This window comes from Benincasa hispida, chromosome 12, assembly GCF_027475165.1.
Source record: "Benincasa hispida cultivar pf3 chromosome 12, pf3_genome.v1.1, whole genome shotgun sequence".
NCBI lineage: Eukaryota > Viridiplantae > Streptophyta > Magnoliopsida > Cucurbitales > Cucurbitaceae > Benincasa > Benincasa hispida.
Genome location: NC_143489.1, coordinates 86,335,357 through 86,407,445, shown reverse-complemented (window position 1 = coordinate 86,407,445; position 72,089 = coordinate 86,335,357). Strand labels below are relative to the sequence as shown.

Genomic DNA, 72,089 nt, shown 5'->3' with positions numbered 1-72,089 from the left:
ATAGTGCTTCTGGGATGAAAGGCGACTTCTCTCTTATGATTGCACAGATGGGATGGCTTTAATTCCCTGACTGATGTGCCGAAGATTTGTCACCGAAAAGCTGAATGTACTTGTTATCGTTAGCGGCTGTCAACTTAATTTGGATTCGACCGTCATCAGTTTTTTGTCTCATCGCGATTAATTATGCCTTTCACCTAGGTATGCCCACCATGTTGCGCCGACCAAGTTGCGGCAATCCTTTTTGAGCAAATGTTGTGAACACAATCATCGCAAAGCCTTGCGGTAATGCTGCGCTCGACCAATGATTTCCTATGATCGCAATTTCTACCTTGCATTAACGCATATTCTGCATAAAAATACAAAAATCAACCGTTTCTATACGATGAACGCATGCGATTGCAATGTAATAAACTTAATGCTTTTTGGACGCAATCTAACACATTTTATCAACGCAAGCCAGCATTGTTTAAGAACATAGCACTATGATAACGTGCGTTTCTACCCGTTATTAGTCCGCTACATGTGTTATAGCTCTATGACGCAAGATTGAATGTGCGATGACTCTTGTGATTTGAACTTAGCTCATGGCGATGAAGAAAAAAACGATAAAATAGAAGAAGATGATGAAAATGATATTGAAGGAATTAGAGAGATGCATTTGTTACAAAGTATATTAATATCTTAAGCCAAAATGTAATGCAATACAGAGGTGAGAAAGAGAGGTGGAAGGCTAGATGTAAGCAATCTCTTACTTCTATCAGATATATGTCAAGGTCGTCGGTGGTGCAATGGATGAGTGGTGGAATAGGCCTTCTTGAGCTCTATCTCAAGCGAAGCTCCGGTCGTCAATTGGAGGTGGATGTAGAAGTGAAGAACTCTCAAAGAAAGTCTTACTCATGCTCTTGTCTGTAATCACAGGAGTCTGCCCAAGGCATAAGTCTTGGATGCTTGAATATTCGCGTCAAGGCTCTATTTACAGAGCCAAATGCTGACAGTTTTGTTAATCCCGCTCTGAATCACCACCATTATTGACGCGGTAGGTGAGAATTTCATCAGACCTAGTTGCTTTTCAGAAGATCTGTTGTGCAGCTCAGATATCCAGAGGTATGCGTTCACATTCGTTTCTTTTGAAAGATCAACGCATTCCACCCACTTTTTGCGATCATACTTCTATCATGGTTATCATTCTATAGTTGTGGCATTGCATGCGACCAACTTTTCTTCAGTGAGATCAACGCATCCGATCGACTCTTGCGATAACTACAAAATAGACACTTTGACGTAGGATAATGCATGATATGGAGTTAGTGGGGATTTTTAGTGTAAATCGACGTAAGTTCATTATTTCACATGAATTTCTAGTAATATCGACGCATATTCTGCTCAACAACCCTCATTATTCTAAGTAAAAGGCTACGATAGCTTGAATTTCTACAAGCTATCAGGACTTTATCGATAGAAGAGAAATGCAGTGCACATTGGACATCTTGAACAATTGCATGGAAATTAAATCTTATCGAATGTAAGTTTTGAACATTCTATTGTAATTGATTATTTTGATACAAAGAGTGAAATATAAAATTGAGACACGTTTCTTACTATAGGCAATATTTGTGTAACGACCCGACCCCCTAGGACTTAGGTTAGGTCGTTACGAAAATAAATGCATGCATAGAATTTAAAACGACGCCCAATTATGTTGAAATAAATGCTAATTAAACAAGAGAATTTCAAAAGACATTTATTAAATGCAATTGTTAAAAACAATAATAGGGTACCCATAATTCGTAAAGACTATTAAAGGTATATAAAGGAATAATCCTTAATAATAAGTTTTAAAACGATAAAACTAAACATTAAGCGAAACATAAGGACTCTAAATGTCATGATGCGGAAGCGTAAAAACTAGACCCAGTGGCTCGATCATGTATTCCGCTGCGCCATCGCCGGTGCATCTCCACCCTTACCTGAAACATCAACATAAGAAAGAATGAGTATAAAATACTCAGTAAGTAACCCCACCACTGGGACAGGCTAGGCATCTGTGTCCTTTAGATACCCACATATGGCACATAAATACATGTAACATATAAGAGACTGAGTCCTATCCTATTGTAGTTAAGTATGCCCACAAAACTGGTGAATCCCGAAGGAAACACAAAACTGGTGAATCCCGAAGGAAACACAAACTGGTGAATCCCGAAGGAAACACAAACTGGTGAGCATTTAACTAATCAATGAGGATATTCACACAGTCTTAACATGCTAAGATTCAACATTGTACGATTCTAAAACATACATAAAAATCCTTAATACCATGGCTGCATCACATACCCACAATTCTTAACAACATATTATACATCATCCATGTATAACTTATATCATAAAGTCACAACATACAAGTATGCCTCAACGCCAACAGATCAGACATCGACATATGAAAACACATACTATCACATACTAATGGTCAAGCACTTAGGTATGTATGTAAACAAATCAAAATTTGTGCCAGATTATACTTTGATTCAAGTCATACTGTCAATCAACATGCTAACAGTTACCATAACATACACTTATCATGCTAGCATACAACTAGAGCCTGGCCCGTGAGCGGTTTCAGTGATAAGATTACTTACCTTAATCGAAAATCCCCAGATAAACTCAAACAATCAAACGGTGGCTGCGGCTTGAAGAAACGACCCTACTATATGAATACAACCATTAAGTTTCAGTCCAAAAATAATTGCGACAACTCAGATTCAAAACCACAATACCCAATAGCTAACCCAAGGAACTTGGTTAACAACCACTCCAAAATCTCCTTCCAACAGATTTTAACTCCCCAAAGGACGAAAACTTGGAACCTAAAGATACAAGGGTTAAGTCAAACCTAGTTTAGAAATCAGAGCGTGCCCACCAACCAACAATAAGGACTATAATCCTTACCAAAACTCTTGTCGAACGATCTTGAACCCGCTGGACAGCCACTCCAATAGTTTCCTCGATTCAAAACTAAGGCCAAAAATAATTCGAATAAGCTAACCTTCATTCCAAACTTAATAGGGCCCAAACTTCCACCCAACTTCACAAAAGACTTACCTAAAACTGCCAGATCCAGTGAACCCAAAGGTGATAGCGGTGGCGGACGGCGAACGGAGGGCGGCAGCGGGGCGACGGACGCGCAGATCCGATGGCTGGGCTTGACCTGGGCGAAAACAGCACAGGGCGGTGGTCTAAAACGAGAGTGACGGTAGTCTGGTTCGTACAGTAAAGGGAGGCGCGACGGCGAGCGACATGGTCTGACCGGCGGGATCTGGTTTGCCGAAACCCACGAACGGCGAGCAACACAGTTGGAGGGAGGTCGACGGCTGGGCGATTGATGGCAGTGGTGCGACCAGTTGAAAGCGGACGTGCAGCGCTTTGAGGTCGACGAACGATGGTCGGTTGGAGGCGCACGGCGAGTTGGGTGCGGCGGTTGGGCGTGCGACAAGGAAGAAGAAATCGGGGGGGCTCGCGTGGGTAAGGGAGAAGGTGAGGGGGGGAGGCCCTTTTTATAAAAAATAATAAAATAATAATAATAATAAAAGGAAAATAGTATAACTTTAATTAGATTTTTTCCTTAACCCACTTTATACTATTTAATTCCTTTCCTTTTTCCAAAAATAATTAATTCCTGCCATAACTTTTTTCCAATTAAAATTTTTTTGAATAAATTCCACGACAACACTTAAATCCTCCCATTTATACTTTAAATTCAGAACAAACATGTCCTTCAACTAAGGACAATTACTGAAAAGGGAAAAGTTTTACATAAAAATAGATAAATAAAAAGGTGTAGGATGTTACATTCTTTCCCCCTCAAAGAACTTTTGTCCTCGAAAGTTCATCTTTGAAAAAGCTCTGGATACTGGGCCTTCATCTCAACCTCTCGCTCCCAGGTGGCTTCCCTGAACTGGTGGTTCTGCCACAGAACTTTCACAAAAGCAATTTCCTGACGGCGCAATGTCTTTACTTCTCTGGCAAGAATCTCTATGGGCTTCTCCTCGTAGCTCAAGTTATCATTCAACTGTAAGGGCTCGTAGTCAACTACATGGGATGGGTCTGCCACATACTTCCTTAGTATCGAAACATGGAAGACATTATGAACCGAAGACAATGCTGGCGGCAAGGCCAAACGTTAAGCTACAGGGCCAACTCGTTCCAGGACCTCGAAAGGTCCAATGAATCTTGGACTCAACTTTCCTTTCCTGCCGAACCTCAAAATACCCTTCATGGGTGCCACCTTTAAGAACACTTTCACCCCAGTCTCAAATTTCAGGTCCTTACGTCCTACATCGGCATAGCTCTTCTGTCTGCTCTGGGCTGTCTGCATACGAGCCCTGATCTTCTGTATGGCCTCATTTGTGGCCTGCACCAATTCAGGTCCTAACAATCTCCTCTTTCCCACATCATCCCACCTCAAAGGGTGACATCCCAATAGTGGATTGGTAGCTGTTATTGTACGCAAACTCCATTAAGTGCAAGTGAGCATCCCAGCTTCCAGAAAACTCTATGGCACAGACACGCAACATGTCTTCCAGTATCTGATTCAATCTCTCTGTCTACCCATCAGTCTGAGGGTTGAACGCCATACTGAAATTTAACCGGGTCCTCAATGCCGCCTGGAGACTCTTTCAGAAGTTAAACGTGAATTGAGGGTCTCTGTCCGACACAATGGACACAGGTACTCCATGCAATCTTATCACTTCCTTCATGTATATCTGTGCCCACTTATTCACTGAAAAGGTGGACTTTCCAGGTATGAAATGTGCTAGCTTTGTAAGTTTGTCTACAACGACCCATATCACAATGAAACCTTTAACTATTCGAGGAAACCCCACGATGAAGTCCATAGACACATGTTCCCACTTCCATTCTGGTTCATTTAATGGTTGTAACAAGCCTGTTGGCCTCTGTCTCGGGGCTTTCACCTGCTGGCACACCAAACACTTACTGACGAACTCCGCAACCTCTCTTTTCATATCATTCCACCAGTAGTAACGTTTCAGATCCTGGTACATCTTGGTGTTGCCGGGGTGAACCGAGAATAGGGAACTATGAGCCTCTGACAACAGCTTCTTCTTAATGTCACTAACCGCTGGCATGCACAGACGCCCTTGATAAAGGAGGCCACCTTCTGCTGACACAGAGAATTCGCTATCCTGGCCTGACTCCACTCTACGAACCCTCTCCCCCAAATAAGGGTCGTCTTGCTGCGCATCAATAATCTTCTGCCTTAGGCTTGGTTGCACCGACAACTGTGCTAACTGTGTCGCGACCTTCCCCACGACTACTGCAATCTCTACCTTCTCCAGTTCCCTGCATAGGTGATTCTGTCCGGTAATGAGAGCTGCGGAATGGGCCACCTTCCTGCTTAAAGTATCTGCCACTACATTTGCTTTCCCCGGGTGGTACAAAATTTCACAGTCATAATCCTTTACTAGTTCCAACCACCTTCTTTGCCTCATGTTTAGCTTCTTCTAAGTGAAAAAGTACTTCAAACTCTCGTGGTCGGTGAAGATCTGTATCCTTTCCCCATACAAGTAATGTCTCCAGATCTTGAGAGCAAAAACCACCGCTGCTAACTCCAAGTCATGCGTGGGATAATTATGTTCGTGCTTCTTCAGCTGACGTAAAACGTAAGCAACTACTCTACCCTGCTGCATCAATACGCATCCCAACCCCTTCTTGGATGCATTACTAAAAATGACGAAACCACCTGATCCGTCCGGTACTGTGGGAACTGGGGCTAAAACCAGCCTCTGCTTGAGGTCCTGGAAACTGCTTTCACAAGCCTCATTCCAAACAAATGCTGCCTCCTTTCGGGTCAACTGAGTTAATAGAGCGACTATGCGAGAGAAATCCTTCACGAACCGTCTGTAGTAGCCTGCTAACCCCAGGAAACTGCACACCTCACTGACCGTGGTTGGACGAGTCCAACCCGTAACTGCCTCCACCTTTGCAGGATCCACTGAGACACCTTCCTTGGATACCACATGCCCTAGAAAGGACACCTGCTTCAACCAAAATTCACATTTAGAAAACTTAGCATATAGTTTATTGGCCCTCAATGTCTCTAAAACTCTCCGCAAATACTCCCCATGCTCGGCCTCTGTCTTGGAATAAATCAAAATATCATCAATAAAAACAATCACGAAGGTGTCGAAAAATTCTTTGAACACCCTATTCATCAGATCCATCAACACTGCTGGTGCATTCATTAGTCCAAATGACATCACTATGAACTCATAATGTCCATACCTCAAATGAAAGGCTGTCTTGGATATGTCACTGTCCTTTATCCTCAGCTGGTGGTACCCTGATCGGAGGTCAATCTTAGAGAATACCGTAGCTCAATGTAACTGGTCAAACAAATCATTGATCCTGGGAAGGGGATATTTGTTCTTGACGGTCACCTTGTTCAACTCTCTATAGTCAATGCACAGACGTAACAATCCATCCTTCTTTTTCACAAACAAAACGGGTGCATCCCATGGTGACATATTAGGGCGAATGAAACCTTTGTCCAACAACTTCTGCAATTGGATCTTCAGTTCCTTCAACTCTGTCGGGGCCATCCTATACGGGGCCCTCGAAATAGGGGTTGTGCCTGGCTCCAATTCAATGGCAAAATCTATCTCCCGTTGCGGGGGCAATCTAGGAAGGTCTTCTGGAAAAACATCTGAAAAATCCCTCACTACTAGCTTTGAAGTCAAGGTAACTTCGTTCTCCCTGGTGTCTACCATACTGGCCATAAAGCCCTAGGCTCCTTGGTTGAATAGCCTACTGGCCTTCAATGCAGATATCACCTTGGGTAGGACTACGATCCCAACCCCTTTAAACTTAAAACTGGCTCCTATGGGAGGCTTAAAGATAACCTCCTTACGAGAGCAATCTATGCTGGCATGGTTAGCAGCTAACCAATCCATGCCTAATATAACATCAAAATCGCGCATATCTAAAATTATCAGGGTTACATCTAATGTGCGGTTGGCTACCTCTACCTGACATGCCTTTATCTTTTTTGTAGCTAACATGATCTCTCCCGAGGGAGTGGAAATAGACAATGCAAATGGAAACGGTTTAAGTCTAACATGGCGTGTCTCACAATTATAGCAGATATAAACGAGTGTGAAGAACCAGAGTCAAATAAAACAAAAGCATGGTGTCCCAAAATGGGAAGTGTACTTGTCACCACAATGCCTGACTTCTCGGCCTCACGCCGAGTGGTAGAAAATACCTTTCCCTACTGTTGCTGGCGGTTCGAGCCTCCCTGGAACGATCCTACGGGCAGGCTTCTGTGCTCAGGCGCATTCCTCCTTGGGCATCTATCTGCCATATGTCCCTTCTGGCCACAACGGAAACAATTCCCAGAGTCGGCTAAACAACGTCCCCAGTGTTGCTTGCTGCAAGTTTTGCATATCGGTCTATCCTCCCTACCATTCCCAGCCTAGGTACTCTGTTGTCCCCACTGACGTGGAGCATGCACTGTGTTCTGACCCCTCTGCTGATGTTCAAGAGTCCTATGCTCAGCCTTCCTTTTCTGCCCTGCGGAGGTCCCAATCCTGAGTGACCTTCTGTATTCCTCTCCTCCCTGGGAGTCGGCATCAATCCTTACAGCGGTTCGCAGTGCCGCGGCATAAGTCTGAAGATCCAAGGCATGCACCATCCCTCGCAACCTGCTCCTCAGGCCCTAGATAAATCTCTCGGTCCTTGCTGCCTCGGTGGCCACTAGCTCAGGAGCAAACTGAGATAGCTTATCGAATTCTTTCTCGTACTCCTCCATTAACATAACGCCCTGCTTCAGGTTCAAGAATTCTGCCTGCTTATTGTATCGAGTGTTGGCCGAAAAGTACTTCTCATAAAAACGTTCCTTGAACTGTTCCCAAGTTGCAAGGTCACCTCCAATATCGATCATCTTTTCTGCCGAACGCCAACAGATTGTCGTGTTACCAATCAACATGAAGACTACGCATTGCAGTTTGTGCTCTTCCGGGCACCTCATAAAACGGAAAATTGTCTCAATGGATGACAACCCCAGTTCTGCCTTGGTGGGGTCTCCCAACGATCCATCAAAGGGGCGAGGGTCATACTTCAAGAAATCCCTTAAATTCTTAGCCTCGAGAGACAAGCTCTGCGTGTCCTTGTCCTGCGGACGGGTTTGTCGTAACGGCTCGGGTGGCACTGGTTCCTCCTGAGCCTGAGTCTGGGCAGGCTGTCCTGCCATCGTGCTATGGATCAGTTCCTGCAGCTTCCTCATTAGAGCGGTTGCAACAGCTTCATTAAATTCGGGCTTCCATTGCCTTTTCATCCACTTGGGTCGTAGGCGGAATTGGCGCCGCCAGAGCAGTTTGATTACTCCCCTCTCTCCCTGCTGGTATTTCTTCTCTAACTGTTTTCCTTGTTCTACGTTTAGGTGTCATGTCCTGTCATAAATTCATACGTTAGCTAACTATTTCTGGGTCTCTCTCAGACATCATGTGTTTAAAACACTACATCACTGTCCTCATATACACATGGAAACTTTCGTTAGTAGAACGTACCTGGCGATGACGAGGAATTCGTTACTGGCCATAGGGACTACCTAGACTTACATAGTAAGTCAGTCTACAGAATCCAAAACATGGGCTCTGATACAAATTGTAACGACCCGACCCCCTAGGACTTAGGTTAGGTCGTTACTAAAATAAATGCATGTATAGAATTTAAAACGACGCCCAGTTATGTTGAAATAAATACTAATTAAACAAGAGAAGTTCAAAAGACATTTATTAAATGCAATTGTTAAAAACAATAATAGGGTACCCATAATTCGTAAAGATTATTAAAGGTATATAAAAGAAATAATCCTTAATAATAAGTTTTAAAATGATAAAACTAAACATTAGGCGAAACATAAGGACTCTAAATGTCATGATGCAGAAGCATAAAAACTAGTCCCAGTGGCTCGATCATGAATTCTACTGCGCCATCGTCGGTGCATCTCTACCCTTACCTGAAACATCAACATAAGAAAGAATGAGTATAAAATACTCAGTAAGTAACCCCACCACTGGGGTCAGGCTAGGCATCTGTGTCCTCTAGATACCCACATATGGCACATAAATACATGTAACATATAAGAGACTGAGTCCTATCCTATTGTAGTTAAGTATGCCCACAAAACTGGTGAATCCCGAAGGAAACAAAAAACTGGTGAATCTCGAAGGAAACACAAACTGGTGAGCATCTAACTAATCAATGAGGATATTCACACAGTCTTAACATGCTAAGATTCAACATTGTACGGTTCTAAAACATACATAAAAATCCTTAATACCATGGCTGCATCACATACCCACAATTCTTAACAACATATTATACATCATCCATGTATAACTTATATCATAAAGCCACAACATACAAGTATGCCTCAACGCCAGCAGAACAGACATCGACATATGAAAACACATATTATCACATACTAACGATCAAGCACTTAGGTATGTATGTAAACAAATCAGAATTTGTGCCAGATTATACTTTGATTCAAGTTATATTGTCAATCAACATGCTAACAGTTACCATAACATACACTTATCATGCTAGCATACAACTAGAGTCTGGCTCGTGGGCGGTTCCAGTGATAAGATTACTTACCTTAATCGAAAATCCCCAGATAAACTCAAACAATCAAACGGTGGCTGCAGCTTGAAGAAACGACCCTACCATATGAATACAACCATTAAGTTTCAGTCCAAAAATAATTGCGACAATTCAGATTCAAAACGACAATACCCAATAGCTTACCCAAAGAACTTGGTTAACAACCACTCCAAAATCTCCTTCCAACAGATTTTAACTCCCCAAAGGACGACAACTTAGAACCTTAAAGATACAAGGGTTAAGTCAAACCTAGTTTAGAAATCAGAGCATGTCCACCAACCAACAATAAGGCTATAATCCTTACAAAAACTCTTGTCGAACGATCTCGAACCCGTTGGATAACCACTCCAATAGTTTCCTCGATTCAAAACTAAGGCCAAAAATAATTCGAATAAGTTAACCTTCATTCCAAACTTAATATGGCCCAAACTTCCACCCAACTTCACAAAAGGCTAACCTAAAATTGCTAGATCCGGCGAACCCAAAGGTGACAACGGTGGCGGACAGCGAACGGAGGGCAGACGCGCAGATCTGGTGGGTGGGCTTCGACCTGGGCGAAAACGGCACAGGGTGGTGGTCCAAAACGGGAGCGGCGGTAGTCCGGCTCGTGCGGCGAAGGGAGGCGTGACGGCAAGCGACATGGTCTGACCGGCGGGATCTGGTCGGCCGAAACCCACGAACGGCGAGCAACACAGTTGGAAGGAGGTCGACGGTTGGGCGACTAGTGGCAGTGGTGCGACCAGTTGAAAGCGAACGTGCGACGCTTCGAGGTCGACGAAAGGCGGTCAATTGGAGGCGCACAACGACTTGGGTGCGGCAAGGAAGAAGAAATCGGAGGGGCTCGCGTGGGTGAGGGAGAAGATGGGGGGGGGGGGGGGGGGCTTTTTATAAAAAATAATAAAATAATAATAATAATAATAAAAGGAAAATAGTATAACTTTAATTAGATTTTTTTCTTAACCCACTTTATACTATTTAATTCCTTTCCTTTTTCCAAAAATAATTAATTCCTGCCATAACTTTTTTCCAATTGAAAAATTTTTGAATAAATTCCACGACAACACTTAAATCCTCGCATTTATACTTTAAATTCAGAATTCCAAACATGTCCTTCAACTAAGGACAATTACTGAAAAGGGAAAAGTTTTACATAAAAATAAATAAATAAATAAATAGGTGTGGGATGTTACAATTTGAGACTAATTCAACATGAAGCTCAAAGTCTGGATGATTCGTATAGAAGGCACCAATGAGGCTGTCTTGATTCGTTCAAATCTCATGTAAGTATGGGTTTAAAAGACATACAAATTCAATTGAATTATTTCTGGTGACATTAGTTTTTAAGATCTATTGTGTTGTATTGAATTAACAGGTTCTTTCATTGCGTGAAAATGGAGATATGTCTGATGACATATATTCACCAGCGATGGGGCCAAGTTTAGAAGTGCACTCATACAGTGGATGCATTGTTAATGGAGTATGCTATCATAGTATTGAGCATGATAATTGTCAGAGTACGCAAAATAGTAGGATCATGGTGCCTTTAGAAAGTGAAGGTGGAGGTGATCTCCATAATTTCTATGGTGTTGTCGATGAAGTATTGGACTTTTAGTATGCCAAGAGAAGATGTGCAATTATTTTTAAGTGTACTTAATTCGATACAGACCCTAAAAAGACCAAGGGGTATATATCAATTAATATACTCGTCATTGGTTTGTTAACGAGCATTTTGTATTTGCCAGTCAAGCCAAATATGTGTTTTTCATCAATGATCCTATATATGATAATAATTGGAAAGTGGTGCAAGTAGTCCAAAACAAGCGTGTGTAGGACATGCCAGAAGCAGAAGACCGTGAGAATGACCACCATGAGTTGTTAGAAGTGGTGAATAGTATTACTTGTACAATCGATGAATCAATGAACGATATCAGTTTATGTAGAGTTGATGTTGATCCTATAGTTGTAGAAGAAGAAACAATTCAGCGAGTTGATGATGACTTCATAAATGACGAGGACGAGGATGTACAATCATCTTCTAATAGGAGTTTGAGTTTCGAGGAACATCTTAATGATACGGAATAAACATGTAAATATGTATTTTCTTTTTCATTTCATAACTTACATATTGTTGTATAACTTATATATTGTTGTTTACATAGGAACAATGATAGGTCATACTGATGAGGAGGAAATACTGGAGTATTTACAGTCCGAGCATATTGGCACATCATCCTCTGTGGGAGATAATTAAGGTTATTTTAGATCCACATTTTTATATAAACTAATATTTAATTAAACTAACGACGTATAATTTCTTCAGAGTTTGGTTGTACAACTACTAGGATTGGACACAGATACTCTCGAAAGGTTAATTCAGATAAATATGTTCAACAATTTGGGAGAATTCCTATCGAGATGTACCTTGTATGGGAGAAACCATTTTGCAACAATGCAACAAGGTTTAGCAATGTCATTGGTACCAACATCCGAGAATCTTTTTCCGTTCATTATGGATCATGGAGAGAGGTACCAATAGAAACAAAAGAGCTTGTTAAGAGTCGATTATTGGTAAGATGGTCGTTTTATATTTTACAAATTATATATACATTTGCTGAGATGTTAATTAGTTTTTCTTTTCTTTCTTAATTCATAACCATTTTGTGTTAGACTTGTCCAGCAAACTGGTCAATGATTTCATCGATGAACAGATGAAAAATTTGTTCAAAGAGTATAGGGGGAATTACACAAACACTATAAAAAATATGCAAGTTCTGAAAAGGCATAAGCACACTTATCTGATCAACTTAAAGATGACATAGAGGATTGACACTTTTTATGCAACAAGTTTGAATCCACCGACTGAAAAGTAATAATTTTTGTGTTTTTTTTTTTTTACTCATTTCCTCTTAATTTCTTATTTTCTTAAAAAGTGGCAGAGACTAATAAAAGGAATTGGTCAGCCATAAAGTGCATTCATACAACTGGTTCTAAGACTTTCATATGCATAAGAGAATTCACGGAAAAAATAAAAGTATTTCTATATTTGGTTTCTAAGAAAGTATGTTTAATATCTTGTGAATTATTTTGCATAAAGGACCCGACAGTCAAACAATCGACCTAGTGGACTTATTTAAGCAAACACACTGTAAGAGTGATAACTCGTTTGTTAATCAGGCTGCAAATGATGCATATGTAAGTTTTTATTCCGCAATGTAACTTTTTTCATATACAATTGTCATACAATAATTAGTCCTTATTATTGATGTGGAGTCAAATTGTTGAGCTGAGAGAATCCTCCACCTAAGAAGGGTTTGAACGAATATCGGATAAAGAAATATGCGAACAGGTATTTGGCACAGGAGTAGGCCTTGGTAAGACATCGGAGGGTAAAAAAGTGGAAAAAAAATCATCGTCCAGTGCATCTTCATCAAGAGTTATAGAGGAGCAACAACAAGAGATAGAATCCTTAAAGGCTAGATTGGCTAGATTGGACGAACTAGAAGTCATAAGACAATCTGAGATGGAGGATATGAAAGCTATGCTCTTACAGCTCATGAAAGATAAATCGAACTAGGGATGAGCTCTTCGACTTTCGTAGTAAACTAATTAAAAAATTGTGTATGTTGTTGTCCTGTAGTTATGGTAACAACATAAACGTATAGTTATGTAAAATATAGTTAGTGTTCCGAAGTTAAGTTTGAATTTCATTTTATGCTAAATTAGATGATTGTGTATGTTGTTATCCTACAGTTATGGTAACAACATAAACGTATGGATATGTGTTTCAATTGGTTTGTATACTATGATTTGAGAATAATTTTGGAGGGGAGAGTTAAGTTAATTTGTTTAAGTAAATATAGATATGTCTTGGTTTGTTTTAATTGTTATAAGTTGGTTGGTTTTAAGTTGGGTTTTAAGTACAAATATGTTTAAAGTTGGTTTGTTTCAATTCTTAATTATGTTGGTTTGTATATTGCGATTGAATAATTTGGGGGGGGGGGGGGGGTAATAACTTGGTTTGTTTCAATCGTTATGAGTTAGTTGGTTTTTAGTTGTTTAAGTTTAAGTTATGATTAAATTTAAGTTGGGTTTTAAGTTTTTTTATTGAGTTTGATATTGAAATATGCAAGTTTGAGTTGGTTTATTTCAATTCATTAATGTTCTTAGTTAAGTTTTAAATTCTATATTCATTTTGAGAATAGTATATAATATATTGAGCATTAAACTTATTTAAATTTGTATTTTATAGGTATTTGGAGATTTTTGTTGAAGATGCATCTCCCGACAAGCGTATTTAGGTTGTAGATGTTAAAGTTATTTTGGATTTAGGAATTGTGGATTAAGGTTGTAGATGCATCTCCAACTATGTACTTTATTATCATATAATGTTTTTTTGTATTAAGAAATTGTGGATGTTATGGTTTGGATTAAGGAATTGTGGATGTTATAGTAACTCTTGGAATAAGGTTATAGATTCAAACATGATTTCTATATATTATTTACTATCTATTATAGACATTTACTTGATTTTGGCAATCTTATTTTAGTTTGATTGATATTTATAAGATTCAAACAGGTATGACATTTGGAAAAAAAAAAAAAAAAAAGCAGATCTAAAAAAAGAAAATAAATAAACAGATTCAAATAGGTGTGACATTTGTTAAACATATAATCTTGATGCTAAAAGATATCCCTTGACAGTCCTAGGGGTCGGGAAAAGAAATCCCGACGATGACCATAAACCGTTGGGATTTAAAAGATATCCTGACGGTCGGGGTAAAGGATGATAGCCCGATGGTACTCTAACCGTCAAGCGATATTAATATCTCCGGTGGTGCCTAGTCATCGTCAAGCGAAAGTAAAATCGCCCAACGGCACCTGCATTGTCGGGCTATATTAAATTGTCCCCATGGCTTCTCACCATCGGGATAACCTTTAAATCTTGATGGTGGTTATAAATTTATACCGTCAGGGGTTGTTCCTTTCTCTCAACGATTTTCTTTAGGGTCGGTAGAAAATTTCCATCCTATATCCATCGAGATAATTTTTCCCCTATGACATAACTTCTATACCGTCGGGGAAAGTTTCTCAGATGAAGCTTTCCCGACGCTATTGTCGGTGACTTCTTGACCGTTGAAAAAATCTTTCCTGACGACCTTTTTGATAGAACACAAGGCATACGCAGCGGAATTAGGACCTAATTACACTATAATTGCTTCTAAACAAAAGGAAATAAGCATGCAAATTGAATTGGATAGGATATTTGAAACCTTACCTTTGAAGCTCCTGAAACTCGCTTTTCCTCGCTGAACTTCGACCCGAACTCTTTCGGACCATCACTAGAGTTGACCTACTATCCTCTACACTTAGAACCGGGTTGTGGGACCCGATGGATGAAGAAACCCGAGAGAGAAAGAGATTGAAAAGAAGATGGAATTTGGGTAGAGTTTGGGTTTGTTTTTCCAGCCTAATTTTGAAAACAAAAATTGGCAAGTTGTTAAAAAAAATTTCATTCAAAATGAAAGCCCAATTTATAGAAAAGGGTCATGCAACAATTGCATGAAATCAATTCATAAAAATCCAACACCTAGAATCCATTATCTAAGTGGGTTTAATGTCTCCACTATAAGCCAACACCTAGCCCACTATTTTGTTAGTGGAATTATCTAACAAAAGTTTGGATTTTCCCACTAACTTTAGTCAAAGGGCAAAATAGTCCTTTTGTCAAAGTCAAACTTTGTCCAAAAAGTCAACATTTTGACTTTTTATGATTTTCTGTGTTGACTAATTTTGACCTCCCGAGCATGAATCTGCATTCATTTTCTCGAAATTCAAATCACATTTGAATATAAGGTCGGTCAAAGTTTGACTTTTGAAAGTCAAAAGTCAACTCTTTGATTTTTTACATCTTTGACCATTTCCATTATTTCCGAGCTTCCGAATATGAACGTATTCATATTCTTAATATTTAAATCATATTTAAATATTAAAGTTGTATCTCTAAACTGAAAAACTCGACCACTATATCACATATACTTGTTAGTTTCTCTCTCTTCACCTAATTCGAACTATTCGAATCATTTTATCATATTGTTCTAAGTTTATTCCATATGAGCTAGTAGGGGAACCTAATTGACCTACAGATCATGGGCTCCAACAATCCGAGATTAATCAGTAAAACTCTTTAACCTAATTAATCAACATTTGTTAACTAACGGGTCATTCCACTAAAGTCCCGTAGTTGCACTCCCCTCATTGTAGATATATTTCTGTCCATCTGATATAACCATGATTAGTAAGCTAATCCTTCATAGGTTGTTCGTAATCTCGACTGGGTCATAAAAACTGTTTTACCCCCAAGACTACATCTTGTTCCTTAAGTTCCACTAATCCTCTAATTAACAATTGGTTTAAGGTCCAACCTATAAACCGAATCCCTCTCAGGCCAAGAAGAGGGTGGGGCCCCTTATTCAAGACCTGGATTCAGTACTAAAGGGAACAACCTATCTACTATACCTATAACGGGTAGGAGTGAATTTCGTCTTGCACCCTATGTTCCCAGCTATCCACCTGATTTTACCCCTGAAATGGGAGGCTTATTGGGCCAGCGATGATGAGCTACCCTCACCTATGTAGATCTAAGGATAATTCCGAGTGAACAGGAGTTCATAGTTAGCTCAGGATCAAAATTAAGTTACCTAGGTTATCAATTAACGAAATAGTCAGTTTTATACATAAAACGACATTTTAGAACGTAAAAAGTGACTATTTCATGGTTCAGTCTTATGCAAACTCATTGCATAGGATGCCCCCACTCACATATCTCTATATGAACGATTCAGGATCAAATCGTTTGTACTAACTACAAAGTGGGTCGCATCCATAGTGTCCCCAGAATAAGGCGCCCAACCTTATTCATATACTATAGATCATTTTTGCTCTATATTTGAACTTGATCCACATTTATGTCACTACATAAAGTTCAAACTACATCAAATAGCCTCAGGACCTTAGTTTATTGGATTCAAGATTACAATTTCAATAAGATAAAAAAATAAAACAGAATATGTTTATTAATTTACAAACTACGAGTTTTAGGACATAAAATCCAACACTTTTCAGCTTGTGCCAAAGACTTTCACCATTGGGAAAGACCCAAATTCTTGTAGTGAAACCAATTCAACCCAACCTAAAAACAAAATTAACCCAACCCAATCCTTATAGTTTGGATTGAATAGTTTGAATTGTTCGAGTTGTCGGACCATTTGAATACCTCTACTTTTTGTCCTTATATTTTTTTAGGAAAAAAAAAGTCCTTTCAATATGTTAGATTTGTTTAAAAATCGATGTTATGTGTGGTAGTTTCATTTTTGTCTTCACAATTTAACAGGAAATTTCTTAGAGTGAACGACATCTTTATAAGTTAAAAACAAAGTTGATTCTCGATTAGTCTATCTAGTGCTCTATCGATCTACATCTACATCTTTATAATTTATAATTTTAATAATACTTTTCATGATAAAGACTACAGTTTTGTAAATGGTAAAGTACATGTATTAAATTGTTGTTTATTAAAGTACAATGATTAAATTATTACATTTTAAAAAAATATAATAACAAAGTTTTACGAATTTAAAATAACAAAGATTGAACCGTTGTCAACTAAAATTCAAGAATTAAATTATTATTTCATGAAAATTTAGAGATCATAAGTGAATTTTAACTCATTAAAAAAATTATAAAATAACTACAAAATTATTTTGTGTCATGTAAATAGTGAAAAATAAATGCGAAATTGATTTTTGTTTTTTTCATCTTGTCATATTAGTATTGTAATATTATGAAATTTATTTGTCCTTTTTTTTTTTTTAACATAGTAATCGAACAAATTGGCTAACATGAAGATATCCCAAGTAACTTAAAATCGAGTTGAATACGTTTGATTTTTTACCCACGTATTGTTAAAAAACAACACAGAAAAACTTCAGGTCCTTTCATCAACCGTAGAAGTGAATTAAATATTGAAAGCTAATGGATAAAATAAATATATTGACTTTAGAAAATTTTACGTAAGAAGCCTATCTTTGCCATATATTTTTATAAATATCTTTAAATTTGATTTTTTTTTTGACAGTTTTGCCCTTTTTTATATTTATTTATACTCGTTTTATATACCGTTTCCTATTTTTGAGCTACTTTAATGATGAGAGAGAAAATATATTTATTATAAAAAGAGAAAATGTCTTTAATCTAACTTTTTTTCATTTATCAATTGGAGAGAGAAAATGTAGTTATTTTAATTTTTTTCTATTTTTCAATTTGAAAAAAAATTACATTTAATAAAATTTTATTTTCTATTTACATTGGTTTTCATATATCAATTAATTGATTTTTTTTATGGATTAATAGTTATTTTAAATATACCTTAGAACATTTTGACGGATTCACGATTATTTTAATATACCTTAGAACATTTTGTTAGGTATTTGAAAATATTCTAACCAATATATGAAATATACTATAGTTTATAAATTAGAGTTTGACTTAATCTGACATAAATCACAATATAAACCAATATATGAAATATACCCCAATATACAAATCTTCACAAATTTCATTTCCACCACAGTATTATATCATAATACAATAAGTCTAAATAAAAAAAATACTCGTTTATATCAAATAAACGAATACATATACCACAATATATATCAAATTTCCTACAAAAGCTAAAAAAAAAGTATATATATATATCATAGTATATATAAAAAATAGGAAAAAAATAAAGTTCATCTTCATATAGGGTCTATAATACATAATCCTCCATCTTCATCTCTTCTTCTTCAGCCATGGCCACCACTCGTAGTTGATCAGATTTGCTTACCCTCCGATGTCGTCGACCAAATCTGCTCAACCCATTACCGTCGATTCGTCCCACACCGTTCGCGCCATCGATTCGTCCCAAGTTATTTGTGTCATCTCGTGTCGAGTCATCAATTCGTCCCACATCATCATCTACCACTTGCAACTCATACCGCCGGAAGGAGAAAAGAGAGAGAAGAGAAAGAAATGGGTGTGAATTATGAGTGAGAGAATATATGAAATATATTATTGGGGAGAGAGAATATATGCATAAACAAAGGAGGATACGCATAGGAGAGAGTATGTATAGAGGAGAAATATATATATATATATAGGTGGGACTAAATTGTAAATAATCATTGATATTAGTGAAAATAGGAATATCAATAAATCTATTTTATACAAAATAAAATATCCAAAATATTAACGTAATATGTGACTTTTCTTTTAAGTCTTTGTGTAGAAATCTCTTGATTTTAAAATAATTATGGTCCAAACAATATATACGATCTCATAACTTTTTTTGGCGACTTTTGAAGGAGTTGCCATTTAAATGGAGATTTTAAGGAAATATTTAACTGGAGTTAAAATTTGAATTAAAAATATGGTGACTTGACATTTAAGAATGTTATCTTTCAGCATCGACAATTTTTTTTAATCCTAGATCCTTCTAACATAGTTTAATTTAGTAGATAACGTATTAGTTACCTTCCTTCTATTTCATCCCGTGAAACAAAAATTTCATATTGTGAAGCAAAAATAAAAGAGAAAGTATTAGAAATACCTCTAAAAAGTTGTCATCTTTCATAGTTAATTCTCTTGAAAAACTTGTTGAAATAGTTTTTTTCCAATGTCTTCCGACGGAGAGATTTGAAAAAATTATGTAGAATTTCGATGTTCTTCTTGGTTAAGATTATACCGAGAAAGGTAAAAGAATCGATCATTTTTTTTAGTACAATTGAAAATAGGGTAATTTAAACTACGAACTTTATGGTTTCTAGCATATTCGAATACCAATTGAATTATGTTCGATTTGGCAAAAGAATCGATCATAAGATAAAAAAGTTTTATTCAAATTCAGGAGCTCAATCATGACCGAGAAGCACTGATAAAAAATTATTTGAATAGTTCACTAGTTGGGAAAGAAAAAATATTTTAGGATTATTTCTGTCTAATTCCTAGAAGAAAATTCTCCACTTTTCTTTCTACTTTGATAAGATTTTCTTTTTTAATTAGATAAGATCGGTGGATTTCTAACAGTGTTGAATGGTCGGTGTACTTCTAGAAGTTTTTTTTTTCCTTCTCTTTTCCTATTTTGTTAACATGGAGGTTTTCTTTTCTATTAATTATAATTCTATTTATATTATTGTTCGCACGAGGTTTGAAGAAACTTGTTTTGTAGGGTTGAATTTAGTTTTTGTATTAATTTCAGTATTGCGAGTACAATCTTTAATGCAAAATCTTTTGATGCTTTCAAAATAAACTATAATTTTTAAGCTGATTAATCTTCTTGGATGATCGACCTTTAGGCTTGATAATCTTCTTGGGGGATCAATGTTCGCACGAGGCTTCCGGAGAAACATATTTCATGGAGTTAAACTTGTGTTGATATAGATTTTGATGCATATGTGATTTGATCTCTAGTACTTGATCCTCTGATTCTCTCTCAGTTGAATGTATGTGTTTGATGTATGGAAAAGGAGCGTGTGGATGTTTTTGAGCCTAGAGTCTTGGAAGAATGCTTGTATCTCCAAGGGACTTCAATATTCAAGTGTGGTCAACTTTAGAAGTCAATGAGTTCTCTGATTGTAGAGAATTCTCCCTAGACTCTCTGGAGTCTAAAATTCCCTCAAATGAAGAGAACTTTTTTTTTATAGAGTTCTGAGATGAACTTGGTGGACTTCGTTGGTCCATGGACCTGGCACTCATGCCCATATATTTGGATTTTGGACTAATTTGGTATTTGAGCCAAATTAAGGCTATTTTTTTTAGCTAAATGGATATGAGTCCAAATTATAATTTCAAACTGGACCAAATTAATTTTATCTAATCCAATGGCCAGGATGAAAACAAGTGGCATGATCAAAATCTGTCAATTTATGTCTTCAATCTCAATTTAGGACACATGTCAGCTTTTAATTGATCCCAAATTCTATGATTTGTAATTTCATCATTAATTTAAGAAATGACGTGACGATTTGTGATTGGTCCAAATTTTTTCCTTCAACAATTATATTATAAATTATGGGTTTGTTAAGTTTGTATTTGTATTATGTGAAACAATAAATTAGAAAAATCCAAATTTTGTAGTTTTTTTTTAATGGTACAAATAAATGATTTGGATAAATTTAAGTTACCAAGCATAGGATGTCATGTTAAAAGATAGATAGACTATTCCTTATAATTAATTTTGAGATTGAACCTTATTGTTAATTGTATATTCATTCTTCAAAATACAAAAATTAAATTAAAATTTTCATACAAGTGTGATTATCAATTAACTAATGTTTAAAAACGGGAGAGAAAATGTTAGAGTGCGAAATTTTAGTAACTATTTATTTGATAAAGTAGAGATTTAATTATTCGTGCGACTACTTAATTGTCTTGTCCTGAAAAAGAAGAGAATCAATTAAAAGATGTCCAAAAAATTGATAGCAATAAAGTGTGGAACAAATAAAGAGCATATGTCACATTTATGGTTGATCCTCCATATTCTGGCCCTTAAACCGTTTTCTCCCTTTTTATTTTCAACTACTTAATTATATCACGCTATTAAAAGTGTAAATGTTGTTGGATTTTTTGGTAAAATATTAGAAGTGTAGTTGTCCTACATAAAAAAGATTTAGAAAAGTCATAGGTATGTCTTACATTGAAAAGGTTTAGGAAAGTCATGGACTTGTCCTACATGAAAAAGGTTTAAGAAAATCATAGACTCTGAGCTTATAAAAGGAGTCCATACATTTGGGTTTTAGTGGTCCCAATTATAAACACTTTAAGCTTGGGTGTGCTAGCTCTAATTAAATTCTCTTGATCTATTTTCTAGTTTGAGAGTGGAAAAATGGTGCAAGTAGTCAAAAGCTTTGAGAGAGTCTACTTGTAATTGGGACTGAGAGAGAGAATTGTTTTGTGTGATTATAACAATTTTTCACATAGTGGATTATTTTTTGGTAGGTCATGGTTTTTCTCCAAGTTGGGAGTTTTTCAAGTAAATTCTCGTGTTTCCAATTTTATTGTTTTCTTTTGATTTCTCTATTATTTTTCTGCTTATTCCTTGGTAGAAATGGGAGGTTTTTCCTAACAAGTGGTATCAGAGAGTCAGGTTTCGTAGTTTCTTGAATTTCTAAGTATGATCTGTGATTGCAGCATTGTCTAACCTTCCACATCAAAAAAAGAATTCTTGAAATGGGTTGTGATATTTTTGAATAGTGTGAGTTGTTCACTATTTGTTGATTTGCTAGAAGTGAAGCAGATGTATGTCAAGCTTTATGAGTCCAATGAAGTTTGATGTAGAGGAATTTGATGGAATGATCAACTTCGGTTTGTGGTAAATGCAAGTCAATGATGTGTTAATATAATCTAGGTTACACAAATGCAAGTTAAGCGATGATGATGTTTCAATACAATTCAAAAGTGATTCCAGCAAAGGTTTCTAGAAGAGAATCTTCAAGTAGAAGATAGATTGCTGGAAATGCAGGCAATTTGGACACATGAAAAATGAAGCAGGTTCGTCAAATGGCTCTAGATTGGATGCTGACGGTGTCTTTCACGTCAGGGAAGACAATGACTTCCTCTAAAGAAGATGAAAATCATCCTCATGGTCCGCTTTACCTTGATAGAGGGTGATGTTAGCAGTTTCACAAGTTTGCATATGGACATTGACTTGGCGGTTATGAAGATGTGTGGTAGAAGTTGTGTCGATGGCTGAAAGACTTCCAAGTGAGCCAAGTAGATGGAAGTTGCACCAGTGGAGCTTGCACCATAAATATCAGCATAGTTTATCGACATGTGATGAAAAAAGAAAATTTTGGGAGGTGGTATTCCAAGTGGTCTACTTTTTATAGTGAAATAGGTTATAATTCTATGAGATGAGAATTGTGATTATCGTTGATGACCATGGATGTTTTAGAAGCTGTTGATTTTTCATATATCTTGCCAATGTGGAATTTGTTGGGTTTTTGGTAAAATATTAGAAGTGCAATTGTTCTACATAAAAAAGATTTAGGAAAGTCTTGGGTTTGTCCTACATTAAAAAGGTTTAAGAAAGTCATGGGCTTATCCTACATAAAAAAAGTTTAGGAAAGTCATGGGCTTCAAACCTATAAAAGGAGTCCATGCCTTTGGTTTTTAGTGGTCCCAGTTAGAAACACTTTAAGCTTTGGTGTACTAGTTCTAATTAAATTCCCTTGATGTATTCTCTAGTTTGAGAGTGGGAAAAGAGTGTGAGTAGTCAAAAGCTTTAAGAGAGTGCTTTTGTAATTGGGATCGAGGGAGAGAATTATTCTGTGTGATTGTAACAATTTTTCACATAGTGGATTTCTTTCTGGTAGGCCGAGGTTTTTCTCCAAGTTGGGAGTTTTCACATAAATTCTTGTGTTTCCAGTTTTATTGTTTTCTTTTAATTTCTCTATTATTTTTCTGCTTATTCCTGCGGTAGAAATAGGAGGGTTTTTCCAACAAATATTAAGGTTTCGTTTGGTAATCCTTTGATTTTTAGTTTTTTTAATTTTAGAAAAATAAGTCTATAAACAGTCTTTTTACCTTTAGTGGTCTATTTGGTAGAGAATTTAGATTCTGTTTTAAGATTCACTGTTCGACAAATATGTGTTTGACAGACAACTCTTGTTTTCTAAAATAATATGGAAATACCTATTGCAGAGTAAACATTGTTACGAATAATGTTGCAACATTCCACAAAACATTAGAAAATAATAAATAACGAATAAAAGGAACACCAAAGATTAGTAACCCAGTTCGGTGAATACCACTTACGTCTAGGAAGCAGAGTACCCAAGAAAGATAACTTCACTAATATAAATAATAAACAATTACAACATAATACTTATATGAAATTATTACAATATTATATGACCACTGTAGAGCTTAATCACTCAACCATTCACCTAGGCCCCTACTAGATGTGAGACTCCCTCTCTTGGTAACTTAGGCTCCCTTAAGATTAAGACTTCCTCTCAGATAGACTTAAGCTCCTATTAAGTTATAGACTCTCTCTCGCTTGAACTTTATCTTTCTATCTCAAGCAAAGACCAATTCACTCTTTTAGCTTATGTTGCCCTATGCTTGAGAATCCTTTCTTGAGAAGTCTACTGATGAAGCACACAAGTGACTTACAGCAATACAATCTTCAACACCTTCAAAGTCTACTGATGAAGCACACAAATGGCTTACAACAACACAATCTTCAACGCCTTCGAAGATTGACAAACTAAACACTTGTAACAGAAGAACTTCACAAGACAACAAACTCCAAATCTTTCGTGAGAACAACCAACTCTAAACAAAAGACAGTCTTTAGATATGCATAGCAGACACACTGATGAGCTATCCTAACTTTAAAAAATAGTTGAGTACAGAGAAGACAAAAGATCTGCAACTATGTTACAGATAGGATTTTCCATGTAAGGAAAATATTTTGCAGAAATGGCAATTCCAGAAAATATCTTTTTATCAGATAAGCTGAATGCAAAAACAATCAAAGAGACATTTGCCAGACTTAAACAAATATTGTGAACACAATTTCTAACATCAGTTCATTTTCTAAAGAATATAATATATATTATGTAATTATTATAAATTATATAATATTAAAAAAAATAATTCTATGATTTTTTAACATAAATCACACTTATAAATAAATTAATAATAGTTTATTATCAACTAAATATTAGTGCCTAGTGGATAAGTATAACTAATTTTATGATTTATAAATATATAATACCAAACACATTCTCAACAATTATTTAAATTAAAATTCAATCTCAAAATCTACTACCAAATATATATCTGAAAACACGAAATACAACTCTACTTTTGTTGAATCCATTGTTTTCAAATTCTTTACCAAACAGACCTTAAATTTCTTAATTTCTTATCTACTTTTTACCAAAATTTTAACAAACCAAGTCAAAATTTGAAAATTAAGACCTTATTTGATAACCATTTTTTAATATATTTTTTATTATTTGAAAATTAAGCGCTCATTCCACCCCTAAGTTTCTTACTTTTTATCAATTTTTACCAACATTTTAAAAAACCAAGTCAAAAAAGTAGTTTTTCAAACTTGTTTTTGTATTCTTAAAAATAAAATAAAAAAACTTGTTTTTATGTTGGAAAATTTGGTTAGGAATTCAACTCTTGTACTAACAAAAAATTCAATAATTATTGTAAGAAATTGAGAGAAATTAGACTTAATTTTCAAAAATTAAAAAATAAAAAACGAAATATTATCAAATGGGAAATAAGTTATTAAAGTAAATAATTTATTGACGTAGGTGATTGGAATGTCCTCGTCCCAATTTATTTACTAAAAATGTAATCTAATAACTTTATGTTTGCTCTCAAAAAAAAGCAAGAAAACGAGAGAGAGAGAGAGAAAACCTCCATGTTTGAACTAACAAACCAACAATCAAATCAAGAGTGTCCAATTTATTAGCCCATTCGTATTCTTCAGTCACACAGAGATTTTATACTTAAAGTTTCATGTCAATTTGAAACCATTTTAATTTAAATGACGGATACGATTATTTGGAAAATATGTAAACATAAAACAAAGTAATTTATAATATAGATTTGAATTCACATTTCTACCTGCGTTGTTAAACTAAAAAAAATGGTAAAATAATGTTGTAGATTTTGCAAACTACAAAATCGTTCCAAACTATCTTCAAAACACAAGCGTAGTTTACAAAAATTTGCAAACCAAGAAGGATATGTAGATTGTAATGATTTTATATTTGAGATGAGAAGATAATCTAGCACACAGTCACAAATGTTAAAAACGATGTTGTAACACTTTACAAAACAATGCAAATAAAGGTAGAGTACAAAATCACAAATGCAACACTACCATTGGTAACCCAATTTGATAAATTACCACCAACTCTAGGGAGCAATGTGCTCAAAAAAGATAAATTCACTAACGTAAAACAAAACATCAACATTGTACTTATCTGTAAAGACAAGATAATAATAGTGGCACGCGAAAAGCTTGACTTCTTGAATTGACACTTAGGTTCTCCCTAAATGTGAGACTCCCTCTCAAGACACCTTAAGATCCCCCTAAGTATAGGTACATTGGTAGATGAACCCTCAAACTCCTATGTAAGATTCCTAACCGAGAAATTTATTTTTCTTTCTTCTAGTGAAATTCACTCTACTCTATCAACTTAGGATCCCCTCAATTAAAGAATCTCTCTCTTCGTTTATGAGACTTCATCATTAATCTCTATATAAGAACTACCAAGATTCAAAACACACAACATTCTTTACGAATGTCACACACTTGCAATTTACGTCGAACTCACAAGAAAGTGACAACAATGTTCCTTTTTCCGCAAAATAATTGTGAACCCTAGCAAACACAAAAATAACTTTTAAATATGCACAGTAGAATGCAAAAGGCAATCCTAATAAAATATTCTTAGCTCAATAGACAAAAACAAAATCGAAGAGAATAAACTGTCATAATATCTTCCTAATAAGAAAATTAACAATCTACAAAAACTACATCTTGACGAGAACAATGACACATATATTGAGACATTCTGAAATATACTCACAGAAGAAGGTCCATCACAACAACATAAAGAAAATATAAACTATCCTTGAACAAATATCGCCAATAATAAATTTCTAACCATATTAATATACACCAAAGATGCTTTAACGAGTAAGAAAAAGGGGGGGAATGACAAGATCGAGACGAGAGAATCAATAAAGTATGGAAACCCAATAAATAATACAATGGGAAATATTTCTTGTTGGTTTGTTTTGTTTCCATTATATGGCCATATGGGTGTATGAAGGAAGGAAAGAAAAAGGCTAAATAGCTAAGAAAAGATTATTTAATTTTTACAGTTCATGCTAACTAAAGTAACCAGTTTGAAATAATTGAATAAGAAACTGCTTAATAATATTAAAATCACTAATATTATAAACAATAATGATTAGCACTTTTTTTTATAAACAAATGTGTACTAATTTATCTTAAACATGTTGTTTTTGATAAAAAAAAAATATTAAAAGAGCAGTATCCCACATGTAAAAAGTATAAGAAAGGAATGAGCTTCGACCACTATAAAGAAATGTCTTTGGTTTCAAATCATCCCAATTTGAAGCATTTTAAGCATCGTATACTAACTTATTTATGTGAGTGGTGTAATATTTTAAGAGAGTACTGCTCTTGTAAATGGAGTTAGGAGAGAGATTTTTGTATGATTATAATAAATTTTTACATAGTTTTTTCTTCGATTTGAAGTTTTTATACGTTAATTCCCGTGTTTCTAGTTTTATAGCCTTTTATTAATTTCTCTATTATTTGTTTATTCTTGCGTAGTAGAAAATTTTTTCCAACGAATCAAGGTCTTTAACTGCCAATACGATCAGAATAAAATTTTGTCAAAAGAGGGATATCAAAAGGCCACATTTTGGATAGCCATGGGAAATCTAATGTGGCTGCCAAAGCATAAATTGTCCTGTTAACACGTTGGTTGATATGAGGAAAATGAACTTCAGATTACTAAAAGTAAAAAGAAAAACGTTGGATTCACATTAATATTGGCATTTTATATTTTATACAAAAGAATATGGGAAAAGATAAACATGGTTTAAATGGTATATAAAATATAATTCTCTTAAAGACATTTTCAAATAAATTATGTTTAGAATGTTGAAGTGTTATTTTTAACATCTTAAAGCATTTTTAAGGAATTCCTAAACGGTATAAAATATCAAGAATAGTTGTACCATGCTTTAATTAACACTTCAACCATTGGTCTCTTTATTTTATTTTATTATTACTATTATTTTTTTATGGAGATCAACAATTGGTTGATAGTTGATAAACACAAACACCATATCTAAATTATCTGAACATTAATTCACTTTAAAGGAATGGTGGAAATTTTGAGAATATTTCTTAATTGAGGCAAAATATATTGGGATATCTTATCATGTGAGAAAAATGCATGAAATTCCAAAAGGTTTGATGTGTTTGGCTATGGTTATTGACAAAGATAGAACCTATTCATTACTTTTTGGACTCCTTTTTCGTAGGGACCTTTTTAGAAATCAAATGTTTTTTTTCCCAAACAAAATAACAAAGAAACCCATGTTATATTGTTTGAAATCTCACATTTGTGGCTCATATATTTTCATCAATTTTTTCATGTAAAAAAGGATCATATCCTATATAAATCCCAAATTTCACATGGTTCTCAATTGGCCACTTATACTTCTTCTTATTGGGAAAAAAACCTCCTACTTTTATGGTATAAATCCCAAATTTCACATGTTCTCAATTGGCCACTTATATTTCCTCTTGTTGAGGAAAAACCTCCTACTTTTATCATAGGAATAAGTAGAAAGATAATAGAGAAATTAAAAGAAAGCAATAATATTGGAAACACAAGAATTTATGTGAAAAACTCCCAACTCGGAGAAAAACTACGACCCACTAGAAAGAAATGCACTGTGTGAAAAATTATTACAATCACACAAAATAATTCTCTCCTTGATCCCAATTACAAGAGCACTCTCTCAAAAACTACAACAAATTTGGTCTTTTATATCGGTTGGAAAAACTAAAAATTGATGTATAATGTCGATTTAAAAAAAATATGGATCTTTAATGTCGATTTTAAACTGACATTGTAGAACCTATTTTATATTTTTTTAGTAAAATATCCTTTCTCTTTCATAATTTTCTTTTCACTCATTTCTCATTTCTTTCCTCCAAACCCTCCTTTTGGCCTTTAACCTTACGTTCCAAATGCTTCCAAACCCTTGCTGCCATCCATCTCGTTCGTTTGCGTGTAGGTCGATCCAGTCGCTGGCATTATTCTCTCGTTCGCGTGTAGGTCGATCCGGTTGTCAACGTTATTCTCTCGTTCGTGTGTAGGTCGATCTAATTGTTGGCATTATTTTTTCGTTCACGTGTAGGTTAATCTGGCATGTAGGTCGATTCAGCGTTACTCTGTTCGTCGTGGGTTTCTCGCTCGTTTTGGTTCGTCGTTCCATTCGTTGTGGATTTCTTGTTCACTGTGGTTTTTCATTCCGTTCGTCGTGCATTTCTCATTTGCTGATTTCCTGATCTGGAATTGCACTGTTCTCCTTCTCTCTCCCCCACCAAACTCTCTCTAACCCACACAACAGTAGATCCAATTGGTGATCTCCCGGTCACTCTTTTTCTCTCTCTTACTCTCACCTGATCTGCAGCCCACACACTAGATCTAGTCGCTGGAATCCGTCACCTCTCACCTGAGTTTATTGGATAAGATTTTGGAATTTTTTATGGTTTTTCTTAGAGATTCTTGAATACCCCTATTTGTTTCTCTCGACCACAAATCTAACAGAAGTGCAGCTCCATCTTCCGTATCTTATTGTTGCACAGCTCGGCTCGCCCGATTTGAACACATTCGCCAATATCTTGCTAGATCTCGCCACATCTTGCTGAAATTTTGAGTGAAACTAGTAAGTTTTTGGATTTTTTTGCTCTAAATTAGATAATAAAATTAAGAATGGAAGATCGTCCGATTGTAAGTTTTTCAAAATTTTTTAGCTCTAAATTAGTTAATTATTTCCTATATTATTTCTCTATGAATTTTAGATATTTAACTTCTTTTTCTTATTACGTTGATGACATTTTGTTTATTTGATTTTGGTTGCTACAGTTTTTCAAGGATAGAAAAGGTCCAATATTGTGTGATATTTGATATTTGAAGCTCACAATATTATGTGTATATCTCTTGTTGATTTTGACAACTTCTATTATATATTTGTTTTTTTGGTTCTTGCAACTTCCGTCTTAATATATCAACTAGGAATCATAATTTTTGCTTATTTGTGATTGTTATATGGCAATCGTGTTGTGGAATTTTTTTTGTGTCATGATAGGTTTGAATCAAAGTTAAACAAGTTGGTATTCTTACAATCTCTTTGGTCTATTTTGGATTATATTTTGCCACCCATATAGAATCAAAGTTAAACAATCTTGTGAAAATATGATTATGTATAGGATTTTGAAACGTTATGAATGTTGGATGAATTTTGGGGATTAAGGTTCTTCTCAAATGTTATCCCTAGACATCAAATGTTCTTTTTATTCACTTCAATTTCAAATAAGGTTTCGAACTAAGTTCTAACCTTGGAACTTGAATGTTTTATTTCAAGAATCTCTTGATCGTTTGATAAGCACTTTTAAAACTCTTAGGTAAGTAGAATTCTACTTATTGAGATTTGTTTTCTTGCATGCTAGGATGATCCTTGATTTGTTACTATTATGCATAATTATGAATCATGTTATTCTGAACTGATGATGTGTTCTGATATGGTTGGGCAGCCCTAAATGCTCTCGTTCCATTGATTTTAATTGTGTATAACATGTTGAAATACTTGGATGTGACTCTGTTGATATAATCATGTCATATGTAGGTTCGATTGTGTTCTAAAAAATGTTCGAGTTGTGTTGTAAAAATTTTGACTTATGAGTGGCATGTTGTATGAAATTTTGGTGTAAAATATGTAGGTATGTTTTCTAGGATATAAAATTCCATGGAGCTTCACGTTTCTAAAAATATATGTTTTTGGCTATTGAATGGGATAAGATTGATGTAATAGTGACTGAGTCTCTTTAGTTGAACTCATGCGTAAACACTTCAATCTTCATTGCTATTGATTTATCATTTGTTATTTACTTGTATATCGATATGGAATTAGTTTCACGAGTTCACCTCTTGAAATTCTTCAAATGGTCAGCCTTTTCCAATTAGTTTTTAAGAACATTCTTTCAAATAATATTTACTGCTAACTGGTGGATAATGGTACTCGTGGGTAAGCACAAACATCTCACATGGATATGTTGGAATTGATTTTTAAATTCTCTGTTAGTTCAAACTCAGATTCTTAAAGAATTTAGTTTTTGAATGGTTATATGACTTATGCTGTGTATTTTTTAATGATGAATGCGATGATAATTTCATAATGGTAGCTTTTTGTTTCTTGTTTCTCCTCTACGAAAACCACTTCTTTTTCTTCTCTTTTCTCCTTAGGTGCTATAATGACTTTCTTCAAACCTAGTTTATTTATCTAGTTTCTTCTTTCAATGTTTGTTATTAACTTACTAAAGAGAGCTTGGAACATGTTGATTTTGTATTGTATAAGTAAACGTTCAGAAGAAAGAAATATCCAACATGAGGAATATATATCATAAACATACTAACACAATTCCCAAAATACAAGTTCATAAACATAAATAAATGTTAATCTATGGGTGAAGTGCAAACAATGAAAATAAGGTTTGTCTTATGTTGCACTATTGCATGTTAAAATTGAATACTATTTGTTGTACCCGTCTATTGCTTTTCTACAAAAGGATAAAGCTTTTCTAATCAGATAAATTAATATAACATGATGTTTGAATCTTCATTGTTAACATTCTCTTTTCTACTTAGTTTTATGCTATTTTTCTCATATAATCTTGAAGACCTAATTATCTTTTGTGACTTATTGAGGATCTGTAGGACCTAACAGGAATTATATTTTAGAATGTTTGGCTTCTGAATTAGGTATTATATATGTTGTGGCTTCTTCTTTTGCTTTGGTTTTTTGTTTTTTTTTTTTCTTTTTGTGGTGGATTTGTTAGCTTTTGTTTCTTATGGTATGTGTTTTCCTAATGTGTTGTAGAGACGAATAAGAAAAGTTCATTTCTTGACGGCCTTGTTGACTGAGTAGTGGTTTTGTGATTGTTGGTTTGGTTTTGATTGGGTTTTTTACTTGATGAAAAGGATGAGGAGAATCCTAGAAGGTAACTGGCTTGTTTGGAATTCTTAGAAATACTTTTTTTTACTCCACTTAAAGGCACTTTTTCGAGCACTTAGAAAATCATTTGAAACATCAACAAATTCTTCAGACTGTGATGATACCTTTCTTTTTGGGTAATTTTGGCAATTCTTGTTTCCGCTTAGAACTTATGTTGTTAGGTATATTGTATGCCCTAGTTTATTGTATTGTATTGATATTATACATCCTATTTTTAGTATTTGACATTTTATAGTCCACTTATTTGATACGGTACATCCCACTCGTTTTAAAACAAGTGGGAGATTGTTTGAGTTAGTATCTTAAATCGGTGTATCTTATAGTTTGTATAGTTTGTAAAGACAAATTATATATCTAATAAAATAAGAGGTATTTTGTTAATGTTTAGACTGCATTAATTTAATCCAATAAGCTAAGATCCAAGGCTATTTTATGAAACTTAAACATGTATGTAGAAACATACAAGTGAATCATGTTTAAGTAATAACCTAAATGGTTTGTAATAGGATACATGCGAGCGAAGGTATTCTATACAAAGAGTTTATATAAGACCGAACCGCTAAATGAATAGTCTCTCTATATAACATCGTTGCTAGAAAAGACTTACATCTCACTAAGATGACCATAGGTGACTTCATCTTAATCCTAAGTGAGTTGTGAACTCTTATTTGTAAAGGCAATCCTTTGATTTGTATGGGTGAGAACAACCTTGTTAGCTGACTCAACAAGCTTACCATTGTATGGACTTGTCCGAGGAAGGAACTGGGAACACAATTACACAAGAAGAAATTCACTCCTTTCCCGACCTTAGGAAAATTAGATAAATTACCCCCTTAATAGTTGATTCCGGGTCTTGAACATTATACCTCAACCTCTCACTGGCTAAGAGGTGTTAATTTATAATTGGACTATAAATTGTTTGTTCATTAGAAGAATTAGTGGTATTTAAGGAGTTAGATGTAACTACATGGGTAAAATGACTAGCTATAGTTATGAGCAATTTGTGATGGGTCGACTCACTGTTGATTGGTTATATCAGTGCACACAGAAATAAATCTACAGTACGAAGAGTGCAGCTATCGGCCTTTAATGGAGTGACCAATAGTTAATGAAAATTGCTTAATTTAATTAAAAAGTTTAATTAATTAATCTTATATCATTGGAGCTTCTAATCTATAGGTTCATAAGGTTTTCTTATTAGCTCACTAAAGGATATATAAGAGGAATGGTTTGAATTGTTCTAATCAATTGCATATTAATAAGATTAATATAATATGGTTAGTTATAGATGTGATTTATAATTAAGAGACAAAAATATTTTAATAGGATACAAATATTAAAGAGATGTGTACATATAAATATGTGATAATTATATGTTGATTAATTCTATATTAAATATGATTTAATATAGTCATTTAATTGATTAATTAATGATTAATTAATTAATTTTTGAGAAGTAGAGATAAATAAACCTGGGATGTTTATTTATTTATTAATTACTATATATTAAATTGGATGTAATATATATGGTAATTTAATTATTGGACAATTAAATAAAAGTTATTTAGTTAAATTAGAACTAGAGTAGGAATAGGAAATACTAAGAGAAGAGGATCACCCCTCCTCTCTATAAATTGGTTTTCATGGCCCATGTTTGTGACATAGTTAAATTGGGAATTTTTTATCCTAGTCTCCTACTACTCTCAAAATCTCTATTCTTTTCTCTACTACTTCTTCCTCTTCCAAGTCTTGGAGACTACACATCCAATTCTTGGGATCCTAGAGAATAGCAAGGTTTCACTTACGGTGATATCTTTTGATCATTGAAGAGATGTTCCGAGAAGACGTGGAGACCATCATGAAGAATTTGAGAATCCACAAAGGTAAGTTTTAGCTCTTCCCTCTTTTTTTTTTTTTTTTTCTCTTAAGTACATGCTAATCTTAATTGTTTATTCATTATGTTATTATTTTTATATTGTATTTTATTTATGTAAAATCGAAAATAAAATTGTAAGGCAATCACACACTTTCGCTTGGGATTCGATCCCTTCAACTTGATGGTAAAGAACTTATTGACCATGTTATAATTGCAATTAAGGTAGTGGCTTTAAATGTTTTTTATATGATTGCTTTGATATGGCTAGGAGTTTTGATGTAAAAAGCATTAAGGGAGGGAGTGCCTAATTGGTTTTCATTTGTCTTCGTTATGTGATTTTCTACTTAGTGTGCCTATCTATTTTTTTAAACATTTAAGATAAATTTAAGTACAACTAGTTTGAATGCAACTACCTATTTCTCATCAAAGTTGTATGAAAGTGCTTGAATTGGAGTGAATTTAAACATTTAAGGGTTTCTTGAGAATTTTATTTAACATAATTTAGCAAAACAATAGGTAAGTGAATTTCTACTTGGTGTGCCTATTTGTCTGGTTTCTTTTCTTACATGCTTATCTTTTGACTCAGTAATCAGATTTTGTTATTTGAAAATGTTGTCTCATTCTCGTTTTTGCTTGTAGGCATGGAGAGTCCAACTTTTTGGGTCTGTAGCCACCTTAACTTCACAAAATATGCATTAATCATGTAACATTTTCCCCTTGTCTGTAATTCTCCTTATAACTTGAAAGTTACCTTGTTCTAGTTCTAGGAACTTAATGCCTCTTGATTGTCTCAATATATGACTCCGTCTTCCATATTTTGGTATTTTTATGTAAATATAAGTTCTATATTTTCATGTAATTTCTTTTAGTATATATTGATTGATTGATACGTTAGGATTTGTTGTCGAAACTATATGGAGTTGATTTGGATATAAAAATATATTTTATCTTGGTTTTGGAGTTAAATTATCATCCAAATTTTCCTTTGTGACTTATTGGAGATTTGTAAAAGCAATTAAGATTTTTTTTTTTTATACATGTACAAGAAAAAGAGAAATATTAACGTACAAAGTAACAAATATATATTTTTCTTTTATTTTGTAATGACAAAACGATGATAGACATTTAATATCGGATAATTACTGACAAAAAATAGGTGAAAAACTGACATTAAAAATAGTATTCAATGTTGGTTGAAAACTGACATTGAAATCTGGGTCATCTATAATGTTGATTTAAAACCGACATTAAAGAACTTTTATAACACGATCTTCAATGTCGATTTTCATTCAACATTGTATCCCTATAAACATCAATTTTAAACCCACATTAAAATCCAGTTTTGTAGTAGTGAGAGCTTTTGACTACTAACACCATTTTTCACTCAAACTAGAAAATGTATAAGAGAATTTAACTACAATTAGCACATCTAAGCTTAAAGTATTTCTAACTAGGACAACTCAAAACCAAAGACATGAACTCCTTTTATAGGCTTAGAGCTCATGACTTTCCTAAACTTTTTCGATGTAGGACAAGCCCATTAATTTCCTAAACCTTTTCAATGTAGGACAAACTCATGGCTTTCCTAAATCTTTTATATATTGGGACAACTACACTTCTAATATTTTATCAAAAAAATCCAACACCTCTCTTAACTGTAAAACTATAAGTGAATTATATAAATATTTTTTACACTATTTTAGGAGTAAGATATAAAAAAACAATCAACCTTTTAAAGTAGTAATGGATTTCTTATCCAATATATCGAGTTATGTTTGCATAGATATGAATACAAAAAATTTGTTACCATGGTTTATGTTTTGATCTATTGACAAGATTATAATTTGAGTCCAACTTCACAACGAACTTGTAATTTGAATTTTGTTTCTTTCTCAACCACGTATCTCAAATTTTGATAAATCGCTCTATATTAGATAGGGAAAAAGAGACTGAAAATTATAAACAAAATACACAAAAGAGATGAAGATATGTTTAATATAGTATAGTATATATCAAAGATTTTAACCATTCTAGTAGGGTTCATAGGCCAAATATGCAATTTAGGGATTTTGTTTTGTTTGTGTGTGTGTTATTTTTATTTATTTAGACAATGAGAAGAGTTTAAGTTGAAGTTATTTCTTTATATAGTCATATTTATTTTTATACGAATATTTAAAAAGATATTTAAAAATAATTGGATAATTGTGTTTGTTTCATAGGATTTATACCTAAAAATGTGTGAAATTTACCTATTGTACATTGCACTTAAAATTTATATCGCATATATGTTTTAAATTAAATTTAGTTGATAAGAATAACGAAAAAATAATAACTTCAATAGTTGTACAAGAGATAAAAGTAACTAAACATAGAAGGAATTTGGGCGACCATTGGAAATATATAATAAAAAGAAACATTGCACTTGAAATTTTGATTGAAAATAAATCAAGAAATTGTTTAAATTTTATTTTATATCTAAATTGCATACATGGTCATTTTTTAGTGTATAAATGCATGATGGATGGTTTTCGATAAAACAAAAATCCTAAAAAAAATGCATGATTGATTATACTAAAAATAAACATTTTATTTTATTTTAAACTACAAACTACAAAATATGAGGAAGAAAATTGATAAAAGACAAAAGCTATTGATTTGAATTTTCACACCCTTTATTTGATCATAAATATACTAAATAAGAAAAATAGTTAATTTTTTATTGATGTTGACAAATTTCATATCTTGATTATATCGAGTATGCATAACGTTTGGAGTATAAATTTATACATGATAAGTAGTGTTTTGTAAAAAATAATAGTTGTGTTTAATTAAAAAATTTTAAGATGCTAATGTAAGGTGCCTTGCTTTTAACTTGTTAATTAAAGGAGTTTCTAAAAAATTTCAATGATGAAAACTGGCTTAAAAAATCGAAAGTGACACAAAACTCAGCCAATTGCAATGTGCTTTTAGACTTAAATATGCAACTAATTTCTTCCCAAAGTATTGAAATAATTGAAATAGTTTTTTTTTTCTATTACAAAAAACTTGAAGATGAAGGTATGCAAAAAGTGTTGGGAATAAAACCTCATGAATAAACAGAAAAATTAAAAGAAATGAACACAACTGAAAATACAAAAATTAACGTGGAAAAACTTCAAACGAAAAAGAAAAACACGGACAAGAAAAGTTGCACTATGTGAAAATTTATTATTATTACAATACAAAATAATTCTGCCTTCTTATTCCATTTACAAGAACACTCTCTCTCAACTTTTGTACTATTCAAACTCTCTTAATCCCACTATCTAATTAGAGAATACTAAAAGAAATTTAACTAGAGTTAGTAACCAAGCTTAAAGTACTTCTAACTGTGACCATTTAAAATTAAAAACACAGACTCCTTTTATAGTGTTTAGAGCCCATGACTTCTTTCGACTTTTCCGACGTGAGACAATTGCAATACTAAAATTTGGTTAAAATCTAACGAAGAGTACATTAATTAAATTATATTTATTACAACAAAATGTAAAGAGTAAGAATTGAACTTCTGATCTCAAAAGAAGTATAGGTCTAATATAGTTAAATCATTCTCATGTTGCCATAAATACAATAAGCAATTTAACAGCTAAAATAAACATAGCTGATAGCTCAATAATAGTTGCACTAAGGTGTTCATATCCTCCTATCCCATTTGTCAAAGTAGAAATTAAAAGAAAAACTGTGAGTTCATTGTGTACGTATTTATTTAGCATGATCTTGAATTCTATTTGAAAACCACATGCCCTCATTAGACATTTATTTATATGTATGTTAAATATATATCTAATAATTTAATTTAAGTAGTGTTGACATCAAAATGTGATCTTATTCATTTACTTGAAAACCAAACATTTACGATCCATTTAATTTAACTTTTTAAGTATTTAATTTTAATAACGAGTGATTTTAGAAAAAAATAAAAATGTTTGATAACCTCTCAAAATAATCTTTAAAACACTTTTAAAATGTATTTTAAGCCGCTTTTATAAATATGTTTAAATAAAAATTAATTTTTTGAAAAATATTTTTTTCTAGTCAATCTAAATAAACTTTTAGATGATACAAAAATTGAAGGTTAAAACCCGGTCATTATAACTTGATTGATACAACAAAGTAGTCATTGTCGTCGTCGTCATTATTATTATTCTAATCTCATTATAATTTAATGTGAAATTGAAATAACCAAATTGAACCTAACTTAATTAGCATAGGAGAGTATTATTGATCACGAGGATTGTGATTGGAATCTCCTACTCTTTACTATATAAAAAAAAAAAAAAAAAACATGTGCATTTGAAATGACATTTATGTGACTCCACTTGATTCACTATTTCTTTTTCAACTATATATATATATATATATATATATAAAGAAAACTTCACTAAAAATCAAGCGCCGGTAAAATTCGATACCAATAGAGATGTTAAATGATCCGACAATTCGAACAACTCGAACTAACCAACCTAAATTATAAGAGTTTGGTTGGATTAGTTTGAATTTTGGATTGGATTGGATTGAATTTTTTTTATGTTTCTTTTATGGTTGGATTGGGTTCAGGTTACACTTTTAAAAATCCGTGTTGACTCAACCCAACCCAATTTCTAGTATTATTAAAAAATATATAAAATATAACTTAAACATTATAACTTATATATTATTATGATGATTGCTCGAAGTTTGTAATAAATATCTTGAATTTTTGTATTTAACATTTGAGTTTTAATAAAGTTTTAGTTATTAATACGTGTTATAGACATATTTTAATATTTTAAGTTAATAAAAAATGTAATAAAGAAAAGAAAAGAAAAAATAAATTACTCGACAACCCATCCTAACCCGACTAACTCGAATTTTTTTATTGGTCCAAAAAAAGGTAATTGGAATAAGTAGGTACAATTTAGCTTTCGTTTGGAAAAATGTCAAAACTAAAAAATAATAAGATTTTTGGCAAATCCCGAGTAGATCATGTATAGGATATCTTCTGAATTCTTGTTTTGCCCTAGTTGGTTTTGTAGTTTGTGTTTTTATAAATATACTGTAATTGTTAGAATTGAAGTAATGATATAGTTTAGATACAGTGTAATTCCTGAGTTATTAGATTTCAAACGTATTGTTTCAATAAAAAAAAATTAAATAAATGAAACCTTCGATTGTAAAAGGATAAGTTATCAAATTTCCATTTAAATATATAATTCATCCGGATTTTTTTTTTCCTAAATATGTGTTTGGTATCTATCTTTTCTCTATATATTTGATTTTGTCTAACTATGTTTCGATTTCTTTAATTATTTGCAACAAGATTTAATTTTATCTAAATCTTTTTTTATTTATTTGTTCACTGTTTTTATCTTTTTTCTATTCATTTGTTTACCTTCTTATCACGTTTTATTCTCTCTTTTTTTTCATTTGTTTATTCATATTGTTTTTGGATTCAATTTTTTCATTTTTTTTTATAGTTTTTAGTATATATTTTTATCTCATTTTATCTCATATTATATTATTATATTATTATACAATTGTTAACGTTTTGAAATACATTTTTAATTATTTTACATTGAATATCTAAAAATCATGCATTTGTTAATAACACATAAGTAAGACTAATTTACACATTTGTTATTTATTTTCTTAATTTCAATTTTTTTCATCCTCATCTTTTGATTTTACTAAATGATTCTATCCATCAATCCATTGACTTTCCTGTTTTCCTCTTCATTTGTTCTTGTATGAAGATTCAATCTTCTTCTACTTCATTATTATAATCAGTTTTCTTCATTTTTCGACAAAAGAAGATTGAAATCTTCTTCATCGGAGAGAATTAGAGTTAGACACTACAATAAATTAGAACTTTTACAGCTACGTGGATGCCGGAGAATGGTAGTCATGATTTTGGTGTGGTAGTTGACTACTCTCTAATGTATCTGCAAATCTTGCAAATACATTATATTTTTACAATAATTTAGTATAAACAAATCATTCTCTCAAACTTTCTTAGCACATTATTATTAAATTTGATTTATCTAACTTTTTTCAAATAGTTTAGCTTTTGTTACAAGATTTAGTTTTATCTACATCTTTTTTTATTATTTTAAAAATATTGCGATCAGATTCAAAATGTAATATTAAGTTAAACATATTTCCAGTTTACCTTCGGTGGGCTATGGAAATTAACTAATATACATTACACATACAGCTGTAACATGGAGTTATGAGAATAACTAATCTAGTTTTATACATACAGTTTAATTGTAATATGAAGTGCAAATTTAACTATCATTTTTAATGTTTCTTGATTTAAATTAGAGATTCTCTCTGATTTTTTTCCAACAATATCTATTTGAATCATCTTTTTTTTTTATTTGTTTATAAATTTTATTATCATATTCATATATTTTTTTGTTTATATTATTACTATACTTTTTAAAATGTAATTTGTTGGGTTGTATATATAAAACTCGCCGTTTGTAATGTTAAACATACTTTATTAGGATCAAATCCAATAAATAGCTAAAACGGTCTATAGTATATGAATAGGGTTGGGTACCTTATTCTAGTAATACTATCGGATGCGGCTCACTTTTTAGTTGTTATAATTTATTGTAAAGTGCTACAAACAAAGTGATCTTGATTCGTTCATGTATTGTCACGAGAAGTGGGGGCATTCCATGCAATGAGTTTGCATAAGATCGGACCAAGAAATAAGTCACTCTTACTTTATAACGCTGTTTACTATTTAAGTCAACTTAAATAAGTTAACCTTAATCCTGAGCTACTATGAACTTCTGTTTATTCGGGATTATCCTTAGATTGTAATAGGTGAGGGTTGACTCAGGCTCAATAAGCCTCTCATTTCAGGGATAAGACTGGGTAGATAGCTAGGGACATAGGGTGTAAGATGGAATTCGTTCTTATCCGCTTTCAGAAATAGTAGAGAGGTTGTTCCCTTAAGTGCTGACTCCAGGGGGTCTTGAACAAGAGGCTCCACCCTCTCATTGGCTTGAAAGGGACTCGGTTTAATGATTGGATCTCAAACCAATTGTTCATTAGAGGATTAGTGGAACTTAAGAAAGAAGAGGTAATCTCGGGAATAAAACAACTTTTGATCTGGTCGTTATTACGAATAACCTGTCAAGGATTAACTTACTAATCATGGTTATATTGTGGACACAATATATGCAACTACTGGCCTTTAGTGAAGTGACCCGATAGTTAACGAATTGGGGTTAATAGCTAATTAATCTCGAATTGTTGAAGTCCATGATCTGTAAGTCCATTAGGTCCCTCTACTAGCTCACAAACGGAATAACTCTTAGAATAGCGTGATAAGTTAATTTGAAACGTTCAAATTCTAATTAAAGAAAATAGTAATTATATGTGATATAATTACATGTTTAATTATAGAATAAACGAAATTGGAGAATCGATTAATATTTAAATATGATTTAAATATTAAATTTCATGAATAGAGATTCATGGTGGTGAAATTGGTGTTAAATTAATTTAATATTTGATATTAAATTAATAGAATTAATTAAATTGTTTACTTAATTATTAATGTTATTAGAAAAATTAACTAATTAAATTAATTTTTGGTAAAAATAATTTTTTCAGTTTAATTAATGAATTAAATCTGAAAATTAAATTTTGATTTGAAAATAGTTTTCAAAATTAAATTGAAAAATCAGTTTTTTCAAATTTCTCAAAAATGAGATTTTCCCACTTTAAGAACTAGCATCTTATTCATGTTTCCATTAACCAATTCCACCTCAATCTCTAAGTAGGAGCTGGCTTGTAGTGATGTAATCTGATTGCATGATCCTTAAAACACACATTTATTCAGCTAGAAAATTCCATGCAAACTAGTTGATTTTGCAGAAATCTTGGGGTTGAAGAAAAGTTCTCCTCCCAGTTGAAAAATCAGTACCTTTCTCCAAAATTCCCTTTAATTTGATTCTTTGTGTCCCAAAACTCAATCTAAGGTTATTAAAGGATAGTAAGGAAGTCTTAATGGTGGTTCACAATCAAAAGAGGAAAGGATTGCCGTTGATTTTCGAGTTTGAAGGAGATCTTCAAAGGTACTCTCTGAAACCCTCTTTTCATTTGATAAACATGTTTAATTAGAAACTAAAATTGATGAATCAGAGTTTAACGATTCTGTTTTCTTCTGCTGCATGCTTATTGAAACTAACAATCTAATGATATAACTATATGTCATTGGTATATAAAACATATTTATACATTTATTATTTTGATAAGATTTGTTTTACGTTGTTTCATTGAAAAAAAAAAAAAAAAAAAAAAAAAACCTAACCCTCGTTTCCAAAGTTTTATTATATTTATAATTTTTTTTTGTGCAAAATAAAAGAATCTAAACACTCTCATCCCTATATACTACAAATATATTTTTTTTCTTTTGAAAATAATTCTAATTCTACTTTACCTCTCTCACATTCCCACCCTTTTCTTTCTATTTTTCCTATTTCACATTTGAAGCAAGCTTATTCATAACCTCTCATTTAAAATCTATGCCAACATACCCTCTTCGCCACAATGGCATTTTAGGTCACCTCCTTTAGAACCTCACATTCTTTTTTCTCTCACCATCACCATCTCAGCTACATTTTGGCTTGCATGATTGTCAAGCCTTCTTTTTCTTATCACTGACTAGTTTTCTAAGCAGCCGCATACAACCACCTGTGACCATTGTACTACAAGCACACCATCATATTCACGTAATGAAGAAGCAACTGCTAATTGGTGGTTAGTGAGGAACATATTTGTTGGCCTTTGGATTTTGGAACCCTTTCTAAGATTTTAGCTTGTAGTTTTCAAGTTATTTTTTAAGCATTGTCTATTTGTATTCAATTTATTAATCTTTGGATTAGTTAGGTCATTTATTAATTATTTAAATTTGTTTTGCTATTTTTATAATTTTGAAGTATTTTTGCCATTTTTTCAAATAAAATTTTAAAATTTATTATCTCTCTTGTCAACCCTCTATAATATCCCCAAACGCAATCCAAGTACACCCTAAGATACCAATAAGATAGACATAAGGTTGAGGGAGTCTTTGGACTCATATTATATTCGCCTGGTCAATAACTTCCTATTTACCACATTCAATAACGAATTGGGGAAAAAAATCTAAACATAATTCAATTTCTAAAGAAATAAAATTATAAACAGTCATAATTAAATATGTTACGTAGGTGATTAAAAAAATGTGTGGTTGGAGGCTTGGAATCACTCACACATATCTTACTAAAAAAAAATGAAAATTGGACATGAGGATCACATTTGCCAAGGCGAAATCCGAGCCGTCTATTACAAAAAATGTTAGGTTCCACAAGCACGCTTGGTGGTCCCCTCACAGCATAGAATTTGATTGGCCGTTTTCTATTCTTTCCATTTTTTTCTTGTTGTTGTTGTTATTATTATTATTTAAGAAATAAACTAATGTTGACCTTAAATTTGTCCATTTCTGTTAAATTTAATCTTAAATTTTTAATTTCATCAAACTACACCTCAAAATTAACTAAATGTTAATTTGAAAGATGGTTGGAATTAATATTTTTATCTGTGTTTAGTTAAGTTTAAAAGATATCTTGTATTATAATTGAAAAAATCTCGAAAATATTTAAATTAAATAAGTATTATCATGAACATAGATTTAAGAACTCAATTTATTTAGGTAGATAAATTTGAGAATGTGTTTATGTTTAGTAGGCAATTTTTCTTTTACATTTCTTTTAAAGTTGTAAAGAAATGAAGCCTATTATTTGCTTTTAAAATAAAACTAATAAAGAATGTTTATGGAAGTTGGAGAATTCAAGAGAAAAATGATGGGTCGGAATTTATGAGAAAAAAGGAGAGAATTTAAGACGTGCATCTGGCAATTGAAGGTTGTGTCGTGGCCCAATAAATCTGAGGCCACAAATTTTATAAGTAAAAGACGAAGAACAAGATCATAACATATAAGATTCGAGGAAAATGATACTTCATAGCAATGAAACAATCATATTGTCTTAAAGGGGAAAAAGAAACAAAACAAAACTCTCTTTTTACAGCTTCTCTTAACTGTCAAGGTAGAAGATTGCAAAATTAATTTAAGGTAAGTAATAGTAATAATTTTTTTTTTTAGTATAATAACAAAGATTGAAATGAAATATTCAAACATCTGACCTCTTAGTCAAATATATATATTAGTTGGGTCATACTCAAGACTCAAGTTTGATATAATTGCAATAATCTAACATTAAGAAAAATATTTTGAAGTGTAATTTTAAGCATTTATAAAGTCATCCACATAAACCTTCCCTATATCTAAGTTTTCTAATTTTATGAAAATGGTAACTTCTAATAAGATTTTAAAGATTTAATGTTAAATTACGAATTTAAGGTCTGTTTGGAATATTTAAAATATATATATATATATTTTTCAAAATTCATTTTTTTTAAATACTTTTGATAAAAACTCCTTAAAATAAAAACACACACGAGTTTCACAACTTTTGTTTAAAAGTGTTTTTATATACAAATTTATTTGGTTTGTTTTATACTAAGGATATTTTTATATACATGTATGTCTAGTTTATTATATACTAAATGTGTTTTTTATTATAGTTAAATTATTATAATGACAACTATAAAATATTATGGACTAATATAATTTAAATTAACGATTGTCAAAATTGGTCGTATAAGGTGGCCATCGAAGTTGGCCATCAGTTATAGTGGCTGGGGTTGGATGGCAATGGTCGCTAGAGTTTGTTGGCGGTGGTGGCCAGAGTTGGCTGGTGACAGTCTCCGAAAGTGATGGAAGTGGTGGTAGGAGTATGCCGGAGGTGGTGGCTAGAGGTTGGCCAATGGTGGTCGCCAAAGGCAGAAGAGATTGACATAATTGGTGGACGGAGATTGGCTGGCGGTAGTAGCCTGAGTTGAGCAGAGGTGGCCACCGGTAGATTAACCATTAAATACTCAAAAAATTATTTTTCTAAAAGTTGGTTTTAAGCAAAGTACTTCACGTTTGGGGGTCGGCATAGGGAACTTGTGTCATTTCTGGAGCAAGTGGGTTCTGAATGACCTCCCTCTTACAGTTAAAAAAGTGGTTAACTATCTCCAATGAATCCATCCATCTCGTCGAGATGAAAAATGTGTCTTAACTACAGCCAACTCCCATGTTTTCTTGTCAATAAACTATGGAAAAGGACGTCTCAAATGACAACCAAACCCCTGGGGCAACTAAAAATGATAATGAAAGCCCTCTTACCAGAATATCACAAGCATATGTTATGTATGCCCAATACCTACCTGACTTCAAAGCTCTCATAGAGATTGGGTGGAGAATTTAATTAGATTCCATTCAATTAGGCTTTGATGCATGAATTCTTCCTCCAATGATCCAAGTCTCTCCTTCGGCAGAATAAAAAAACTTCATTGAAGCGACTAATCCCATGCATGTTGCCTATACATCTGGTTGTACAAAATTGCATAGTATCTTAACATTATGGAACTGGCGACTCCAATAACGACCAGTTTGCGGTTTTCAAACCAAAGTCAAGCTACAATGTTAGTAGGCATTTTAATATAGATTTTCCAACATAAACAAACTTATTTTAGAAACTTATTTTTTCTAAATCCATTTTGAGTGGTTGTCCAATAATTTAATTTATTTTAAAATGACTTATTTTTTAAATTAAATACTTGAAAAGTATTCCAAACACACCCTTAGTCTTTTAATTTTGAAATTTGTGTTTATTTGGTCTTAAAACTTTCAAAATTTACAACTTAGTCCCTTAGCTTACATATATATATATATATATATATATATAAAAAAAAAGTGTAATTCAAATCTAAACCTTATTTATGAGTCTTTTTTTCATTTTATTGGTCCTTATTTTTTATTTCGACATATGGATTTAGGTGTAATTTGTCAGTTTTTTCTTTTGTCTACCTATATCCTTTCTTCTTTTTTTTTTTTTATAGGAATTCTACAAGTTCGTAAGAAAATATCTCCAGAAATCTGTGAATATCGAATTTATTCTGTGAACATGTTTTACTACCAACCACAAATTTCTCATTGAAAACTCTTTACGCTCTGCTTAGCCCTATCCCTTTCTAGGGTATTTTAGTAAGAGATTCTATAGATGTTATATTGGATTTGAATCATATTTCAAACTAATCTATATTAATCGACTGCCTCCATTATGTTCTTGCTAGCAAATACTACTAATTTTTATTTTGAATCTGCGTAATCATTCTCGGGAGGTCTAGATTCATTTTTTTATTAGTTATAACTTAAATTTAAAGTTAATAAATCAATTAGTTAAAAAAAATTTGAATTTATGAGAACAAAGTACAAAGATTAGAGGAAAAAATTGTAGATGATTGAAAAATATAATAGTAGCGGAAAGTAGAAAGAGAAATGTGGTCGATAAATGCAGCAATATCAATTATTGCGTAATCACGTGAATGATGACGTGGATGCATTGAAACCAAGCAGCACCTAGAATGGGCTCCACTCCAAAATTCTAAACATCCTATATTCAATTCTTATTGACGTGCACGTCTCTAAATTATTATTATTATTAATTACCAATGCAAACTAATTCACATTTTTAAAACACGCATTTTTGTGACTATATAATGTAACATTATATTAAAAATATGGATTTTTTAAAATAATATTATTTTAATAATTATTAAAAAAAATAAGATTGAGGTAGAAAATATTTAAAAAATAGGTATTTGAATCGTATACCCAGTACATGATTACCACTAAATCGTGTACCCGGTACACAACTACATGTAACCTGGCACGCGCAAATTGCCACATGAACAATCATGCAGCGTTGACCAGATAATCATAGACAGGATCCACGATTACCCTTGGTCCCTTAAATCCATGGCCCTCCTTCTTCTTCCTCCCATTCGAAACGTTTCTCATTTTCTTCATCCTCACTACCGTTGTTCGCCAACTCCGCCGCCGTCCACCGTCTTCGATCTTGTTGTTACTGCCACCATCGTGAGCCGATCTATCCTTTGTCGCTATCCGCCTTGGATAAAACTTTTTCTTTATATTTTTCTAATATATGAATTTGTATACTTGACTTTTATAAATTTGTTTATTTGGGTTGATTCATAGACTTATTTATATGAATTTATATAATTTTTTATAAATTTGTATATTTGGGCTTATTTTGGCTGATTTATGTATACTTTTATAGATTCGTTTATATGATTTATTTTTTTCTAAGATTGTTTCATTTGGTTGATTTTTAGATTTATTTATATGATTTTATATGAGTTTTTTTTTATAGATTTGTATATTTGGGTTGATTTATATATACTTTATAGATTTAGGCTGATTTAAATGTATTAGATTTGGGCTGATTATTATTATTATTATTATTATTTGTAATTGAACTGTTGAATTTTTGTAATATATACTTTATAGATTTAAATGTATTAGATTTGGGTTGATTATCATTTACAGAAGTTCGTCTAATGCGGGCTTACGAACAGGGTAGCCCAAAAAGTACGCGATCATAATGAAATGGATGGAAGAGAGACAACCCAAAAAGTTCAATGAGAAGGACACAACAAAGCTTCCTCTTTCGATCATTGAATTTTTTATGTAATTGTATTTTTTACATAATTATATTTTTTTTTTTTTTTGTACTTGTGTTTTTAATGTAATTGTACTTTTTATGTAATAAATTTTTGTTATATAATAGATTTTGTTATGTAATGTAATTTGAATTTCTTAGGTAATGGAGCACAGTCCTTCTAATTCTGTATAACTATATCAACAAAATATCCATTGTTCACAATATGGGATAGTTCTTCTACCGTAGTTTTGGGTTGTAAGGCATCTGCACAATATACTATCCCATTTGATCCACGTATTATTCCTATATTTATCCAACTTGATTGGCACCACATTACTGGTTTAGTTGAGCATTAGAAACTAAAAACCCACACATTTCACATGGGAATGTATGATTACGTTGCAGAATGTTGCCATTCAGTTTGGGTTACAAGTGGACGGAGAATCTTTGACAGGTTAATTATAATATAATTGGAAAACTGTTTGTGACGAGCTCTTGGGCGTTTTATCAGATGATCTGAAAGGCTCGAGAGTATCCAGTGGTTGGCGTCCCAGTTTCCAGCATTACCTTCCGATGCCAACGACATCAGCGTCCATAGGTAGGCACGAGCATACATTATGCAACTTATTGGGGGATTTTTGTTCGCTAACAAGTCGAACACTCATCTTATGTTTCTCCCTCTAATGTCTGATTTCAAGCATGCTTGTACATACTCGTAGGATGATGTCTGTCTTGCATAGCTTTATAGAGAACTTTGTCAGGCTACCAATGCACAAGCGTTGGAAATAGCGAGGCCGCTGATACCACTACATATATGGGCTTATGATAGATTTCAAATTATAGGACCACATGTCCAGTTACAAGTCCCAGGTCATCGTCTACTTAGTGCCAAGTATTATTTCATTTATATATCTATTTCGTTATCATTTTATGTAATAATATAAATTAATTGTATTTTTTTAAATAATTTTAGATGGAGTGGTGTATTAGCTGCCTCTGAACAGTCAGCAAATATGTTGCTAGTATACCGAAAAAATTTGACGGACTAATACACAATTAGGTAATAAATGTATATATAAATGAATATTTAAAACATTTAGTCAAATTAATTGGGTGATAACTTAATTGGGCGTCATACACTCAAGATATTTGGTCATCACTACCTGATTACTATCGTGATGGTCAAGACATCTAGTTGACCGTTAGCACTCTTATATGCTTCCATATGGTAGAGTGACATCATCTAGATCGTGTGTTGAAATAGTTCGGTCTGCGACAAACGGTACCTTCATTGTACTATATACTCCCAGCAATACACCATTGATTTGAGAGGTAAGCACGACCAAGATTGGAGTCGAATTCACGCGGAATATATATCTTACTAGCATGCACGACATGATCGTTGTGCATAGGGAGAAATAACAAATAGACCAGCTGTATCAAACGACTATTTTTCCTGGTACGATTCAATCACGAGTCGATTTATCACACCTAACGACGTTTACTATTACTGCATGGTAATAGATTTAAAACCAGACATTTCTCAAATATATGATATGGATATTGTTTAATAATAATTTTTTCATCGTACAGAATAATTTTATCGAAGAAGTACAACAATATTCAATACAATGTGATTTACCAAAGTTAGGTTCAATGTATGACCAAACATTGGTCAACATAGAAACTATTATTCAATAAACAAGACGACTCAATGTTGCTGACACTGATCGAAGAGGTATTCGTCGTAGACGACAATGGCAACAAGATGAAGCTAATTTAGAGGCACACGAAGATAACCCCATGTGGGGTAAGGGCCATGGGTTGTCTTTAAATTAAATTTCATATAAACTTCTATTTTCAAATTAAAGAACTAATTGTAAATTTTCTTTAGTATCATAAGATTTTTTTTTATTATTATTTATTTGTAAAGAGATGTACTACTTAGTGAAGTCACAATTTTTTTTTTTTAATATGGGTATAGAATAATTAAGTTTTTATTGCAAATTAAATATATAATTAAGTTTAGTAATGAATGTATTTATTACTTAAAAATTAGAAAATAAACAATTAAATTGATTAAAAAAGAAAAAAAGAATATATAATTTACAATTAAATACATTATTAATTTTTTTTTTTTAAAAAAAAAAAGTAATCATGGACTGGGTCCACAATTATGGAAATCGTGGACCCGATCCACGAGTATGTGCTTGACCTGGATTAAAGCTTAATCGTGTACTGATACATGATTTTCCTTCCCACGAAAACTACCATATTTTTTTCGATACTTTCCATTCCACCTATTTCTAAAAATTATTTCTCATATACCCTATTTTTGTCATTATTTTAAAAATTGACTATATTTTTTAACTTAATTCAAAAATATGAGATGCGGGTTTTTTCGTTTTACAAAAAATATCAAATTAAACATTGCACATACTTTCATAATCAATTATCAAATATTTTTGGTGATTTATCGAAATTATAGATTAAATCAAAACCAAACACAACCCATAGACAACTGAGATAATTGCTTAAATTCTCATAATTCTAGAGGGCCTCATGTAAATTTCTTTTAAATCATCTGTATATAATAAAATTGAAAAAAAAAAACTTATACCATGAATTTATATAATAGAAAATACTAATTAGTAAATGACAAAACCATCCTAAAACAACAAAATTAAAGACAAACGAAAATGCAAAGATACACTACTTCAAAAACAACACGAATAGAACAAATATATTCTACCTAGACATGTCTAGAACCACAAATACACAGTATCTAAACATTTCAAAAGGAAAATTAAAAATCACCCAATATGTTCTTAATGTTTCTAGCTACCTATATAACGCGTGTATGCGAGGAAAGATGACGACCAGGGGATAGGGGTCATTAGAAACTTATGGATGTATACAACAATGGACTTCCTCTAAGGTGAGAAAGAGCAAACTTGATTTTACGAGTGAAGTTGTTGGCAAGTAAATATGCGAAGGAATTGCAACTTCAGGATAATGTGACCATTGGAAGTAGGATTGTGTTTGACACCAAACTAGTTGTAAGGAGTTTCATCATCTTTATTCCATGTGACCGTTTTGCTCATATGATCTTGAAAGCTAACTTTAAACACTATTAATCACAGAGCTCCTTGTTGAAAATGATGTTCAAAGTAGAAACATAAACAAGAAATATGTGTGTGAGCGAAAAAAGGTCGGCAACCTGGTGAGAGTGGTTGTTAAAAATTAGCCAAGACGATGGAATTCAAGAAAGAGTTACTGAACCAACGATCGAATACATGAGATTGCAAAGGAGAAAATGAGATTTTGGGTGGCTAAGTGAAGAATATGAAAAAGATGAGATTTAGGGTTTTTTGTTATCTTCTTTTAACAAATAATATTAATGATGATAATAATAAGAAGCATAAGAATAGTAATAATAATATTATTATTAATACTAATATTAATAATAAACTGAACAAAATATATATACACACCCACATGTTTCAAACATTTAAAATTTAATTTTCAATTATATATTTATTTTTAGGTTCAACAACCATTTTTACATGTTTGTATATGAAAAATTGAAAACATCGAAAAAAAAAATCAAATTAATTTGATAACAATAAGTATAAAATAATTAAAAAATACATATTTAGATCAAATTGAATTTGTAACAAACATATAAACAAAACAAATGTTAGTTGGATAAAATCAAATTTGATAATAAAAAGTAAATTCAAATATAAATTGGAGAGAAAAAAACAGTAAGTTTTTGTTTATTTTGATTAAAAAAAATTCGATAAGTAATTAGATAAAATCTAATTTGATAATAAAATATAAATTCAAATATAATTTGGAGAGAAAAAATCATGAATGAGTTCGTTTATTTATAATTACATTGTATTCATAATTTCATTTTCATAAGTTTCAACTACATTGTATCTATGACTTCATCAACCACAAAAAAAAAAAAAAAAAAAAAAAAAAAAAAAAAAAAGGTTGTAGAGGCATATAAAAAACAGCTAAAAGTGGATACTTATTTGTTTGTCAAAAAGACAAATTAATGATATAATAATATAATAAGATGATAATGAATAAAAGGTAAATACAAAAATACAAAAATGATCAAATTTTCCTAATTAGAATAAAAACAATTTAATCCAAATTTAAAATGATAAAAAATGAAAAAATAATATAAAATCTAAAGATGTATTATAATTAAAATCCAAATGGTGATAAACAAATTAAATATTGACCAATTCTAAATATTTTCGAAAAGTGGTTAGATCAAATCAAAACAAATAACTAATTTAAATTAATTAGGGTGAAAAATGAGGAAGGGATTGGTTTATTTTAAATCAATTCGTAAAGTAGTTATCAAAATCTATTTTTAATAAAAAAAAAACTTAAATTCCAAAAGATGGCAAAAATTACGGAATAACAGTCATTTTTCAATTTGAAATTTAATCTGTTAATTGATTACATTTATATTGTATTTATATATTGGTTATTAATCAAGCTCTTCACTTACCGTATTTATATCTTGATTATTAATAAAGTTATACATTTACACTGTATTTAATATTTCAGGCATACGAACCGAATCAACTAAGGGCTAGTCAAATACTATCAAAATAACAGTTAACATATTGACTAAATATGAAATAATATGTACAATTGAATCTAAAAACATATACAAAACAATTTAAAACTTAAAAGTATGGAAAAAAAAATATCCAATTATTTTATTAGAAATATGTATAAAATACTGAAAAAAAAAATCAAACATTTGAATAGATTTAAATTTTGATTAGATAAATGAAATTTGATAATACATAGATATTTAAAATATAAATATGGTAGAAAAATCGATACATTTAATTCAATTGAGATTAATATGAAAAATGATTAAACATAATCTAAATTAATAATAAAATCTACATTGAAATCTTAACTATGTGAGTAAAATCAGAAAGGACGGTTATTTTAAGGAAAACGGTTATTTTTAATTTATCAAATGAAGAGAGTAAAGAACTAAGCTATCAACAATTAGAACCCCATCATTGTTTACAATTAAAACAGAGATTTGAAAATTTGTGGCAATGTGCCTATCATATGAATGACCATAAATCTTATTATTTGCCAATTTTACCATTTTTCAAAATCAAACCCTAAAATTTGCCATACTCTCCAATTCCTCTTTTTTTCCCCTTTTCTTTCTTCCTTAATTTCATTTTTCATTGTCAAGAAAAAAGGAAAAATCACCCTATTGACAAATGAGTTAAATCACTAATTGACCTAAAAACTTAAATTAATATATGAAAATAAATTTAATATTTTATCAATTAACACGTTCCTCATTTGTGAGCTTGAAATATATCGAAGACCTAACAAGTGAAGTGGAGAAAAAAAATAATATTGCAAGATCTCCTACTCTATTGTCATGTTAAATCATCAATTGACCGAAAAGTTTAAGATGATAGGTAAATGTAAATTAAATTATATATCGTTTGACACTTTTCACCCTTGGAAATAAAAGCATTCTCTTCAGATCAAAATTAGGAAATATTTTCTGACATTACATCAGGAAATGGTGAGATAAAGAAAAATAACTTCTATTTTCTACAATAACTTGCAATGGTAGAAACTAGAAAGATTAGAGTGGCAAAACCAAAATTCTAGATGATATACAGACCAACAAAACATGTTTCCACAAAAAGCAAACACACTTGAAACATAAATAGGGAAAAACGACAACAGCAAAGCACTATACAACCTTGATTAGCTATGAACATAATAATTGAATTCTTAGATAGCTCTCTTCCATAATATACTTATTAACTCGGGACGAAGGGTTCGAAGAGCTTCTCACACGGATTTGGATAGGTCTGTAGAATAGTAGCAGCACGTTCAAATTCTTCTCTCAAAACTTTGATACTGTACTTATCAACAACTCGACCTAGGTCGTGAGATGTCTCAAATGGATCCTCTATGCATATCAAATGGCGATCTTTCCCAATCCTCCTAGTCCAATCTTTCGCTCTCTTGCTGCACATTCAGTTCACAAAACTAAGCTAGCTACTCGCATCAAGTCTAATTTTACTATGAGTGAGTGATTAACAATGATAACTTCAAGTTTTTTACAATATTTTCCTTTGCGAAATCCAAAAGATACCTCTGTCTACATACTCCTCAGATTATAAGAAGCTAAGCTAGGACTTACAATTTGAAGACTAAAATGAATGAAGAACATAATATCTTGCAAGTTTATTATTATGAAGCTAACACATGAGAATAGAGAAATCAAGCTGTCATTGATATGAATAAAAGAATACAAACAGATAACACAAGAAAGAAAAGCTCACAATAAAAGGACTTGTACAAAGAAACAATACCACTGAGAAAGAAAAGATTACGAGATGATTAAAAAAAGAGTTTTAACTCTTAAGAGAAGGAAACAAAACTGCAATTAGAAAACTCTTTGATACTGCCACAGACATCCAACGACACTGGAGGCATGAAAACAAGCTATAGAACACACCTCCACCAATGGGCACTTCAATCCTTTTAACAAGTCTCTTGTTTCTAGAAGCACAACCTTTGCAGGTGTCTTGTCGTTTCCTTTTCAAGAGAGGCTTAGTATCGGTCTTTCAAAATAAATCACAAGAAAAGGATTATCAATTATTTTGCGTTATCAGAGGGTCAACTGTTAAGAAAATTTCACCAGAAAATGTTTCCAAGGCAGTTCAACCTGAATCACTGCAAAGAGGCATCAAACCTAGCCAAAGTCCACCCTTCCCTTAACCCCTCTCAACGTCTCTAAAAACGTCTACTGTTTGGATATGTACTCTCCAGAGGAACACAATATAGTGACAACTGACTTCCTCTCTCCTCTGACTCCCTTGTTTGTACACTACTACCGCCCATAATTGCCCATACATATCTTTTCGACAATACACTTCCTCTTATTTGTGAAATGAATTGGGGGGGCAATAGCAATGTGCCGCCTTTCATATTCCCCTATTGAGCCAAATATTCCACAAAGCAACCAAGAACGCTGCAATCCAATGGGTCTCTGGTTCAAACTGGCAGGAGGAACAGAACTTCCATCTCTTGCGCAAAAATACTACAAGAATTGTACCCATTCAATCTCTTACTCCTAACATCATACTTTTAGATGTGCAAAACCGAAAATCACTCAGCAAAAGTTTAGGAACTTTGTGGTCATCGATTCAAATTATGTGGTTATCTAACAAGAATATCCTCACAATCCGACGGGCTTTCTGATGCTAACCACCAGTTTGTAATAGGTCCCCACTCAAGCATTAAGAATGCAGCGAAAAATGCACCTCTGTTTTCATCTTAGGAAAGGGATGATGCACATCAACTTCTTTAATCCAAGTCCAGTATCATATTTTCGAAAACTAAAACAAAAAACTATCTGTGGTCTATTATTCCTTAACAATAGATCCACTGAATTTAAAAACTCTTCCATATAATTATATAAACATATATTAGATAGATCGTATGTCTTACCTGACAGTGTTTTTAGTACGAACAGATACAACAGTGTTGGCATAATCATGACAATATGCCCAATAATGGAAGAATCCCCAGACGAGGCGAGCAACACTTTCCTTGTTATCAGATCCATAAGATTTTAGCTTTTCAACTTGGTCAAAGTAAGCACATTCAATGTTATCCACAATTTTACGATAAGTAACAATCTTTGTTTCCTGGGGAAAAAAGGGATATATGGATCACTAGATGGATGGACATAACAAATAGAAAGACCAGATAAGCATGATGAAGATAAATATCAAAGGTGAATGTGAAACCATCGTTAATCAGACTCACGTACAACTACAAGTGACAAACTGCCAATGACATCAACCAATTTGTTATCATGAACATAGCTACCTTATCCAAAACATAACATATCAAACAAAAACTATTGGACAGTAAACCAGAGCTAATTGAGCAACTGAACAACAATTATTAACACTGATAACAAATAACTGAATAGAAAAGGAAATTAGCTCCCATAGTACACCACCAGAACTCGGAGCTTCTTTGGAAACTCTTTCTGATATAGTTTCTCTTTCACCAAACAAAAAATCAGTGAAAATATATATGGATATTTGTTTTCTTAAAAATGTTCTCTTATTTTCTGAAAATATATATGGATATTTGTTTTCTAAAAGATGTTCTCTTATTTTCTTTTAGTATGTTATCAAAGATGACCTTTTTTTTAAGTTGTTCTTGCCTTCAAAATGACAGATTTACAAAAAATGATTCCAATATACACAATGAAATTATGGTTTGCAGGTCATTTGATTCTCAGAAATAATTTTGTCATGAGATTAAGGAGTGCATGAAATTTCAGGGGCTTGTACCTGTTTAGAATTGTAATACTTCTGACGGAAATAGGGATGCACTTAACGGTGGCTTATTTCGTGATTCTTTTTCCTCTTTTGATAGGTTTTTGAAATCAGTTCTTTTTACTGCTTTCTTTTGGTGCAAAATTAAGCACCCTTTTAAATAATATAGTTTATCCTTCTTAGTTACCAATTGGCAATCTCTCTTGTCGCCTGGTGTTTTGGGGTTTTCCCCTTATTTCATTTATTAATGAAATGTTTCTTTATCCCTCCCTCCCCACACACACACAAAGAAACCCTCTATGCTTCATTTTCTTACCTCCCTAGATCATAAAGCTAGTGGGTCGATGGAAAGATATCTAAAAAGTTTATTTCTACACGATAGTGCAATAGTGATGTATACATAATACATTGTAGAATAGCCACCATGAGAAAGGAATCGACTAATTGTAAAATGAATATTTAAAATACAAATCTAGACTCTGAGCAGAATAAATTAAAAGACTTGAATCCAAACCTGTAAACAAGGTAGGATAGGAGGGTCCCGATGTTGTAAGAAATGGATGCACATCAAAACATACCTGAATTTGTAATAGGCATATTAGCATATTCCCATCAACTAACATGCAAATATTTGAAAAACTTGACAATCTGGGAAGTGTCCACAACTTTTGAAAATCAAGAAATAAAAAATTGTTCATCGCTAATCTCTGATCATGATAGCTTCATAAAATTAATTAACACAACATGATAACACTGCACTGTAGCATTATTCCATAAAGTTTCCCAACTTACGCATAGCTAGAAAGTGTTCCCTGGTATGTTTCGTTTACTCCTCTAGACTTGGCCCAATATTTCACAATAAATGCCAATTGTTGTAATCTCACATCTATTTGTGCATAGTCCCGGAGAAGTTTTGTATTTACAACAGCCAAAACATTGTTTATGCATATGTCACAGGATACTCCAGTCACTGGATCCTTAAGCTTTATAATAGGAACCCTTGCACGAGTCAGGGCCTACAAACATAGCCAACTAGTCAAGTAGTAGAAATTTAAAGAGCTTTTTGTGTTCATTCTTGTGCGTGTAAGAGTGAATGTAGCTTGAGGTTGTATTCAACCATTAAGTCATCTAGAAGCATATAGCCTTTTTTCATCACCTAAAAAAGACAACACACACACTGGAGAACAGAAGGCAAGCTCATATGAAGGCATGCAACTAAAACATAACATACAATTATAAACTCTTCTTGAAATCATTACTGAGATGCTTCAACTTCAACCAAGAAAAAGACCTGAATGGTAGATAATCAAGTACCTGCACATTCTGGAAATTAGCTGACTGCAGAATTTCTGCCAACTTTAGCAAGATCTCGGACTTGTCAATATCAGCATCTCTAAGCACAAGACAAACATCTACATCACTATTTGAAACTCCAAAGGAGTTCGCACATGATCCAAAAAGAAAAAGGTGCGCATGAGGCCATTCATTAACAACCAATTTCTCTAGTGATGTCAATAACTGCGTCTGTTTTTCCTTTTCTTCCTCAGGAGGGATCAGGGATTCATAAATCCTAAGAAGAGGAACTGTCAACATATCTATGTCGCCTCGGCAGTTTATATGTTTTCTAGAGATCCTTTCTCTGTGAGTAAGTAGTCTATTCCCCCTGCAATCCTGCATAAAAATTCTCCAAATAAAATTTGTCTCCAATCTGACCATTTATTGCTTTTATGTTGATAACTGCCTATCCAGGAATATTATTATACAAACATATACATATAGTAAGTTTTCTCACAGGTTGATATTGTATTCAAATGAATACTTAAAGACACAAATATAACAGCTAGAAAAGTAGAAAGTCTCTTACTTCATGAGGCATAAAATCTCAACGCTATTTAAGATTATAAGTGAAAAAACATGCTTTTTTCCTCAAAGAAACTTCAGTTATAGAATATTATCAATTCATCCACGAGACTTGAATAGTAATGTTTCCACACAACAAAGCCATTGTATGAAAATACCAGATAAATGAAAAGATAAATATTCACCTTCTCACGACGTATAAACTTAGCATCGCTTTTCTCATCAGGTTCATCCTCAAGCAACAAGGAATCAGCGAGCTGTTCACCTATGTTGTCCAGTTCCTGGCTGTCATTACCATTAGTCGAATCAACTTCCTTCCTCATCCAACCATGACCTTGATGACTATCTCCGTGCCTGCCTTCAACGATCTCAGAATCCAAATTCATAACTCTTTCATCAATATTCAATGCTAATGCTGAATGAAGATCACTCCTAGAAGGTCGTACAGGGTCATGAAGCTGTGCACCAAGTTCAAGCCTGTGAGACCCCTCACCAAATTGACTTGAACGAGGTCTCTCTCTATTCCCTCCATGCTCAAAATCTCTCCTTCCAATGTTCCCAAAATCCAAGTGCCCTCCCCCCTTAGGCTTGTTCATGAAACTAGATAGCTCCGACACCATTGCCTGGTGATGAAAATTGTAGTTTTCACCCAATACACGACCTCTTTCCTGCTCTGAGTAATCACATTCTCCACGGCGAAACGAATGAACATTGGCATTCGGATTCGAATTCCCATACGATACAAAGTTAGAATTCCCATGAGAATCCAATCCCTGATTTCTATTCAACCCATTAGGGATTGCCTCCCTAAAGCCCACTTCGCGGTTTAAATCCTTGGCAGAGCTACTATTCCCATTAACCAAAACCCGAGAAAATTGAGTAGGAGAAAAAGACCCGAACTGAAGCTTGTTCTCCAGTTGGTTATGCTGCGAAAAGTTATGAGCAACAGTACCGTTCGCTCTATCTTGGTTTCCAGGAAACCCTAGCCTTTTAAAATCATCAACACCCCCAAAACCGCCTTGAATTTGATCGCCCGAACTCTGAGTCGCCGCGAATTGGGCTCCCCCAAACTGATTCCGAGGAAGAGGAAAAGGGTTCTGCTGTAGGTGTTGTTGAAACCCCACATAATTAGGTGCGATGGGAGTAGATAAGGACTGGTGGGAGTGGGACCAAGGAGAAAGAGGAATAGGGTAGAGAAGATCGTTGCCACTAGAAGACCACGGCGCCGGGAGGGAGGTCAGGGAGGGACCAACGGCAGCGACCGCAGGATCAAGGGAGGAAGGAGGGTGAAGATGAGGGTGAGAATTGAGATTGAGATGCGATTGGCGATTTGGGGGTCGTTGAAGAAGGGAGAGAAGAAACTCGCCGCCGTTAGAGGGTGATGGAAGGGGAGAGTGACCGTCGCCACCGGCGTCTCCGGCCATTGAAGGGGAGAGTCAGCGGCGGTCAGTAAGAGAGAAAGAGAAAGTGGGTGTGTGGGGAAGTTATGGTTTGTGGTAGAATGAAGAAGGGATGAATTGAGAATGGAGGGAAACATCAAAACATAAAATCTTCCAAAGTCTTCATCGGATTTGCTTTGCACCTTCCTGCTTCTGCCGTCTTCGCCTTTTCCATCTTCCAAACCAAACAAAATCATCTCATCTTTATTCATCTCTTTTAGGTTAAAATTACACCCTCTTACTTTCAAATTTGCGTCTAATCAATTTTTTTCCTTCCAACCTATTTCATTTTTTTAGTTTTCTATTTTAAAACTTTTAAATTACCACTTTATTTGTTTTTGTTAGTAAAAGTATTCTCAAAATTTTAGTCAATTTTAAATTTTGTTTTTGTTTTTATATTTCACTAAAAATTCAAATCTTTTCCGGCAAAATATAAATTTTGTTTACAAAGAAAATGTAAAAAGAACAAACATAATTCTTAAAGATCACTAATAATAATCAAAGAGTATTTTAGAAATATAATTGATGGTTTAAAATCTTGGAGACTTCACTAACATATTAAATACACATTTAGACACCATTAGACAATACTTTGAAATTCTAACGACTAAATTTATAAGTTAATCTAATATTTTATAGTGAGTTTATATACCTTTTGAAAAAAAAAATGTTTTCTTTTAAATAAAATCAATTTTGTTGTGAATTTGATGAGTACAACAGGAACACGAATGGTAATAAAATATAATATAATAATAAAATAAATAAATATTAAAATAAATAAAACATAATATATAAATAAATAAAATAAAATAACACAATGAGAAATGAGAAAATTCTCAAATTTCTTCACTTTCTCCAATTTGTATAGAAATTATCCAATGTGTGTGATTTTAAGATCCACCAAATGCCAATATTTATAGGCAAAGTGGCAAGTAGGATGTAGACTTACATGGACAACAAACATGAATAATTACAAGGCACATGGACAACATGAAGAGTGACACATGGCTTTTAGGACGGCATCAATGGGCATCTATTTATTATTATAATATTCATAATACTTCTCCTTAGATGTCCATATATACATATGAAATATGTCTCGTTAAACCTTACTAGGAAACACTCAATGGGAAAAAACCCTAGTGAATGAAAAATAGTACATATTTCATGTAATACATACTCCTAAAAGAATACAATATATTTACTCCCCCTCATGAAAATATCACTTAAGATCTCTGAGTCACCGCATTCCAATGTTGTGCACGAATTTTTCAAAAGTTGTGGTTGGTAATGCTTTTGTAAATAAGTCTACCAGATTATCCTTCAAACAAATTTGTTATACAATGATGTCGCCATTTTCTTCAAGATTATAAGTGTAGAAAAAGTTTTGGTGAAATATGCTTTGTTCTATCTCCTTTAATATATCATCCTTTGATTTGGGCTATGCAAGTTGTGTTATCTTCGTATAACATTGTTGGAAGATTTTTATTAGAAGACAAGTCATACGTTTCACGAATGTACTAAGTCATTGACCTTAGCCACACACATTCTCAACTAGCCTCGTGAATTGCAAGAATTTCAGCATGATTTAAAGAAATGACTGTTATAGTCTGTTTTATCGATTGCCATGATATAGCAATTCCTCCACATGTGAACAGATAACCTGTTTGAGATTTAGCTTTGTGTGGATTAGACCAATATCCAGAATCTGCATAACCAACTAGATCAAAATTTGATTTATTTAAATAAAATAACCTCATATCGATTATTCCTCAGAGATAACAAAGAATACGCTTAATTCCATTCCAATGTCTTTTTGTAGGAGAAGAACTATATCTAGCTAATAAACTAACTGAAAATACAATATCTGGTCTTGTATTATTAGCAAGATACATAATGTACCAATTGCACTAAGATATGGTACTTCAAGACCAAGAAGTTCTTCATTATCTTCTCGAGGTCGAAATATATCTTTCTTTATATCCAATGAACAAACTTCCATTAGAATATTTAATGGATATGCTTTGCCCATATAGATTCTTTTCAAAAAATTTCCTGTATAAGTTGACTGATGAATAAATATTTCATCTGTTAAATGCTCAATTTGAAAGCTAAGGCAAAATTTTGTTTTTCTGAGATCCTTCATCTCAAATTCTTTATTAAGATATTCTATTGCATTTAAAAGCTCTTTCAGAGTTCTAATTATATTCAAGTCATCAACATATACAGTTATAATAGCAAATCCTGATTGTGATTTCCTTATAAAAACACACGGACATATTGGATTGTTTTGATATTCTTCTTTCGATAAATATTCACTCAGGCGATTGTACCACATCCATCCTGATTGTTTCAATCCATATAGTGATCTCTATAACTTTATTGAAAACCATTACTAGGAATTTGATGTATATGTTTCAGGTACCTTAAATCCGTCTGTATTCTCTTATAAATATCATTATCAAGAGATCCATATAAATATGTTGTGACTACATCCATAAGATACATATCTATACTTTTATACACAGTCAAGCCAATTAAATATCTTAGTGTAATTGCATCCACCATTAGAGAATATATCTCCTCATAATCAATATCAGGTCTTTGTGAAAAAAAACCTTGTGCAACTAGTTTTGCTTTGTATCTTATGATCTCATAATTTTTATTTCTTTTTCTCACAAATACCCATTTGTATCCCACAAGTTTGACACCTTCTGGTGTTTGGACTACTGGTCTAAAAATCTTCCCGTTTTAAAAGTGAGTTTAATTTTTCTTCGCTTGCTTCTTTCTACAGAAGTCAATCTTTTCTATGTTGTTTTTATGTTGTTTCTATGTTGACATTCTTCAACAGATATTGGTTTAAGATCTTCATTTTCAGATATAATATCAAGAGCAACATTATACGTAAAAAACTTGTCAATAACTACATTAGTTTGATTCCATATTTTTCCTAACATGACATAGTTTATTGAGATCTCATTATTATCTTTAGGTATTTCACTCCTCACTAGTCAAGTCAAGGATTTCTTCATGGGTATTTACATCCTCAACCAAGTTTTTTTTTACTACTAATTATTTTTTGTTTTTTCGGATTTTTATCTTTTAAACCCACTAGTCTACTACGTTTCTAGCGTGTTTCAGATTCATTAGTGACAACTTGTTGTGTTGAGATATCAATTTTTTATGGAACATTTGCAATTGGTATAGGTGACTCAGTTACTTTCTTTGCATCTATAAATGCATTTGGTAATTGATTTGCTATATTTTGCAAATGAATTATTTTCTGAACTTCAAGTACACAATGATTTGAATGGGGATCTAAATAAGACAATAACAATGCATTCCATATAATTTCTTTTTCCAATTTCTTAATTCCTCCCCCTAATGGTGAAAAATTCGTCTCATTAAAATGACAATTAGCAAATCGTACAGTAAATACATCACCCGTTAGGGGTTCAAGATATTTAATAATTGATGGGGAATTATATTCAACATATATTCTTAACCTCCTTTGAGGATCCATCTTAGTGCGTTGTAGTGGAGCAATTGGAACATATACTGTACACCCAAAAATTCTCAGATGGAAAATATTTGGCTCATAACCTTAAGCTAATTATAATTGCGAGTACTTATGATAAGCTACTGACCTAATGCATACAAGTGACGCTGTATGCAAAATAGCATATCTCCATATAAATGAAGGAAGCTTAGCTCTTGTAAGTAATGGTCTTGCAATTAATTGTAAACGCTTTATGAATGATTCTGCTAAACCATTTTGTATATGAACATGAGCTACAGTGAAGGAACTTTTATCCAAGAGAACCAGTGAGTGGAAGCAAGATCTTTCCAAGCCCATTATGACAGAATTAAAGGCATTCACAAACATATAGAACAGTTATGCATTTTCCAAAAAATTACAACATACTTTAGTAATAAAAAAACAAAAGGAACAAGAGACATACCTTTGAAAAACGTTTCTTCTGAAGATCTCTCACTCTCATGAAGAATTGGACAACAATCTCTCGCTCTCGCCCAAATCGCCTAGCCAATCATCTAGTAATCATGAACAATCTTCTCCACGAATAAACACCCTTGACACCACCATTCGACAACCTTGGTATTCTCGAAGTGAAAATCTAGGAGGTGTGGGCTCTGTGTGAATTTGGTAGAAGGATGGAGGAAGGAAAGATCGTACTACACAATCTAGCAAGTGGGAGAAGATGTTGTCTATCGCATAGACTGAGATGCTTGATCGTTTAGTAAATCTCGCTTAGCACGCAATCGTTTAGTAAATCACTTTATACGATCGTCTAGGCTCTCGCTTGAAGGCTATCGTGTAGTCTCTCGTGAGCTAAACAATAAGTAAAGCAACTAATGAAGCGATCTCTTAACAAAATGAAAACACTTTTCATTTTACCCTTCAATTATTCAAAACTTAAAATAACCTCCCACTTTCACGGCTAATGGAGAAAATAACCAACCACAATTATCATACAATTGTTTTAATTATAAAAACATATAATAACCAACTTATCATATTATATTTATAACATAGTTTTAATATCACATCATATGTAATATTTAAATCATAGTTCTTTTCTCCTTTATTTAATACAAATCATATTTATATCAAAATCCTCCAATTGATGTATCTCATACATCATATCAATTATATCACATATAATCGAACCAATTTAATGATATCGTATATAATCAAACTCCCTTTTGTTAATTTGAACACTTCAAACTACCCTCTTGTTAATTTGAATACTTCAAACTAACCCAAAAAATTGATTCTCAACTTAAATTCATTGAGCTACCAAGGAGATCTTATGAACCTGTAGCTCGAAACTCCAACGGTACGTGAATAATTAACTAAACTCTTCAATCACGAGATCCACAATCTGGTAACTGTCGAGCACTCCACTAAAGACTGATAGCTGCACTCTTCTCACTACAAATATATTTCTGTGTCCAATGGATATAACCAGTCAACCGTACGATAACCCTTCACAGATCACTCGTAAGTACAGTTGGGCCAATTTACCATTTTGTCCCTGTAATTACATCTAACTCCTTAAGTACCATTGATTCCTCTAATGAATAATACATCATAGTCTTACTATGAGTGAACCCTCTAAGGCCATGAGAAAGTGTATGGCGCCACATCGTTCAAGCCCCAAAATCAGCCTTTAAGGGAGCAATCTATCTACTTACCCTGCTTCAGGGAATGAGTGAATACCATCTTGTGTAGCTAAGTTCTCAGGTCCCCAATCAGATGAATTCCCAAAGTGGTAGGTTTGAGTCGACAATTTGGACACTCACACCCATGCAAATCAAAGGACCGCCCTCATAGGTAAGAGTTCTCAACTCACTCAGGATTAAGGTCATATTACCTATGGTCATCTTAGTGAAATGAAAGTCTCTATTATGAATGACGTTATATAACGAGACTAAACATTTCGTGGTCCGGTCTTATACAAACACCTTTGTATAGGACACTCCCCTCACGTGTCATCACATGAATGATCAGGATCAGACCATTTGTAGCACTTTACAACACTTGTAACATCTATAAAATGGGTCGTACCCGTATTGTCACAAGGATAAAGTTTCCCTCATTTATCCATATACTACAGGCCGTTTAGATTATCATTTAAGGCATGATCCACTTGTTGAAGGAAATCAGACATGAGGATTTTCATGAGCAGCGAAATGATCATTCTAAATTCCATTTGAAATTGAACACTAACAATTATAGTCAAGAAACGGAAACTAACCGGTTATGCACAATACAAAATTACAGCATGCTTATAAGATAATCAAGAGAAAGATTATACATACCTTTGAAGACTCACGCTTCAAACTCCCTCGATCACGAATGCTTGTTCAATCTCCAAGACAGCAACACACGAATACTCAAACACTACGACCGTAACACAGCACGATCAATCAACAAACACGAACTTAACGATCTCCAAGATCACGAACCCAACAAACGGCCTCCAAAACATCGAACTCAGTCGAGTTGAGTGAAGACACCACCACAAGTGTTACCTTGGTATTCTTGGTGTGAGAATCCAGAAGTGTGGGCTCTGTGTTGACTTGGATAGAGGAAGGGACCGGAGGAATAACAATCATGTAGACGATTGAGCAAGTGAGAGATGAGAAAAGTATATCGTATAGACGAATGCTCAATCGTGTAGACGAAGGCAAGCTATCGTATAGAAAAAGCCCTGCGATCGTTTAGCTACGACCAACTGAGTGAACTATCGCATAGTAACATTCCACGATTGTTTAGTCTCTTTTTCAGCTATCGTTTAGTGAATCCAATTCATTTGACAGCAAACCGTGAGTTCCTTCTGAGAATGGCAACTATCACAAAATTACTAAATTTAGGAAAATATTTTTCCTTTTATCTCACGGTTACCATGAAACCATCAATAACCTTCCACTCAATTAGTTATTAGATAAAAAGAGATATTTGTCCAATAATTAATATTATTATAAATATATATGATAACCAACTTACCATATATATTTATAACTTATAGTTTTGATATTTCATCTCATGAAACATATAAATCATAGTTCTTTTTCTATTTCATGGTACTTAATGTAAATCTCATTACATTAACCCTCCACTTGATGTATCTCATACATCACACCGATCATATCATATATAATCGAATTTCCTTTTGCTAGTTTGAACAATTCAAATCAACACCAAGAATTGATTCTCAACATGAATCCATTGAGCTACCAAAGGGACCTTATGGACCTGTAGCTTGAAGCTTCAACGTTACGTGAATAACTAACTAAACTCTTTAGTCACGGGATCCACCATTCGTTAATTGCCAGGTACTTCATTAAAGACTGGCAGTTGCACTATCCTTACTACAGATATATTTTGTATCCATATCAACCAATTAACAGTACGACAACCCTTCACATATCGTTTATAAGTACAGCTAGGCCAATAACCATTATGCCTTTATAGTTATATCTAACTCCTTAAGTACCACCGATCCCTCTAATGAACATAAGTCATAGTCCTACTATGACTGAGTCCTCTCTTCCAAAGAGAAGTTGTGTCCACTATGTTCAAGACCCGAAATTAGCCCTTAAGGGATCAATCTATCTACTTACCCCTGCTTCGGGGAAGGAGTGAATTCCATCTTGTGTAACTGAATTCCCAGCTCCCAAATCAGATAAATCCCCAAAAAGGTAGGCATGTTGAGTTGGCAATCTGGCCACTCTCACCCATACTAATCAAAGGATCGCCCTCAAAGGCAGGAGTTCCCAAAACACTCAGCATCGATGTCATGTCACCTATGGTCGTTAAGGTGAGATGTAAGTCTCAAGTATCAACAGCGTTATATAAAGAGATTAGTCATCTCATGGTCCGATCTTATACAAATCTTTGTATAGGAAACCACCGCTCACATGTCTTCACATGAATGGTCAGGATCTACCATCTGTAGTAGTTCACAACACTTGCAAATCTCTACAAAGCGGGTCATATTCGTAATGTCACCAGGATCAGGTATCCCTCATTAATCCTTATACTACATACCTTTTTAGGTTATCACTTAAGGCATGATCCACTTGTATATCTCATATACATGCTTAAGTTTACATACAATAACCATGGAGTTTTGTTTATTGGATATGAGTAAATGCTAAATAAAATAACTCTTATTATATTCATAACAATGTGTACAGTCTACAAACTACAAGACTTCGGGAGAATTAGGATACCAATCCTAACAATCTTCTACTTGTCCTAATGCCTTAGGAGACTAATGTACAATACATGAAAAATTACAAGTATAATATACAATAAACAAGGGCATACTCTATACCACAGCATCATCTTCCACTTGCCATAGACGAGATGCTGCATGTTCCGTAGATCTAGACTCTCCAGGTGACCCTTGAACACTTTAGCTGTGAGAGCCTTTGTAAACAGATCAGTAACATTGTGCTCCAATGCGATCTTTGTGACTATTACATCATCGCAATACATAATCTCCCTGATCAAGTGATATTTTCGTTCGATATGCTTGCCTCGACGATGACTCCAAGGTTCCTTTGAATTTGCCACAACCCCATTGTTATCACAATAAAGAGTGATCGACAAATCCTATTTGGAACAACTTCCAAATCTGTAAGGAATTTCCTCAGCCAAACAACCTTCTTAGCTGCTTTAAAGCGGTTACGTATTCGGCTTCCATAGTGGAGTATGCGATGCATCCTTTCTTGATGCTTTGCCACACTACAACCCCTTCATTCATTATGAACACTGACCCAGATGTCAATTTACGAGAATCTCTATCAGTCTGAAAGTTAGAGTCTGTGTATCCTGTAAGGATCAAATCCTTATCTCCATACATGAGATGTAGTCCTGTCCTTCATTCTCCGAAGATACTTGAGGATCGTCTTAATCGTCATCTAGTGATCTTATCCTGAATTGGACTGATAACGACTAATAATCCCTACTGCATAGCAAATGTTGGGTCTGGTACACAACATTGCATACATTAAGCTTCCAACAAATAAAGCATAGGGAATCCGTCTCATATTCTCAACCTCTTGAGGTGTCTTAGGACATTGATCCTTAGACAAAACGATTCCATGCCTGAAGAGTAACAAACCCCTCTTAGAATCCTGCATCCTATACCTGATCAACATTTGATCGATGTATGATGCCTGAGACAAGGCTAACCTCTTATTCTTACAATCCCGAAGAATCTGGATCCCTAGAACATACTGTGCCTCACCCAAATCTTTCATTTGGAACTGGGAAGCTAGCCACTTCTTAATGTCAGTCAGAAACCCTACATCATTCCCAATGAGTAGGATATCATCCACATGCAATACCAGGAAGGCTACTGAGTTGTTGATGATCTTCTTGTAAACACAAGGATCATCAACATTTTGATCAAAGCCAAATGATTTGATTGCACTGTCAAACCTAATGTTCCACGATCTAGACACTTGTTTCAGCCCATAAATGGACCTATTAAGCTTGCAAACTCTTTGCTCTTGATCTAGAATTGCGAACCCCTCTAATTGAGCCATGTAAATGGTCTTCTCAAGATTACCATTAACAAAGGCAATCTTGACGTCCATATGCCATATCTCATAATCGTAAAATGTGGATATGGACAGGAGTATCCTGATAGACTTTAGCATGACAACAGATGAGAAAGTTTCCTCATAGTCCACTCCCTCGACCTGCGTATAACCATTTGCCACGAGTCTAACCTTAAAGGGTTACACCTTTCCATCTAAACCTCGTTTTCGCTTGTAGATCCACTTACACCCTATAAGTTTTACCCCATCAGGCTGATCCACAAGTTTTCAGACTTGATTGAAGTATATAGACTTCATTTCCAGGTTCATGAATTTAATCTCTCATCCTTGTCAACATCTTGCATTGCTTGCTTAAAAGACAATGGATCCTCGACCCTATCATTAGAAATGATCTTATGGGCTTTAGTCAAACTCATGTAGCAATCTGGTGGGTTCATAACCTTCCCACTACATCGAGGCAGTCTCAACTCTTGAGCTGGTTGACTAGATGTACCGACCTCAACAACTCTTGTTGATCTGTCAATCTATTCAACAACTCTTGTTGAACCCTCAATAGTCTCAGTTTCACTAGAGATTTCAGTAAAACAAGCTTACTTCGTGGTTTATGACCCCGGATGTGGTATTCTTCCAGAAAGATAGAATTTATAGAAACAAACACTTTGTTCTCACTCAGATCATAGAAGTATCCATCCCTCGTTTTCCTAGGGTAGCCTACAAAGAGGCAAACTTTCGAGCGCGGTTCCAACTTCTTCGGGTTAGTCACAAGCACATGGGTCGGACACCCCCAAATCCTGAAGTGGCGTAAACTACCTTTACGACTTATCTACAACTCAAAAGGTGTTTCAAGGACACTTTTCGAGGGAACGTTGTTCAGAATAAAACACACATTCTCCACTGTAAAAACCCCAAATGAGTCTGAAAGATGAGCATAACTCATCATAGATCGAACTATGTCCAGCAAGGTTTTGTTTCTCCTTTATGATACATCATTTTGCTAAGTTGTACCTAGGGCCGAGAGTTGGGACGTAATTCCATGTTCTATCATATAGTCCTGGAAATGGAGGTCTATATACTCTCCACCACGATCAGATTGTAATGGTTTTATCTTCTTACTTAACAAGTTTTCAACTTTAGCCTTATACTCATTGAACTTGTCAAGGCCTTCAGACTTATGTTGCATTAAGCAAAGATACCCATATCTTGATTAATCATCTATGAAAGAGATGAAATATTCATACCCACCTAAAGCCCTAACACTCATCGAACTACAGAGGTCTGAATGTACAAGCTCCAAGGTTTCGTTGGCTCTAAAATCTTTTCCAGTAAAAGGTCATTTGGTCATCTTACCTTCGAGGCATGACTCACATATCAGCAAGGAGTTTTATTCTAAATTCTTTAGAAGTCCATATTTCACCAACTGCTCAATCCTATTGAGGTTGATGTGACCTAACCTTAGATGCCAAAAATGGTCGTTTTTCGTAGGAGAAATCTTTGATCTTTTAGCTGTCATCGTTGTACTGAACATTTCAGTGTTAAACAAGGCTTTTATGACTAACGAACTTATTACATATAAGTTACTTTCCATTGAACCAAAACCAATCTCCATTCCATTCTTGAAAATAAATATTTTATTCTCAGAAAAAGAGATTGTATAACCTTGTTCAATGAGACAAGAAACCGAGATTAAGTTCCTCTTGATATGAGGAACTACAAAAACATTTTCCAGTAATAGATAATATTTCTTGTCCAAAAATAACTTCAGCCTGCCTACAACAACAATTAAAACAACCTCACCAATACCGACTCGAAGAGTCAACTCTTCCTATGGCAACGTTTGTCAGGAACTAAATCCTTGGTAAGAGGAACTGACGTGATTAGTAGCACCCAAAACAAGGATACAGGCAAAATCATCATTCTCTACCAAATATGTCTCCAAGATTAATTAATCACATTTACCGTCTTTAGACTTCCTCCTCTTTTGGAGAGTAGTAGGATCAGTATCAGAACCTAAATAAGCTCCAAGTTCCATTTCAGAGGACACTTTTCTTCTATGAACTAGAGCAACACTTCTTTCTCTTCCTGGAGTTTAACTTGGGAACTGACACTACTGGTATTATCATCCATCCCTTTGTGCTTGAAAAGTAAGAACTGACGTTCAAACAATTCTTGCAACGAGTCCATGATCTCACGTGCAATGACCATGTTCTCAACCCTTTTGGCTAAAACATTAGGGGATGCTAGCCGATATGTGAAGTTGGGCCAATGAATTAGCCTTCATCCATACCTCATATGCATTATGAACACTTCGCGATGCATCAAGGGTCGGGACTTGAGGACATTCCTCAACTATGACAATCTCGAGGTCATATACCATGAAATACATTTTACAAGACTCTTTCTACTGTATGAAATCAGTCAAACTAGAGGCATTTAACAGAAAATCAAACATGTTGCTGAAAACAAAAACACATTGACTTATGTTAGGTTTTAAGCAAATACCTGTTGAAAAAACATACAACATCTAATACGGTTTAGAAAAACTAACATGAACCCTGTGTGACATCTAGTTTCACAATGATGCATCAAAGGTTTAAGACAAAAGTTGCCGAAGGGTGGCAATTGATCCCTCCTCGGAATTGAGACATTCTCAACTAGTCATTAATACCAGAACAACTCTTGCTCCTATAATGACTAGCCATCATTGATTTGGTCAAGAAATCATTAACTTACATAACAATTTTCTGTAAGTATGACCCGCCATTTTAGGCCCTAGAGTTCTGCCCCAAGTAGCCAATCTGAAGGGAAAAAAATCCGATTGGGACAAAAACTAAAGTGACCCTATCTATTTATGGAGTTCACCTTAATATTGACCAACTGCACAAAACCCATCCGAAGGGGGACGCTCCTAGGGTGTGAACCAATGAATAAGACCGTAGGACGTGTTGACACACACCCTTCACCCATTTACTATAAATACTTTCTCCATCCACCTTGAAATTGACTTATGCAAACACCATCTGAAGGGGGATGCTCCCAGGGCACCACGAGGCCAAGCATGAATCTCATGACGTGAACATTCGGGGAGAAACGTGAGTGGAATCATTGACATATCAGATACATCTCTTCCTCCCACTGAGTATTTTATAACCTAGGGTTTAGTTTACTTAGAAAAAACACAGTTGAGAATTTTAACTAAGTGACTTTTTAGGTTTGCCAAAGAGTAACATTTACCTTGGGTTGTTTAACAACTTTTGACCATCATCCATTAAACTCTTTAACGGAGTCTTTGACCAACTGTCGCATGCTTGCAGAAAATCTATCTAATTCACCTTTCTAGGTAGGTTCCCAGGTAAGGGTGTTCCGTTTCAGTCAGCTTAAGTACCCCAGCCTAGATAGAACCCGTCTTTGACAAAAGGTCCCTTATAGATAGATTTAATGTAATTTTAATCTTTTATGCCAATCAATTTAATCCTATTAAACCGATTTAAAAAGATTAAACTGGGTTGCTAATCCCATTAAAACCTTGAACTTAGGTCTATCTCAATCCAATTTTAAAACCCTTTTTAAAACATGAGTTCACCTAAGTCCGCAAGCAACTCTTTCTTATCGATTTTAGTTCTAATTTCTATTATAACGCTTATGACTGGAAACAACCAAAATCATTCACAATGCAAAGCAAACACATAAAAGGCATTCATAACACTTACAAATTAGCCTAAGTGTCATGCATTGTTCATTCATTGCTACTTTTATATAACTCTTATACAAACAAGCAAAGAACCAAGCAAACCTGCTTTCGTTCACCCTTATAATATAACACTTATAATATAAAGATGATGCATGAATATTCTTACTGCATGCATAAATATAACTCTTATATTTTATGATGCATCCACATGCTCTCTTGTAATTTCATCATGCCATATTATAATATTTATAATACATGATGCATGAATGATTGCACAACCTAAGGTGGATTTCAAATCTATATGTCATACACCATGCCATATAAACCACATACATCTCATGTATATTAAACAAAAATTGATGAATCGGGATAATTATCCTCAAATCCTCAAAACCAAAGCTAAGTATTACAAAAGCAAAGAGTCATCGGTTTAAATAGGCGAACCGGGTCTTGAACCGTCCGATCGAAGTCTGCGTCTCTACTGATCATGTACCA

The 72,089-nt window shown here is 33.4% G+C and overlaps 1 protein-coding gene and 1 pseudogene across 1 annotated transcript; both read right to left on the bottom strand.

Annotated features, from left to right (window-relative positions):
- Positions 1–3,883: 3,883 nt before the first annotated feature.
- On the bottom strand, positions 3,884–4,372 carry LOC150032278 (uncharacterized; annotated as a pseudogene).
- A 48,281-nt stretch (positions 4,373–52,653) lies between these two features.
- On the bottom strand, positions 52,654–59,110 carry LOC120069601 (Nucleotidyltransferase family protein). Its single transcript, XM_039021392.2, has 6 exons — positions 57,554–59,110; positions 56,823–57,179; positions 56,301–56,524; positions 56,023–56,086; positions 54,664–54,863; positions 52,654–53,175 (listed from the first exon to the last, which is right to left on the bottom strand). The coding sequence occupies exons 1-6, from the start codon at positions 58,790–58,792 to the stop codon at positions 52,965–52,967; spliced, it is 2,295 nt and encodes a 764-aa protein (XP_038877320.1). The 5' UTR covers positions 58,793–59,110; the 3' UTR covers positions 52,654–52,964.
- Positions 59,111–72,089: the final 12,979 nt, after the last annotated feature.

What these genes read in the sequence shown, in the direction of transcription:
- LOC120069601 (XM_039021392.2), bottom strand. Translation starts at nt 58,792, where the DNA reads ATGGCCGGAGACGCCGGTGGCGACGGTCACTCTCCCCTTCCATCACCC. An exon ending in CTATCCTACCTTGTTTACAG is followed by an intron (nt 54,864 to 56,022) that starts GTTTGGATTCAA and finishes TTTTTTCCCCAG; the next exon opens with GAAACAAAGATTGTTACTTA. An exon ending in CGTACTAAAAACACTGTCAG is followed by an intron (nt 53,176 to 54,663) that starts GTAAGACATACG and finishes CTGAATGTGCAG; the next exon opens with CAAGAGAGCGAAAGATTGGA.